Raw genomic sequence first — 71,728 nt, forward strand, 5'->3', positions numbered from 1 at the left:
CTATTAATGCACAGCGCGGTGGATGTTGCACTGACCCTATTGATACACAGCGAAGTGTATGGTGCACTGACCCTATTGATACACAGCGAGGTGTATGGTGCACTGACCCTATTGATACACAGCGAGGTGTATGGTGCACTGACCCTATTGATACACAGTGCGGTATTTGGTGCACTGACCCTATTGATACACAGCGAGGTGTATGGTGCACTGACCCTATTGATACACAGTGCGGTATTTGGTGCACTGACCCTATTGATACACAGCGAGGTGTATGGTGCACTGACCCTATTGATACACAGTGCGGTATTTGGTGCACTGACCCTATTGATACACAGCGAGGTGTATGGTGCACTGACCCTGTTGATACACAGTGCGGTATTTGGTGCACTGACCCTATTGATACACAGCGAGGTGTATGGTGCACTGACCCTATTGATACACAGTGCGGTATTTGGTGCACTGACCCTATTGATACACAGCGAGGTGTATGGTGCACTGACCCTATTGATACACAGTGCGGTATTTGGTGCACTGACCCTATTGATACACAGCGAGGTGTATGGTGCACTGACCCTATTGATACACAGTGCGGTATTTGGTGCACTGACCCTATTGATACACAGCGAGGTGTATGGTGCACTGACCCTATTGATACACAGTGCGGTATTTGGTGCACTGACCCTATTGATACACAGCGAGGTGTATGGTGCACTGACCCTATTGATACACAGTGCGGTATTTGGTGCACTGACCCTATTAATGCACAGCGCGGTGGATGTTGCACTGACCCTATTGATACACAGCGAGGTGTATGCACTGACCCTATTGGTAGTCGTTGGCTCCTCCCCCTTTAGGCTCGCGGTGACGTCGCGTAGCTTCGCTCGTGGATTGGATGTTGGGTGTCACCTGACACAAGATGGCGGCGGTGCTCAGTGGCGGATGCCGAGGTCGCGTCCTTCCAATGTCACGTAAGTGTGATTGGGCTTAGTTTCAACCTTACCCGGCCTCTCTTCCCCGTACCGCTTGTATATAATGTTGACGATGATCCTGGCAACTCTTGTTAATGGGATTGAAGTGGTGAGGCACAGAGGGAACAGATGTTCACTAAAATGATCGTGCAATCTGCATTTGATCAGTTCTGTGTAGAGGATACCGCAATGTTACCAGCAAATACAGCATAATAGATTGGAGAAAGTGTGCAAATTGCTGTCTTACATGGAAAGAATATTTGGGGCCTCAGATAATTGTGTATTTGCCACAGTTGTGTGTTGTCGATGGGCTGTTTGGTGAGGTTAATCTGGAGCTGGATATGACGGCTCATGGGGTAGAAAATATGCAACAGAGGGACTTTTGCCGTCATAAGAGGGAGAGAGGTGAGCGATGGCTCAGGGTCTTGACCATAGATGAGGGTATTTAATCAACTCTGATGTGAAAAATTATCAGATCAGATACAATGCAGTTAATCCAAGTAAGTGTGGGATCGTGTAGATTTGTGATAAATATCTGTTCAAAGCCCACAGCCAGAGGTGGAGAGAGATGTTTAGGAAAAGGAGGAACAAGTCAGAGATGGACCATATAAGGATGGGCGATATGTGGAACTGGAAACCACAGTTAATGAAAATGCATTGAGAAGTCAGGTCAGCAACCTTTGTTAACCCTGTTACTGAATCAGATCTGTTAGAACCAGTACATGAATTAAACTTTGAGTAATTGCATCATTATGTAAAATATTGCTTGTTGGGTGTAGAATGTGTATTTTGATATGAGCCCTCTGTTGTGGCCTTTAGGAAAGTCAATCTGGTATTCAGAAGGTACTCTATTTAAAAAAAAAAAAAAAAAAAAAAAAATCTTTTAGAATATGTGTTTGCCCGTATAAAACTTTACTGTTCTCAGACAATATTTCAATAGTTTTATACTATAGAGTAATTCTGCTCATTTGTTGGATAAGCTGCCGGTAGCAACTGTCTTGCTGATCTGTGTATAAAACGTTGTTTCATTAGAATGTGTAGAATTGGTGTGTAGGCAATATTTCCTGTAAATAGAAATTGTAATTACCTGTTGCATACCATATGTAGGTAACCTTCAGTGCCTGCATTGACTTTCAGGTGCTGTGTCACCAGGTTTGGCCTCAGCAGTGTCCATTTTGATTCAAAAGAGGAAGCTTCATCATGCTCTCATTCCCGGTGGTAAAGGTGGACGTTCATCTTTTAGTGGGATTGTGGCTACAGTTTTTGGAGCAACTGGATTTCTTGGACGATATGTGGTTAACAGGCTTGGTAAGACCCAGTGCTTATTACTGATATTGACTTGCAATAGGCATTATGAACATATATTTCAAAATCAGCTTTTACTGCATAGAGACTTTCTTAAACATTTGTGCAATAAAAAAAACATTACTTTCAAACTCAGTGCAGTGCAAAGGGGGTTCTAGTAATACCCAGCCTGCACTGTGAAATCTGTGTCACACAACAACTTGAGATAAAATTTACAAATAATAGTGAGCAGAGCATTGAAAATATCACATAATTATTTCAGCATTTTATACAATTTAAGACATGAAATTACATTTCTGAGGTAATGCTGAGGTGCTAATTTGGATGGCATAGGAGGGGAAAGCCACTATAATGTAAGGCACTCATAATAAATTAGTATTTATTGTCTTAAGACATCTCCAAACTCCATTTCATGAACTTAAAGGCAGATATCATCAAAGGTGATCTCTTTGCTGGTAACACCGCCAATGTTCCCTCCTATTTTTATTTGCATTGAGCAGGCCACAAACTCCACTGAGACACCACCAATGTTCCCTCCTATTTTTATTTGCATTGAGCGGGCCACAAACTCCACTGAGACACCACCAATGTTCCCTCCTATTTTTATTTGCATTGAGCGGGCCACAAACTCCACTGAGACACCACCAATGTTCCCTCCTATTTTTATTTGTATTGAGCGGGCCATGAATTCCTGAGCATGACCTTTTTTGTCCATGGGCAAATTTTACAACAAAAGCAGCAACTTTCACTTGAGCCAAAAGAAATGATTTATGAGGAGGATGCAAAGAGGCTTCAAGGTGATTTAGACAAGTTGAGTGAGTGGGCAAATACATGGCAGATGCAGTATAACGTGAATAAATGTGAAGTTATTCACTTCAGTAGGAAAAACAGAAAGGCAGAGTATTATTTAAATGGTGATGAATTGATAAATGTTGATGTACAGAGAGACCTGGGAGTCCTTGTACACCAGTCACTGAAAGCAAACATGCAGGTGCAGCAAGCAGTTAGGAAGGCAAATGGTATGTTGACCTTCATTGCAAGAGGATTTGAGTAAAGGAGCAAGGATGTCTTGCTACAGTTATACAGGGCCTTGGTGAGACCACACCTGGAGTACTGTGTGCAGTTTTGGTCTCCTTACCTAAGAAAGGATATACTTGCCATAGAGGGAGTGCAGCGAAGGTTCACCAGACTGATTCCTGGGATGGCAGGACTGCCGTATGAGGAAAGTTTGGGTCGACTAGGCCTGTATTCACTAGAGTTTAGAAGAATGAGAGGGAATCTCATTGAAATGTATAAAATTCTGACGGGGCTAGACAGACTGGATGCAGGGAGGATGTTTCCCCCGGCTGGGGGGTCTAGAACGAGGGGTCTCAGGATATGGGGTAGGACATTTAGGACTGAGATGATGAGAAATTTCTTCACTCAGAGGGTGGTGAACCTGTGGAATTCTCTACCACAGAAGGCTTCCTGCGTGTGAAGGCCTCCGATCTGGAAAAATCTGCAAACTTACCTGAGTGCTCCCGAGGCGCCTATACTTCGATCCTGGGCCCCTCAAACTCCCAAGTGTGCAGGGCCCACGTATCCCAGGAGCGCATGCGGTTCACAAGCGTCCCTGGGATCACGTGGGCCAGGCCAGCCAATAGCAGATAGACCTGTCAAATATATGAATGGCAATCACCCCAAAAACATAGTAAAACTTTAAATACATTTTTAAAAAACATCACCTTTTTAAAATTAGTTGAAATTACAATAAATTATATTTTAAACAAAAATTTAATTTTTTGAAAAAAAAATAAAGCTTTTTACGGGGCTAAAAATAAACTTACCCTTTTTTTAAAGTATTTTTAAATTATAAATGAGTGAAGAAAATTTTTTAAAACTTTTTTTTCAACTGTTATGCTGGTAAAAGAAGGCCGTACGCCTGCTTTTACTAGGCGTAAGATTTCTAAGGGTTTTCTGCGGGCGGAGGTTCTCCAGAAAGCGGAACTATCCGCCCGCAGAGGCCCTTCTCTAGTGCAGGCATCCAATCTGTCAAGAGCATTCTTGACAATCGGAAATGCCGGTTTTCAGTGCATGCGCTTCGCATGTTAGATTCAAGTAGAGTCAAGATGGTGACCGAGACGGTCTGGTGCTAGCGCGCTCTCCCTGCTTTGGGCGGCCTGCGCTCGCTCCCGCAACCGGAGCAAAGTGTTCGGCGAGTCGGGCGGAGGCAGTGCAGCGCGGCGAGCAGCAGCAGCAGCCACGACGACCTGCTGGAGCACGTCGGCCGGCAGCTCCTCGGCGGGAAGGCATTCCGACTGGGAGGAGGGGAGCCGAGCATGGCGGCCGGACCGTGAGCGGGAGAAGCAGGCCCCGGGCCGTCGGACCGTGGAGCCGGCGACGGTGAGGAGGAGGCCAGCGACCGGAGCATTCACATCCCGACGATGTGTTCGGCGAGTCGGGCGGAGGCAGCACAACGAGCAGCAGTAGCAGCCACGACGACCCGCTGCAGCACGTCAGCCGGCAGCTCCATGGCGGGAAGCTCGCAGTCCGACTGGGAGGAGGGGAGCCGGGCATGGTGGCCAGAGGTCGGATCGTGAGCGGGAGAAGCAGGCCACCACACGTGGAGCTGGTAACAGTGAGGAGGAGGCCGCGGTGACGAGGAGGACGGAGCGGCTGAGGGACATCGTGCTCCCACTGCCACTGGAAGCCATTGAACTGACTTTCTGAACACGGCGCTGTAAGAATAGCTGACGTGTCTCTATGGGGAGTAAGCATTCCATTGTACTTGTACTGGTTACATATGGCAAATAAAAATTGAATTGAAAAGTTTAGTAACAATTTTTGAGATTTATGAGAAACGTTGCTTCTTGGTTTCAGGGTCGGTTTAGGGTGCAATAGATACGTGCAAATCAGTTTTACTATTTTAAAAACGTGTTTCCCCAAGAAGATTTGGCACACACTCAGTTTTTAAATGTGCAATGTCGCTTTATTTACCGTGTTTGGATTTTATGTGGGGCTTTCAACTCCCCCACTTTTTGGGGCCAAAAAGGAAATCAATTGAAAGGGGTGAAGCGTTTGCGGAAAGCTGCTAAGTGCAGATTGGGGAGGGTTGAAGTTGTTTGCCTCTTCGCACGCACTTTAACCTGAGCAGGACAACCAAGGGATCGAGTCTGCGATTGTTTAAACCATGTCCTAGCAACCGTGGTCACCCTGAGCAAGCTTGTAACTGCTAGGAAAGGATTCAAAGACATTCACAGATATTGCTGCACTCTGCCTTGATGCAACTTTCTAACTGTTCTAACTTTCTGCCACTCGAGTCTCTGGCTCAATCTTCTCTGAACTGCACCACAAAGCAACGTATTGAATCATAGAATTGTACAACACAGAAGGAGGCCATTCCGCCCATCGAGTCTGCGCCAGCTCTTTCGAAGAACACTCTAGTTAGTCCCACTCCCCTGCTCTTTCCCCATATTCCTGCAATTTTTTCTTAAGTATTTATCCAATTCCCTTTTAAAGGTTACTATTGAATCTCTAACCACCACCCTATCAAGCAGTGCATTCCAAATCCTAACCACTCGTTGCATAATTTTTTTTTCCTCATGTCTCCTCTGGTTCTTTTGCCAATCATCTTAAATCTGTGCCCTCTAGTTATGGACCCTTCAGCCATGGAAACAATTCCTCATTATTTACTCTCTCTAAATCCTTCATGATTTTAAACACCTCTATCAAATCTCCTCTTAGCCTTCTCCGCTCCAAGGCGAACAACCCCAGCTTCTCTAGTCTATCCACTTATTATTCTGCATGCAACTTTAAATATAATATTTGTGACGAGACTTGTCAATGCCCTGTTAATTTTTCTTACTAAATACGTAATGTTCATTCACACTTTTTGTTGAGCGGAAAAGACTCAGTCCAGCTGGCCAGCCTGAAGTTCAAAAAATACAATACTGCCCTGTTGCATCCCAATATTTCAAGCCTCAGGATTTCTAACAGCGAATTTTTGTTCGGGATTGGGTGGAAGGAGAAAGCTGCATTGAGTGATCCCAAAGATTGGGGATGGAAAACCGTGCCATTGAGGGGGGTGTGGGTTGTTCCCTGACACGGGTCAGGAAGTATGAGAAAGGTGGAGGGACCCGATGGCCTGCATCCTAGAGTCTTAAAAGAAGTAGCTGCAGAGATAGTGGATGCATTGGTTGCAATATACCAAAATACCCTGGATTATGGAGAGGTCCCAGCGGATTGGAAAACCGCAAATCTAACACCCCTATTCAAAAAAGGAGGGAGACAGAAAGCAGGAAACTATAGGCCAGTTAGCCTAACATCTGACATTGGGAAAATGCTGGAGTCCATTATTAAGGAAGTAGTGGGCAGGACATTTAGAAAATCATAATATAGTCAAGCAGAGTCAGCATAGTTTTATGAAAGCGATATCATGTTTGACAAATTTGCTAGCGTTCTTTGAGGATGTAACGAGCAGGGTGGATAAAGGGGAACCAGTAGATGTAGTGTATTTGGATTTCCAGAAGGCATTCGATAAGGTGCCACATAAAAGGTTACCGCACAAGATAAGAGCTCACGGGATTGGGGGTAATATATTAGCATGGATAGAGGATTGGCTAACTAACAGAAGACAGAGAGTCGGGATAAATGGGTCATTTTCAGTTTGGCAAACTGTAACTAGTGGGGTGCCTCAGGGATCAGTGCTGGGGCCTCAACTGTTTACAATCTATATTAATGACTTGGATGAAGGGACCGAGTGTACTGTAGCCAAATTTGCTGCTGATGCAAAGATAGGTGGGAAAGCAAGTTGTGAAGAGGACACAAAGAATCTGCAAAGAGATATAGATAGGTTAAGTGAGTGGGCAAAAATTTGGCAGATGGAGTATAATGTGGGAAAATGTGAGGTTATCCACTTTGGTAGGAAAAATAAAAAAGCAAATTATTATTTAAATGGAGAGAGGCTACAAAATGTTGCGGTACAAGGGGACCTGGGGCTCCTTGTACATGAAACACAAAAAGTTAGCATGCAGGTACAGCAAGTAATTAGGAAGGCAAATTGAATGTTGGCCTTTATTGCAAGGGGGATGGAATATAAAAGTAGGGAAGTCTTGCTACAACTGTACAGGACGTTGGTGAGACCACACCTGGAGTACTGCGTACAGTTTTGGTCTCCTTATTTAAGGAGGGATATAGTTGCTTGGAGGCAGTTCAGAGAAGGTTCACTAGGTTAATTCCTGAGATGAAGGGGTTGTCTTATGAAGAAAGGTTGAGCCTATACTCATTGGAGTTTAGAAGAATGAGAGGTGATCTTATTGAAACGTATAAGATTCTGAGGGGGCTTGACAGGGTAGATGCAGGGAGGATGTTTCCCCTCGTAGAACTAAGGCATAGTTTCAGAATAAGGGGGCACCCATTTAAAACAGAGATGAGGAGGAATTTCTTCTGAGGGTTGTGAATCTTTGGAATTCTCCACCCCAGACAGCTGTGGAGGCGGGGTCATTGAATATATTTAAGGTGGAGATAGACAGATTTTTGAACGATAAGGGAGTCAAGGGTTATGGGGAGTGAGCAGGGAAGTGGAGTCAAGGCCAAGATCAGATCAGCCATGATCTTATTGAATGGTGGAGCAGGCTTGAGGGGCCAAATGGCCTACTCCTCCTAATTCTTATGTTCTTATGTTTTGTTTTCAATAAGGATTTGGGATATGTTATCTTCAGACTGTTTGCCACAAGATCCTAAGGGAGAGAAGCTCTGCTAGAAATACTTCTTCTTAGGCAGTCCCTCGGAACTGAGGATGACTTGCTTCCACATAAAAAATGAGTTCTCAGGTGACTGATGAGTCCAATGTGGGACCTACAGTCTCTGTCACAGGTGGGGCAGACGGTGGTTGAAGGGATGGGTGGGTGGGGTGCCTGGGTTGACGTGCGCTGTTTGCGCTTGGCTTCCGCTTGCTCCTGGCGAAGAGACTTGAGGTGTTCGGCGCCTTCCCGGATGCTTCTCCTCCACTTTGTGTGGTCTTGGGCCAGGGATTCCCAGGTGTCAGTGGGAATGTTGCACTTTTTCAAAGAGGCTTTGAGAGTGTCTTGAAGTGTTTCCTCTGCCCACCTGGGGCTCTCTTGCCGTGTCGGAGCTCCGAGTAGAGCGCTTGTTTTGGGAGTCTCGTATCGGGCATGCGACGATGTGACCTGTCCATCGGAGCTGATCGAGCGTGGTCAAAGCTTCGATGCTGGGGATGTTGGCCTGAGCAAGAACACTGACTTTGGTGCGCCTATCCTGCCAATGGATTTGCAAGATCTTGCGGAGGCAGCTTTGGTGGTACCTCTCCATTGCTTTGAGGTGCCAGCTGTACATGGTCCATGTCTCTGAAGCACACAGGAGGGCAGGTATCATTACTGCTCTGTAGACCATGAGCTTAGTGCTGGGTTTGAGGTCCTGGTCTTCAAACACTCTCTTCCTCGGGCGACCAAAGGCTGCACTGGCACACTGAAGGCGGTGTTGGACTTGGTCATCGACATCTGCCCTTTGTTGACCGTAGGCTCCCAAGGTATGGAAAGTGGTCCATGTTGTCCAAGGCCTTGTAGTGGATTTTGATAATCGGGGGGCAGTACTGTGTAGCGGGGGCAGGTTGGTAGAGGACCTTTGTCTTACGGATGTTTAGTGTAAGGCCCATGCTCTTGTACGCTTCGGTGAAGATGTTGACGAAGGTTTGGAGTTTGTCCTCCGAGTGAGCGCCGACGCAAGAGTCGTCTGCATATTGTAATTCAACAACAGAGGACGGGATGACCTTGGATCTGGGCTGGAGGGGACAGAGGTTGAACGGTTTCCTGTTTGTCCTGTACAGAAACTCAAATTAAAGTAACAAACCTAGCACAAGATGTCAGAAAAACCCACATCCAAAATGAACAGGTTCACTTGATTGTCTACCTGACACCATCAGACCTCAAAACCCTTTCCCATAATTAGAGGTAAAATCTCAACTTGAATGTTACAAAAGCTACATTAACTAGTCTGTTTTATGAAGGAAGCACATAAGATATGAAGCCTATAGAACTTGCTCACAGTTACGGGGGACTTTGCTGCACGACTCAGCAATTTTGGAGCAGGATTACCTTTGAGACCAATGAGGTCCAAAGAGTTCACAAACTCTCCGTGCTACCTGCAAATGTTCAATGGTGCAATCCATGCCTGTCCGTTAATGTTATACTCAAAAGCAGTTTCTAAAACTCATAGGGAACACCACGGTAGTGGCAAACACTTTACACAAGCCACGCAAAGCCTTGCAAGATTAAAATTGATTTTACACCATTAATAGAAAACTGTTATAAGTTGCACATTTATGAAATGATTTGTTTAATACACAGCGCTTCTCTTGTTAACGTCAAAACTGGTGATTGAGATACTTTACATTGTAGAACATTACTCCCATTGCTTGTAGCAACAGGCGGTTTGACACTAAATTAACTGGTACACTTAATGGATTTGATCTTTCAGCTGAGACGTCCCAAAGCAGCTATTATAGAAAACTGGAACAAAAAAATCTTTTCTTTGGAGGAGCAACCTGAGACTTGCTGAGAGAGTGCGAGACGAGGGGGTTCGAGAGATGGTTGGAGGGGGGGTAATTGAGTAAAACCCATACAATCCCTGGGAATCTGTGCAGCAGAGCCGTGAGTTTCAGCCACGTTTACTGCCTGAGGCGATCCGAGTCAGCGCCAGATCGCGTGTGGCGGTACAAATATTTATCCCAGATTGTAGTTTGAGACTAACCGACCAGGTCAAAATATTGTTCCCATTTCTTAAAACAGCACAGAAACAGGCCATTTGGCCCAACTGGTCTATGCTGGTGTCTATGCTCCACATGAGCCTCCTCCCACCTTGCCTCATCTCACACTAAAACATATCCTTCGATTCCTTTCTCCCTAATCTGCTTATCTAGCTTCCCCTTAAATGCATCTATGTTATTTGCCTCAACTACTCTCTGTGGGAGCAGATTTCACATTCGCACCACTTTCTGTTTCTAAAATATAGGGAAGAATCCATCATGACATCTCTGCAAATATATATTTTTAATGTGCATGTAATACCCACTGGAAATGTTATGTACGCTAAGTATGGTTATCAATCTTTAACTTAGACACTGTATTATCATTGTTATAAATCCCTGGGTTAAAGTTGCCCATGTGAAGGTACAGCAAGAACTTTTAAGGACACAATGTGACTAAGAGCAGACTTTCCATAATTCTGCACCAGTATCAACTGTTGCAGACAGTGAGGCTGCGCAATCTCCAGGCAGAAACCCCAGGAGGAAGGGGTGGAGTCGGGGTTTTCGAGCGGGAAAAAGGAGCGACTGGAAAAAGAGGGCAGGAGCTCTGAAAAGAGGGCTCAGGAGGCAAATGGATGCCGCATCCCGTCCCGGGTTTCCAAACTCGGCCGCCACCCTTCGTATTAGTAGCTCTGCATCCAGAACTCAAAGTGGGATTCGGTGATCGTGAAGAGAATTCAACGAAGGGGTTCGGAGTCGTAAGTCTTGCAGACATTATACATACCATGAGCTCCAACTTAAGCGCGCCAACGAAAGAGTGCACTCAAATTTGGACACAGGGACAGATTCTCCTTTGAATCCATGTAAACGGAGAATGTATGTTTATTATGTCTAGATTCATTCTAATGTATGCAAATGTCTAATTTAGTTCATTGACCTGTAATCTTCTTATACTGTCTGGCGTTAAAACTATAAAGTAAGATAATTAGAATTAAGCCATTGTAGTAGTGATCTCCTTACTGGACTATAGAATACTGTCTACAACAGAGACCACATCTCACATATATCTAGAGAACCGTGAAGGGGTTACATGCACAACACGCCTAAACAATGTATCCCCACAAAATGAGCAATATTTACCTTTTTAAGTTTGGTGCCTGAACAAAAAGCTTCTAAAACACTCCCAGCTGATCTCACCTGTCAATCACCGTACTATGCATCGCAAATCCCATTAGCTACCACTTCGAGACTAGCCCGCACTTGATTGACAGCCACACCAGCCAATCACTTGCGGAATAAAGTTCAGTCCGTACCGTTTCACAGAGCAACTGATGGCAATTGAAACTATGGCTGAAGTGAGACAGCTTTGTGATACTCAACAGAAATCATAGAGTCATAGAGTTTTACAGCACAGAAAGAGGCCCTTCGGCCCATCGTGTCTGCGCCGCCCATCCATCCCTGTCCAGTCTAATCCCATTTTCCAGCATTTGGTCCATAGCCTTGTATGCAATGGCATTCCAAGTGCTCATCCAAATGCTTCTTGAATGTTGTGAGGGTTCCTGCCTCTACCACCCTTTTGGGCATTGAGTTCCACATTCCAACCACCCTCTGGGTGAAAAAGTTCCTCCTCAAATCCCCTCTAAATCTCCTGCCCCTTACCCTGAATCTATGCCCCCTTGTTATTGACCCCCCTACTAAGGGGAAAAGTTCCTCTTTGTCTACCCTATCTATGCCCCTCATCATTTTGTATACCTCAATCAGGTCCCCCCTCAGCCTTCTTTGCTCCAAGGAAAACAACCCCAGCCTGTTTAGTCTTTCTTCATAGCTGAGGCGCTCCATCCCAGGTAGCATCCTGGTGAATCTTCTCTGCACCCTCTCCAAAGCAATCACATCCTTCCTATAGTGAGGCGACCAGAACTGCACACAGTACTCCAGCTGTGGCCTCACCAGCGTTTTGTACAGCTCCATCATAACCTCCCTGCTCTTATATTCTATGCCTCGGCTAATGAAGGCAAGTATCCCATATGCCTTTTTAACCACCTTATCTACCTGTTCCGCTGCCTTCAGGGATCTATGTACATGTACACCAAGGTCCCTCTGACCCTCTGTACTTCCTAGGGTCCTACCACTCATTGTGTATTCCCTTGCCTTATTTGTCCGTCCAAAATGCATCACCTCGCACTTTTCAGGGTTAAATTCCATTTGCCACTTTTCCGCCCATCTGACCAACCCGTTTATATCGTCCTGTAGCCTAAGGCTTTCCTCCTCGCAATTGACCACCCCACCAATTTTCGTGTCATCTGCGAACTTGCTGATCATACCTTTTACATTCTCATCCAAATCATTTATGTAGATCACAAACAACAAGGGACCCAGCACCGATCCCTGAGGTACCCCACTGGACACAGGCTTCCAGTCACAAAAGCAACCTTCGACCATCACCCTCTGCCTCCTGCCACTCAGCCAGTTTAGGATCCAACGCGCCAAGGCACCCTGGATCCCATGGGCTCTTACCTTCTTGACCAGTCTCCTATGCGGGACTTTGTCAAAGGCTTTACTGAAGTCCATGTAAACCACATCCACAGCATTTCCCTCATCCACCCCCCTAGTCACCCCCTCGAAAAATTCAATCAGATTTGTCAGACATGATTTACCCTTGACAAAGCCATGCTGACTATCCCCGATTAATCCTTGCCTCTCCAAGTGGAGACTAATTTTGTCCCTCAGAATTTTTTCCAATAATTTCCCTACCACAGATGTTAGGCTCACTGGCCTGTAATTCCCTGGTTTATCCCTGCTACCCTTCTTGTATAATGGTACTACATTAGCTGTTCTCCAGTCCTCTGGTACATCCCCTGTGGCCAGAGAGGTTCTGAAAATTTGTGTCAGAGCCCCTGCAATCTCCTCCTTTGCCTCCCACAGCAGCCTGGGATACATCTCGTCCGGGCCTGGGGATTTATCCACTTTTTGGCCTGCTAAAACCGCTAGCACCTCCTCCCTCTCGATGCTAATATGTTCAAGTATGTCACAGTCCCCTTGCCCGATTTCTATGTCTGCATCGTCTTTCTCCATAGTGAACACAGATGCAAAAAATTCATTTAAAACCCTGCCTACATCATCTGGCTCTACACACAGATTGCCACTTTGGTCCCTAATGGGCCCTACCCTTTCCCTGGTTATCCTCTTGCCCTTAATATACTTATAAAACATCTTAGGATTTTCCTTTATTTTGCTCGCCAGTGTTATTTCATGGCCCCTCCTCGCCCTCCTAATTTCTTTTTTAAGTATGCCCCTGCACATTTTATACTCCTCTAGGGCTTCTTTCGTCTTTAGTCTTTTGTAACTGCCAAAAGCCCCCCTTTTATTTCTAATGCATTTTTGTATATCCCTTGTCATCCAAGGTTCCCTTTGCTTGTTGGTCCCACCCTTGACCTTTACAGGAACATGTTGGCGCTGTACTCTCTCTATTTCCCTTCTGAAAGTCTCCCACTGTTTTGATGTGGATTTTCCTATAAGTAGCTGCTCCCAGTCCACTTTGGCCAGATCCTGCCTTATCATATTAAAATCGGCCTTCCCCCAATTTAGAACCCTTATTTCCGGGCCGTCTTTGTCTTTTTCCATGACCACCTTAAATCTCACCGAATTATGGTCACTGTCGCCAAAATGCTCTCCTACTGATACTTCCACCACTTGCCCGGCTACATTCCCCAGAATTAGGTCCAGTACTGCCCCCTCTCTTGTAGGACTTTCTACATGTTGGCTCAAAAAGCTCTCCTGGATGCACTTTAAGAATTCTGCACCCTCTAAGCCTTTCACACTCTGACTATCCCAATTTATATTGGGGAAGTTGAAATCCCCCACTATTATTACCCTATTATTTTCGCACTTCTCTGAGATTTGCCTACATATCTGTTCCTCTATCTCCCCCTGACTGTTTGGGGGCCTATAGTACACTCCCAGCAAAGTGCTTGCCCCCTTTTTGTTTTTAAGTTCTACCCATATGGCCTCATTAGAGGAACCCGCTAATATATCGTCCCTCCTTACAGCAGTAATTGACTCCTTAATTAATATTGCAACACCCCCTCCCCTTTTACACCCCCCTCTGTCTCGCCTGAAGATTCTATACCCCGGAATATTGAGCTGCCAGTCCTGACCCTCCCTCAACCATGTCTCCGTGATAGCAACAATATCGTACTCCCATGTGTTCAACAACAACTTCAGTTCATCCACCTTATTTGCAAGACTCCTTGCATTAAAATAAATGCCTTCCAGCCCTGCCATATTCCCTTTTGCCTTTACATATTTGCTCTGCCTTCCCAGCTGACTTGTTTTTTCCTCTGTATTTGGCTGTAAATCACCCCCTACTATAGCTCCACTCTGTACCCCATCCCCCTGCCAAGTTAGTTTAAACCCCCCCCCAGCAGTGCTAGCAAACCTCCCCGCAAGGATATTGGTTCCCCTCTGGTTCAGGTGTAAACCGTCCGACTTGTACAAGTCCCACCTTTCCCAGAAGCAGACCCAGTGATCCAGGAAACTAAAGCCCTCCCCCATCCCTTTAGCCACGCATTCATCTGTTCTATCTTCCTATTCCTATACCCACTAGCACGTGGCACGGGGAGTAATCCAGAGATTACAACCTTTGAGGTCCTGCTCTTTAATCCTTCACCTAGCTCCTTAAATTCTTGCTGCAGGACCTCATCCCTCTTTTTACCTATGTCGTTGGTACCAATGTGGACCACGACCTCTGGGTGTTCACCCTCCCCCTCCAGAATGCCCTGCAGCCGCTCAGTGATATCCTTGACCCTGGCACCAGGGAGGCAACAAACCATCCTGGATTCACGTCTACGGCCACAGAAACGCCTATCTGTTCCCCTTACTATAGAATCCCCTACCACTATTGCTCTCCCACACTTTTTCCCCCCTTCCTGGGCAGCAGGAGCACCCCCAGTGCCAGGAAGTTGGCTGCTGCTGCCTTCCCCTGGTGAGTCATCCCCCCCCAACAGTATCCAAAGCGGTATACTTGTTTGAGAGGGGAGGTCACAGGGGTCTCCTGCACTACCTGCCTGCTTCTATTGCTCCGCCTGGTGGTCACCCATTTCCTGTCTTCCTGTGCAGCCCTTCCCTGCGGTGTGACCAACTCACTAAACGTGCTATCCACGACCCTCTCAGCATCGTGAATGCTCAACAACCCATCCACCCGCAGCTCCAGCGCCTCAATGCGGTCTGCTAGTAGCTGCAGATGGATGCATCTCTGGCACACGTGGTCATCAGGGGCACCGGGGTCCCTGAATTCCCACATAGAGCAAGAGGAGCATATCACGCGGCTGGGCTCACCTGGCATGACCTTCCCTTTACTTAATTTAAATTAATTTACTACCACCAATTAAAAATATCTCTAAGGCGCTTGTATAGTCTACCAACAGTCCCTGCTACACCAGAAAAGACCCTAGTAACTATAAACTACAGAGTTAAAATTTAAAAAAGAGAAATACTCACCAACCAATCACTTACCTGCTCCCTGGTGACGTCACACTCTGATTACTTTTTACCTCTCTCCTCTGCTGTTGATTTGGTGTGCCTCACCTCGCAACTGCCGCCGATTTGAATCTGCCGCCGCTTTTAACTGCCGCCGGTCACTGCCCCTTCACAGGTCCGATGCTCTGATCGGGCCTCACCTCGCAACTGCCGCCGATTTGAATCTGCCGCCGCTTTTAACTGCCGCCGGTCACTGCCCCTTCACAGGTCCGATGCTCTGATCGGGCCTCACCTCGCAACTGCCGCCGCTTTTAACTGCCGCCGGTCACTGCCCCTTCACAGGTCCGATGCTCTGATCGGGCCTCACCTCGCACCAAATCTCCACCATTGTTACATTTTAGTGCATTTTCTTAGCGACCCGCTGACTGACTTCCAAAATTTTTTAAATTTTTTTTTTAATGTGGCATTTTATAAACAATCTTTTCACCTCCCTGTAAAAAATTTGAATTTCATTGAAACCCTCCCAACATTTAAATCAGGTGAAAATTGTTGGAGTTTTAAAATCTGATATTGGGAGCTGGGTTTGCGGTGGAGGAGCAGCCTGAGACTTGCTGCCGGCAGTTTGCCGAAGCGGCTGCTCTCTGGCAGCAGTGTTCTCCCTGGCGGATCTCAGTAAAAACACCTGGCGTTTCCCTCTCTTCCTTCACTCTGCATTTCTATCATTTGCACAAAGAGCCATTAGCTCTGAACCCGCACTTAGAGCACAGCACGCCCAGACCGTGGTCACCTCCTCCAATCCATGCATGCTGACAGCTGAGAGCCAATCAGATGAAATTCCCTGCGCCCCCCCCCCCCCGCACTTTACCCGTGCTCTCTGCAGCCGCTCGCGCTTTGGCTGTTGGGCCCCATCCATCGCTCCAGGTCTCTACTGTGTGCGGCTGCTCACTTTGAGTGCACGGGACCTTGCAAATCATTGCACGGCTGCACACCTATAGGGAACATTGAACACCACTCTCCCATAGAATGATGAGCTGCAGTCAATGCAGAAAGTAGATGCACAAGTAATGTTATCTTACTGACTGGTTTCTGATTGTTGAACTGTTAAGAAAGTTGACTAATATAGTAGCATGGATAGAGGATTGGTTAACGGACAGAAAACAGTGAGTAGGGATAAACGGGTCTTTTTCAGGCTGGCAGGCTGTAACACAAGGATCAGTGCTGGGGCCTTAGTTATTTACAATCTATTAATTAATTAGATGAAGGGACCGAGTGTAATGTATCCATGTTTGCTGACGATACAAAGTTAGGTGGGACAATACGCTGTGAGGAGAACACAGTCTGCAAAGGGATATAGATAGACTAAGTGAGTGGGCATTAAGGTGGCAGATGGAGTATAATGTAGGGAAATGTGAGGTTTTTCACTTTTTGGTAGGAAGAATAGAAAAACAATATTTTTTTAAACTGAGAAACTTTTAAATGTTAGTGTTCAGAGAGATTTGGGTGTCCTCGTGCAAGAAACACAGAAAGCTAGCATGCAGGTACAGCAAGCAATAAGGAAGGCAAATGGCATGTTGGCCTTTATTGTAAGGGGGTTGGAATATAAGAGTAAGGAAGTCTTGCTACAATTGTACGGGGCCTTTGGTGAGATCACACCTGGAGGACTGTGCAGTGTTTTGGTCTCCTTATCTAAGGAAGGATATACTTGCCTTGGAGGCGGTGCAATGAAGGTTCACTCGATTGATTCCTGGGATGAGAGCGACTCTGGAGTTTGGAAGAATGAGAGGTGATCTCATTGAAACATACAAGATTCTGAAGGGGATTGACAGGGTAGATGCGGAGAGGTTGTTTCCGCTGGCTGGAGTGTCTAGAACTAGGGGGCATAGTCTCAGGATAAGGGGTGGGCCATTTAAGACCGAGATGAAGAGGAATTTCTTCACTCAGAGGGTTGTGAATCTTTGGAATTCTCTGCACCAGAGGGCTGTGGATGCTGAGTCTTTGAGTATATTCAAGGCTGAGATAGATAGATTTTTGGACTCATGGGGAATCAAGGGATATGGGGATCGGGCAGGAAAGTGGAATTGAGGTTGATGATCAGCCGTGACCTTATTGAATGGTGGAGCAGGCTCGAGGGGCCGTATGGCCTACTCCTGCTCCTATTTCTTATGTTCTTATGTATTGTTGCCCATTATTCTGTACTCTGCATATGTTGTAGAAGTTCTTTAATTGCAACCTTTGAACTCCTTAGCATTTGTCATGTTTTGGGATTTTTGTTCATTCTTCACAGAGGATTTTAGGATTTAAGTTATATTTAAGGGTTGTGTTTTAAACATTGACAATTCACAGAAGTTTAAGAAGAAAAGCCACAGGTAACAGACATTGAATGTGTGTATTGAAGCCAGATGGGTCGGTTTGTGGAATTCACAACTAATACAATGAGGATCTGTTGCCTCATCCTAGGACCATTAGCCAGGATGGCCTCCATTCATGTAGAGAACAGTAGAAGGCAACTTTAAGCTTACACAGCAAAGTGGGGGGGGGGGGGGGGGGGTAGCTGGTTTTATTGACAGGCCTACTGGAGAATCACCAGAGGGGGGGAAGAAAGTGTTTTTGCCCTCTCCTACTGGAAACCTACAAAGGGACACATCGGCAGGCTGGTTTGCCCAGAGCTGGAAGTAAAAAAATGCATATCATCAGTTTTTGCAGTTAGAAGTAATCTGTAAGAAAGGTAATGCCTAAAACATGTAAATTTAGCCCACAAAAGGAACAGGGCACGTGGTTTATTATTTCTCCCCCCCCACCCCACCCCAATGTTTTCAAGGAGAAAAGCGAGTTTGATGTAAGTGAGTGGACTTTGCTTTGACTGTTGCTCTGTATGTTGGGACATAGAGGTTGTCTGTTTTGTCAGATCTGGAGCCTGGACAACAATTCAAAAGTCTAGGAACAGGATAACACCACTTCTTCTCAGCTTGGGACAGTATGTTGATCTTTTTTCCTTCATGATTGTGTGTAGGTAGCTGCATTTTGTAAAGGCCCAGCTTCACTTTTTTGTGACAATTCCTTTGAAAAAGCCTAATTCTTTGTAGTCACTAACTAATGTTGTGCACAAAGCTGTCAGAGAGACCTTTGTCATCCCATTTGGCTAGTAGAAAATCTTTATCCCCTTTCCCTGTTGAATCACAAATCTATCAGTTTCTTGTTTGAATTCAAACAAATTCACATTTATTGTACTTACTAATCTATTTGAAAGGTGTTCACTAAGGCCTACAGATGAAATGCTACCCTTCCAAGCCTCTCCTGTAGCCCTTGGTACAATCTGTCCCTGCCCACAGCTAGGTGGGCTCGGAAGATTAAAAAATAGAAAATAGAGAAAGAACTGTGAAATAAATAAAAACAGAACTGGGCAGAGTGAGGGAAAAGAGTACTGCTTTGAAGGATGCATTCTTGGTTCTAGTTTCAAAACAGTGTAAGTAAAACTACATTTTCACTCTCTTATCCCTTTGTGAGATTAGGGAAGCCAGGGCTCCACGCATGGATGCAGTCCCAGTGTGGTTAATATTGAAAGAAAATAGTTGATAAAGTAGCTAGTTCTTCGCAATCATTAAAATGTGAAAAGTATATCGGGGTTTGATTTAACTTCTAAAAGTTGCCTTTTTTTTGGTGGGGTGGGCGGGAATGAATCTCTGCCTCCAGTTTACGACTAGTGCCCATTCTTGCTGATGTGAAAGCAGTTGTTCTAGGGCTACTTTCAATGTTCAAATAAGTTGGTGAAGGAATTTTTTTTTAAGATAATGAATTGTTAGCATATACAGCCAGAATGGTAGAATATAAGTCTACATAGGTTATTCTACGGCTTTATAATGCACTTTTCAGGTCATAATTAGAATGTTTCTTTTGGTTATCACACCACAAACATTAGTCTTGCATTAGAAAGAATATGGGGAAAAAAGGGCTGGTCCCAGTGTAAAAGGGGTAAGCTATAAGGAAAGGCTAAAGAAATGCTAGAGGGAAGATGATTAAGGGGTGAATGTCATGGAGGGATATTAAATAGTATTGATTAGTGAATGGTAGCATAGTGGTACAGGAAACTTTGTGTTATCCGGAGGCTAAATGTCCGGCAAGCTTGAGCTACCGGCAAAAATCAGGAGCCGTTTCGTTAGTGTTTTTTTCTTTTCGTTGCTTTTTTCTCTTCGTTGCTTTTTTCTCAACAGTCAAGCTCTGCAAGGTCTGTAGCTAAGCAACAACTTCAGCTAGAGACGCTACAGAGATACTTGCCGACTGTTTAGAAGCTGTTGCTAAGCAACAGGGTTTGTTGATTCACACGGAACTGAAAATCTCCGTATGTTTCAATATCAGCGCTGGTGTGTCCGGCAGTTTTGAGGGAACGGCAACAGCTCGGTCCCATCGGTGCCGGATAGCACAAAGTTTCCTGTAATGTAATAAAGAATTTTTTTAATTGAAGAATTTTTTTTTTTTTTTTTTTTAAGATCTTTTTACTCTGTATAAGTTACATTCTAAGGTTCACAGGTCAGAAAAACCCATTCGGATTTACAGATTTAGCACCAGGTTTTGCAGGCGAGTGTATGATCTGAGAATTGTCCTTAATATATACCTATTGTCTATTAAATAGAAGGTGAGTTTTGGCCTTCTGTGCAGCAGCTGTTATGCAGATAGCACTGTGATAGATGATTTCAGTGCTATATTTCATATCATGTGATAGCTGTGATGGTATTTTGAGTTTGCACGCAGCTCCATACTGACCAGGTACATTATCACCAATGCAACTTCAATTTCTTGGAACTGGCCAGTATTAATTTATTTCAATCTCGCAGTAGCTAATCCAACTCTGTGTATTCTGGCCTAAATCCCCGGCCCCTCGCTCTTCAACTTCATGGGTAGAATAGTAATCCTTGCTCTCCTTACCTTAACCCCACCCCTCCTCCAAAAACTCCACTTAGCATTGACTTCCCGTGTGCAGCGCCACAGGAGATCGACTCGTAAACATGAAAGCTGCTTTGACCGGCGAACTAAATTTCAGAAGACTTTTGGGAGGGTGGAAGCAGAAATTGAAATGACTGTTTCCATTTAAAATTAATATTATTCCCGTACATGCTGATGCCACTGATGTGGATTTAAATCCATCCCAGACAGGTAGGAACACCTAATGGCTATTTTATGGCATTTTTATAGTTTTCAGCTACACTCTGTTTTGGGTAAAAAGAAATTCCACATCAGTCCTTTGGTTTGGAGACTTTTAAAGACAGTGATGGGACGAGTTTCTGCAGGTGTCAGAGTCCTGGTTCACCAAAAACAAAGATCATTTTACTAGAAGTAACACATTGCACGTTATTAAGGAATATTCAAAACGTGCATATTAAGTGATTCTGATAATGTTTGTTTGAAGAAATCCTGTTGCAGGTATTCATACGCTCATTTCAGTGTGCACAATACCAAGAAGGTTTCATTCTAATGTAAAGATTTTTTTTAATACTAAAATCTTTCTTGCTTTTAGGGCGGATTGGCTCCCAGGTAGTGATCCCACATCGCTGTGATCAGTATGATATTAATCATCTCAAGCCCATGGGTGATCTGGGACAGCTGACCTTTATAGTGAGTCTCAAATACTCTTACAAGAAAATTTGAAATGATTAACTGATGCCTATCTTTCATGAGTTTTCAAAAGTATGATCGTGATATTGACACAAGTTCATACTGCAGTTTCTCCTGAGGCTGAATTACCAGGCTCGAATGAAGTTGTGAGGGGATAAGCAGCGACCTAGCGCATCCCCATACAGTTGGAGGGAAAATTAGCCAGCTGCATTGGGGTCAGCGGAAATGTGTGAGTGGGTCACTCTCGATGTTCCCCCATATATTTTTTTGGGTGCGCAGTCCCTTTATAGTTTTTAAGGTTGCTGTGGTGTAGTGGGGACAGTTTGTAAACCAGGGCCCTTAAATATATCATTTAACTGTAGTGAAATTGGTGGGATTCATTTAATTTTAATTAATTAGTTAAAGGGTAAGTCATGGCAGGACAGCCCAGCCCCGTAGTGTGCTCCTGCTCTGTGGGAAATCATGAATGCTTCCTGCGTCCCTGACGACCATGTGTGCGGGAAGTGTGTCCAGCTGCAGCTACTGACAGACCGCATTGCGGCACTGGAGCTGCGGATGGATTCATTTTGGAGCATTCGCGATGCTGAGGACGTCGTGAATATCACATATAGCGAGTTGGTCACACAGCAGGTAAAGGGTGTACAGGCAGGAAGGGAATGGGTGACCAGCAGGCAGTGTAAGAGGCGCAGGCAGGTAGTGCAGGAATCCCCTGCGGCCATCCCCCTCTCCAACAGATATACCACTTTGAATACTGTTTGGGGGGGATGACTCATCAGGGGAAGGCAGCAGCAGCCAACTTCCTGGCACCATGGGTGGCTCTGCTGCACAGGCTGGGAGGAAAAAGAGTGGAAGAGCTATAGTGATAGGGGACTCGATTGTAAGGGGAATAGATAGGCGTTTTTGCGGCCGCAATCGAGACTCCAGGATGGTGTGTTGCCTCCCTGGTGCAAGGGTCAAGGACGTCTCGGAGCGGCTGCAGAACATTTTGGAGGGGGAGGGTGAACAGCCAGTTGTCGTGGTGCACATAGGCACCAACGATATAGGTAAAAAACGGGATGAGGTCCTAAAAGCAGAATATAGGGAGTTAGGAGGTAAATTTAAAAAATAGGACCTCAAAGGTAGTAATCTCAGGATTGCTACCAGTGCCACGTGTTAGTCAGAGTAGAAATAGGAGGATATTTCAAATGAATACGTGGCTAGAGGAATGGTGCAAGGAGGAGGGATTCAAATTCCTTGGACATTGGAACCGGTTCTGGGAGAGGTGGGACCAGTACAAACGGGATGGTTTGCACCTGGGCAGGGCCGGGACCGATGTCCTAGGGGGAGTGTTTGCTAGTGCTGCTCGGGGGGGTTTAAACTAAAATGGCAGGGGGTTGGGAACCTGAGCATGGAGACAGAGGAAAGGAAAACAGGGATAGAAGCAAAAGATAGGAAGGAGAAAAACAAAAGTGGCAGTCAGAGAAATCAACGGTTTAAATCAAACGTGGCCACAGTAAATAATAATTCTAATAGGTCTAAGAGCGTTAAAAAAACAAGCCTGAAGCCTTTGTGTCTTAATGCGAGGAGCATTTGTAATAAGGTGGATGAATTGGCTGCGCAAATAGAGGTAAACGGATATGATTTGGTTGGGATTGCGGAAACGTGGCTCAAGGATGGCCAAGACTGGGAACTCAACATCCAGGGGTATTTGATAATCAGGAAAGATAGGCAAAAAGGAAAGGGAGGTGGGGTAGCATTACTGGTTAAGGAAGGGATTAATACAATTGTAATGAAGGATATTAGCTCTGATGACGTGGAATCTGTATGGGTAGAATTGAGAAATACTAAGGGGGAAAAAAACATTAGTGGGAGTGGCATATAGACCTCCAAACAGTAAGGCGGAGGTTGGGGATGGCATTAAAAGGGAAATTAAAGAAGCGTGCAATAAGGGCACAGCAGTCATCATGGGTGACTTTAATCTACATATAGATTGGGCCAACCAAATTAGTAACAATACTGTGGAGGAGGAATTCCTGGAGTGTTTACAGGATGGTTTCCTGGACCAATATGTCGAGGAACCAACCAGAGATCAGGCCATCTTAGACTGGGTATTATGTAACGAGAGAGGATTAATTAGCAATCTTGTTGTACGAGACTCCTTGGGTCGAAGCGATCATAATATGATCGAATTCTTCATTAAGATGGAGAATGAAGTAGTTGACTCCGAGACAAGGGTCCTCAATTTAAATAAAGGAAACTACGATGGTCTGAGGAGCGAGTTGGGTAGGATTGATTGGGGAATGGCACTCAAAGGGTTGACGGTGGATAGGCAATGGCAAACATTCAAAGACCGAATGCATGAGCTACAGAATTTGTTCATCCCAGTTTGGCATAAAAATAAAACAAAAAAGGTGACTCAACTGTGGCTAACAAGGGAAATTAGGGATAACATAAGATCCAAGGAGAGGACATATAAATTGGCTAGAAAAAGCAATAATCCTGAGGATTGGGAGCAGTTTAGGAGTCAACAAAGGAGGACAAAGAGATTAATTAAGAAAGGGAAAATAGAATATGAGAGTAAGCTAGCAGGGAAAATAAAAACTGACTGTAAAAGCTTTTATAGATATGTGAAGAGAAAAAGATTGGTGAAGTCAAGTGTAGGTCCCTTACAGTCAGAATTGGGAATTTATAATGGGAAACAAGGAAACAGCAGACCAACTAAATACATACTTTGGTTCTGTCTTCACAAAGGAGGACACAAATAACCTCCCAGAGATGTCGGGGAACATAGGGTCTGATGAAAGGGAGGAACTGAAAGAAATCGGGGACTGAAGGCTGATAAATACCCAGGGTCTGATGGTCTACATACCAGGGTACTTAAGGAAGTGGCCCTAGAGATAGTAGATGCATTGCTGGTCATCTTCCAGAACTCGATAGACTCTGGAACGGTACCCATGGATTGGAGGGTAGCTAATGTTACCCCACTATTCAAAAAAGGTGGTAGAGAAAAAGCAGGGAATTATAGACCGGTAAGCCTGACATCGGTAGTGGGGAAAATGCTGGAGTCTATTATAAAAGATGTAATAGAGCACTTGGAAAGCAGTGACAGGATCGGACAAAGTCAACATGGATTTACAAAAGGTAAATCATGCTTGACTAATCTACTGGAATTTTTTGAGGCTGTAACTGGTAAAATAGATAAGGGAGAACCAGTGGATGTGGTGTATTTGGACTTTCAGAAGGCTTTCGATAAGGTCCCACATAAGAGATTAGTGTGCAAAATTAAGGCACATGGGATTGGGGGCAAGGTATTGACTTGGATAGAGAACTGGTTGGCGGACAGAAAGCAAAGAGTTGGAATAAACGGGTCGTTTTCCGAGTGGCAGGCAGTGACTAGTGGGGTACCGCAAGGATCGGTCCTAGGACCCCAGCTGTTCACAATATATATTAATGATCTGGACGAGGGAATTGGATGTAATATCTCCAAATTTGCAGACAACACAAAGCTGGGTGGGAGGGTAAGCTGTGAGGAGGATGTCGTGAAACTCCAGTACGATTTGGACAGGTTGGGTGATTGGGCAGAAGCATGGCAAATGCACTATAATGTGGATAAATGTGAGGTTATCCACTTTAGTGGCAAAAACAGGAGGGCAGATTATTATTTGAATGGCAATAGATTGGGAGAAGGGGAAGTGCAAAGAGACCTGGGTGTTATTGTGCACCAGTCGCTGAAGGTAAGCATGCAGGTGTAGCAGGCGGTTAAGAAGGCAAATGGTATGCTGGCCTTCGTAGCAAGAGGGTTCGAGTACAGGAACAAGGATGTCTTGCTACAGTTGTACAGGGCCTTGGTGAGACCGCACCTTGAGTATTGTGTGCAGTTTTGGTCACCTTACCTGAGGAAGGACGTTCTTGCCATGGAGGGAGTGCAGCGAAGATTCACCAGGCTGATACCTGGGATGGCAGGAATGATGTATGAAGAGAGATTGTGTCGATTGGGCTTATACTCACTGGAGTTTAGAAGATTGAGAGGGGATCTCATCGAAACCTATAAAATTCTGTCTGGTCTGGACAGACTAGATGCAGGAAGGATGTTTCGGATGGCCGGGGAGTCCAGAACCAGGGGTCATAGCCTAAGGATAAGGGGTAAGCCATTTAGGACTGAAATGAGGAGGAACTTCTTCACCCAGAGAATGGTGAAGCTGTGGAATTCTCTGCCAAAGAGGGCGGTGGAGGCCAGTTCATTAAATATATTCAAGAAAGAGTTGGATATATTTCTTGAGGCTAAAGGGATATGGGGAGAAGGCAGGGACAGGGTACTGAATTTGGATGATCAGCCATGATCTCATTGAATGGCGGAGCAGGCTCGAAGGGCCGAATGGCCTACTCCTGCTCCTATCTTCTATGTTTCTATGTTTAACGGGCTGTGCGGCTCATTCAAAATTTCTCGCACAAAATCTCGAATTGAAAAGCCGGTGAGTGGCCTGCATCGGACTTCCAGACAACTGCGCGGCCGTGCAGCTTAACGGGAACATTGGTCATCCACCCTCTCAACTTTCGAAAGCAACTTTCACTCAGATTTGCTGTAATTTATCCAGTTAGTGGGGTGGTGTTTTGGATTCAGATTACTTGGTGCCCTATTGAAAACTGCTGGGAAGATAAAATGTTAAAAATAAATAGAGACAGGGTTATTATATATAGGAGTGATGCTGAACTGAGGATTTGTAGATTGATGCTGTTGTTAAAAAAATAAAAAAAAAATTAAAAAAAATCAGAGTTGAATGGTTGGAAAGTGTATGCAATCCACATGGTGGAAATGTCCCAATCTAAGGAACTGGTTGAAATAACTGGCTACCCTCTAGAGCAGGAGTGTCTATCCCTTTGTTTTCATGGGCTGAATGGGTGCATATCATGGCCACGTGTAAAGTTTAAATCCATATTCCCAATAATTTGCATATATCTCAAGTTGCTGATACTGACCAATCTGATTTAGCCACAAGGAGGCAGTAATAGTAAAAGTAGCCCTTTCCAAGCCTTCAGCCCCAAGAAATTCAAATAGGGGAAACCACCAGATAACAAATATAAACACAAATATACTGAGTCGCCTGGGCTTCGAAGGCTGGATTGCCAGGTTTAGGAGGCTGCATGTTGGACACCAATGCTCTAGAGGTAATGTTACAAAGGCTGACTGAATTTTTAACCTGTCTTCTAAATATGATGTTAATCAGTACTTTTACATTTGATTTTTATCAGGACTGGAATCCTAGAGATAAAGATTCCACCAGACGAGCTGTAGAACATTCCAATGTTGTTATTAATCTTGTTGGAAGGGAATGGGAAACAGGGTAAGCATCGATTTAACAAAGAAAGAACAATAATTATTTATTTTGCTGTATAGAATTCATTGTATTGAATATAGATCAGCTAACATATATTGGGATCTCTTTTTGTTTCCGGGCTAGGGATCCTACAGATAATTGGGTGCAAACCCAGAATGAGGCCTACATGACTACTGCAAGAGTGGAATTTGTATTATGGTTATCTACCCTCTTTCCAAGGCACTGACTCAAACTAGTCTGCAGTTCCCACAAGGACACTTGAGCAGCTTACAACCACCCTTGGATGATATTGCTTAATTCTGCACAGAGTAGTTTTTAACCTGGGAAACCTCTGGTCCATAAAGCCCAGCAGCATCTTCACAGTGCAGTTACCCACTGAGCCACCAGGAGGGCAGACTGATTTCAACAAAATTATCTAAAACTGGACTTCTAAGTTACAATCAATTATTAAAGTTGGACAGCAAATGGAGGGCACCATGTTGACACTGGCACAATGTATAAGCATAATGGGGGTAATTTTGTCTTTGTGCGATAGTGTAAAATGGGTGATAGTGAATTTGCCGTCCATTTTACATTTCCCGAAATCAGGGTTGCAAAACAGACTGCCGATTCGCTATCACCCATTTTACACTATCGCACAAAGACAAAATTACCCCATTGTGTCAGAGGATAGGATGGATGCTTGTGTCCATGATTTCCTCAGATGTTGAGTTGCCAGTTTCTAATGTTTAATTTCAGCTCCTGCATTATGAAAATAACCAATTTATCCATGAAGGAAGAAGATTTCCCCTTGCAGACATCAACTACAGACATGGGACCAGCTTCCACATGTATGCTGATGACACCCAGCTCTACTTCACCACCGCCTGTCTCGACCCCTCCATGACTTGTGTTGTTAGACTGCTTGTCTGGCATTCAGTCTTGGACAAGCCACAATTTCCTCCAACTGAACATTGTCTTTGGCCCCCACCACAAACTCTGCACCATTGTCACTGTTTCTATCCTCCCCTCCCCACTGTCTTAGGCTGAACCAGACTGTTCGCAATGTATTGAGGTGAACTTTACTCTGCATTTAGCTTACATTGCACTTGACTTGGGAGTATTTGATGCCAATGACTGTCAAAAATGCTACATTTTTCCAGAGTGTTTTTTTGCTGTTTATTAGGGGTTAAATCCTTTTCTTTCTTTTAGTAACTTCAAGTTTGAGGATGTGAATATCAAAATTCCACAAGATATAGCTCTCGCATCCAGGGAAGCCGGAGTTGAAAAATTCATCCATGTTTCTCATTTGAATGCTCACATGAAGAGTCTTTCAAAACTCTTAAGAACAAAGGTAGGAAGAATGGTACATTATAAAAGTTTAAAGCTTTATGTATTAGCACAAACTGCACAGAGCAAAATGGAAATAAGCTTGTTTCGAATCTTTTCTGTTAGGCTGTTGGAGAAAAGGCTGTGAGAGAAGAATTCCCAGATTCCATCATCATCAAACCATCTGAAATTTTTGGAAGAGAAGACAAATTCCTAAATTATTTTTCACGTAAGAACCTTTTTGGAGGCATATGGTGATTTGAATCTCAATTCGCATCTTGAATTATTTATTAAAATATTTGGGCTGGTGTATTGCTTGGTTGCTATTGTTGTATCCGTGTGTTAATGGAGACACGGAATGCAAGAGTTGGTTTAACAGGTGTTTACTGAACAAAGTCTGGAGGTGAACTAAAAGATACAAGACGCTATACAGGCTTATATACCCGAGTGGTCACTACCGGTATTACAGTACACAGGGGCTCTTAAAGGTACATACACTACAATTCCTCCCCTTTTAGATAATTAGTACATAACATTTTAAGTAATCATTAATTAACATGTTTACAAGAACAATAATCTACACATTTGCTGCAGTTAATCAATTATAAGTCAGTCTCTCTGGAGGCTTCCTGACTCGGTCCGGATAACGCCTCGGTGGTGTAGTAGTTTTCGGTGGTGTAGTAGGTTCTTTTGGCAAGGTCGATTCGGCTTGAATGCCAGTTTCGGGTTCATCTGGTTCCAGTATCACCGGATCGGAGGTAGATACTATGGGTATCTCTGCTTCATCATTAGGCGTATAGAGTTGTGGTGTAGGTTGTCCCTTTTCGGATGATTCTATGATCTGGTCAGCATGGCGCCTTATTATGCTTTCTCCAATGTCCACGGTATACATCAGCGGTCCTAGTCGTGTGCAAATAGTTCCAGGCTGCCATTTCTCGGTACGGTAGTCCCGGGCCAAAACTTGTTGACCTATCTGGAAGGTTGTAGTTGGCCTTTCATTCATGCCTTGAAATTGCCGGTTCTCTACGTCCCTTCTGATGTTTGGCTTGATCAAATCCAGCCGGCATCTTAGTCTTCTATTGAAAAACATCATGGCGGGAGTTTGGTTTGTAACCACATGTGTTGCATTCCTGTACGCAAACAAGAAGTTATCTACCTTATGTTGTAAATTTATGTCTTCATTACCCATGGCCTTTATGGCCTTCTTGAAGGTCTGGACAAACCTTTCAGCTAATCCATTGGTGGCGGGATGGTATGGGGCGGACGTGTAGTGCTTAACCCCATTGTTTTTTAAGAACTTCCTGAATTCTTCGGACACAAATTGCGGTCCATTATCAGAACAGATCTGTTCAGGCAGCCCATTCCTGGCAAATATGGTCCTCAATACTGTGATGGTTTTTTCCGTGGTGGTGGAGGACATCTTTATTACCTCCGGCCACTTGGAGTGTGCATCAACCGCGATTAAGAACATTGAGATGAGGGCCACTCCCATGGATGTAGAGGGGCTTGTGGTGGGGCGTTTTGGACCTTCTGGCATCCTAGACAGCTCTTGGTCATTTCTTCGATGTCTCCATCGATACCTGGCCACCACACAAACGCTCTGGCTAGGTTCTTCATTTTCACTCCACCCAGATGCCCCTCGTGAAGCTCCTTTAGCACTTTATCCTGGAGTTTGGGTGGAATCACCACTCTGGATCCACACAGCAAGGCTCCTCGGCACACTGACAGCTGTTCTCCTCTTTGCGAGAAGGCTGGCAACAGTGGTTCGCCATGTGCTGGCCATCCCTTCACCGTTAAATTGTAGACTCGTGAGAGAGTCGGGTCATTTCTCGTTTCGTTTTCAATGGTAGAATTTGATACTGGTAGACATTCCACTATGGTTGAGTGGAACATCTCCACTGGGTCCACTGTAGGTGCCTCTTCTACCGTTGGCAACGGTAGGCGTGATAAACCGTCAGCATTCCCATGCTGTTTTGATCCTTTGTATTCTATGTCATATTGGTATGCCCCTAGGAAAAGGGACCACCTCTGTAGCCTTTGCGCTGTCATAATGGGAACGCCCTTTTTAGGGTTGAATATGGAGACGAGGGGTTGATGGTCAGTCAACAAGGTAAATTTTTGTCCGTGTAGGTAATGGTTGAATTTCTTCACTCCCCACACCAGGCTGAGTGCTTCCCTGTCGATCTGGGCATAGTTACACTCAGCTGAGTTCAATGAGCGTGACGCAAAAGCTATCGGCCGCTCCAAGCCATCAGGAATCTATGCGATAATACCGCTCCTACGCCGTAAGGGGATGCATCGCACGCCAGTCTGATTGGCAGTGATGGGTTGTAATGAGCCAACACTTCCTTGGACGTGATCAAGCCTTTGCATTTATGGAAGGCACGTTTACAGTCTTCGCTCCATTTCCAAATTACTCCCGTTTGTAGCAGTGCGTTAAGAGGGTGCAGAACAGTTGACAAGTTCGGTAAAAATTTATGATAGTAATTTATCAATCCCAGGAACTACCTTAATTGTGAGACATTTTCAGGTGCTGGGGCTTTTATGACCGCTTCAATTTTTTCAGGTGACTTATGCAACCCTTCTTCGTTAATTATATGGCCACAATATGATATTTGTTTCTGGAAAAATTCGCACTTGGGGTGATTTGCTCGTAGGCCCCGTTCCCTCAGCCTAGTGAGCACCTGCTCCAAATTGGCAAAGTGCTCGTTGTCGTTTTCTCCTGTTACAAGGATGTCGTCTAGGTAGCATTGAGTCCCCGGAATCCCTTGCAGGACTTGCTCCATAGCTCTTTGCCAGATAGCTGGAGCTGATGCTACTCCGAAAACCAGTCGATTGTACTGGTACAGGCCTTTGTGTGTGTTTATCGTGAGATACTTTTTAGAGGCCTCCTCAACCTCCATCTGTAGATATGCCTGTGCCAAGTCAATTTTGGTGAAACGTTTCCCTCCGGATAGTGAGGCGAAAATATCTTCTATCCTCGGAAGAGGATACTGTACCGTGTGAAGGACCGGGTTTACAGTCACCTTGAAGTTCCCACAGATGCGAATTTTTCTCTGTTCTTCAGATTTATCATTATTCAACATTTTCTTCATGACCGGGACGATGGGTGTTGCCCACTCGCTCCAATCTACCTTGGATAACACGCCTGCCTTTTCCAAATTCTCCAGCTCTGCTTCGACTGCTGGACGAATTGCGTATGGCACCGGCCTTGCCTTAAAAAACTTGGGAATTGCCGCATCTTCCACTTTTATTGAGGCGGTGACGCCTTTCAAGGTTCCTAGTTCCTGTTGAAACACTTCTTTGGCGTTGGCCAAGATGTCTTTTAATCGTTCAGGTATGACGTTATCATTATTTTTTTTCTTACTGGTCACCGTCAGTGCCTGAATGGAGTGCCAGTCTAAACGTATCTTCCTGATCCATTCACGTCCCAACAGCGGTGGACCACCATCTTGCAGAACGTATAAATACAACTTCTGTATTTCCTTGCCGTTGTATACAACAGGCACCCTTATTTTCCCTCTGGGGTATACTTTCTGCCCCGTATATGTCTTCAAGATAATGGATGTGTCTTTCAAAGGTATATGCGGAAATAGTCGCTTGTAATCCCGTCGACTTATGACAGTCAGAGCTGATCCTGTATCTAGCTCCATTTTAACTGGGGACCCCGCTATCGTGAGGGTAACCCAAATGGTCTGGTAATCTTCTTTGGCAATTACATTATGTAATTTGAGACAGCTTAGTCTCTTGTTTCCGGAGTCGCTATCGCTCTTCTGGTCTTCGGAGCTACTGTCCGTCATCATTTGTACCTTTCTGTACTTATTGATTTTTTTTCTGTCAGTGGATTTTTTGTTTCCATATCGGCATACACGTGCAATGTGTCCCATCTTTCTGCATTGCCTGCATGCTTTGTCCTTGAACCAGCAGTCCCTCTGGTCATGGGTGGATCTGCCGCAGCGATAACATCTCTCTCAACCCCGTGTCATTTCATGGGTGCCGAAGTCCTGTGGCTTTTGCTGTATCTCTGCAGCTCCTCTTGCTGCTGCTTCGTATGATACAGCCATACTGAAAGCCTTGTCCAGTGTCAAATCTTTCTCAGAAAGTAGCCTTTTCTGTGTTCCTTCACTTAGGAGACCGCAGACGAATTTGTCTCGTAGAGAATCTGCCAGTCCTGCCCCAAATTGGCAGTGCTTTGACAGCTTTCTTAATTCGGTGAGGTAATCAGCGTTACTTTCATTCTGGTGCTGATTCCTCCTGAAGAATTTGAATCGTTCTGCTATCAGCAGCGGTGTTGGGTTGAAGTGCTCCTGTAGGGTATCAACAATCTCCTTAAAATTCTTGTCCATCGGTTTGGCTGGAGTGATTAAGTTTCATAACAGCCCGTATGTCCTTGCGCGCATCAGATTTAGAAGTACCGATGCCTTTTTATCATCCTCTACTTCATTCGCTGTGCAATATACCTCCACTCTTTCCACATATGTGGTCCAATCCTCGATATTACTATCGAAAGCAGTAATATTGCCAGTCTTAGGCATCCTGAAAATCAAAAATGGTGCCTCCCGCGCTTTCCTTTCTTCCCTGCCAAGAAAAAATGGCGCCTCCCGTGCTTTCCCGCCGCTGCCGCTGCTGACAACGCTGTTCTCCGCGGTTTTTATTTACACAGAAATTTTTAATAGTTGGAGACTCGTTCCCGCCGGACTCTCTGGGACTTTTCCCTCCCTCTGCTTGGTCCGAACGCCGAGCTGCTTTGCAGCGCCAGCCGTCTCCCGACTGCTCCACCCTCCATCTCTGTTTGCCTCCGCCTTCCGACTCGCTGCTTGGCCCCGCTGCAGAGCCACCCGATCGAGCCCCAGCCCGCCGCCCAGGAAGGATTAGTGCAGTACCTGCCACCAACCTGGCTAGCTGGTGAAACCACAGGTTTTTTTTGTTGTTTTTTTTCTTCGACCTTCGTCTGAGGAATCGATCTCCTTGAGGTGCTGCCGAATTGCAGGTAAGTCCGTTTCCAATTCGTCGCCACTGTTGTATCCGTGTGTTAATGGAGACACGGAATGCAAGAGTTGGTTTAACAGGTGTTTACTGAACAAAGTCTGGAGGTGAACTAAAAGATACAAGACGCTATACAGGCTTATATACCCGAGTGGTCACTACTGGTATTACAGTGCACAGGGGCTCGTAAAGGTACATACACTACAGCTATAGACCTCTGCCTATAGAATCTTAGAATAAAAGAATCTTACAACACATTCGGCCTGTTGTACCGGTGACGGCTCTTTGAAAGACTTTCCAATTTAGTCCCACACCCCAGCTTTTTCCCCATAACCCTGCAAATTAGTTTGCTTCAAATACCTGTCCAATTGCCTTTTGAAAGTTCCGATGGAATCTGATTTCACCGCCCTTTCGGGTAGCTCGTTCCAGATCTTAAGAGCCCACTGTGTGAAAAAAATTCTCCTGCTTTCCCCTCTAGTTCTTTAGCCAATTATTTTCAATCGATGACCTCTGGTTTCCAACCCACTTGCCAGAGGAAGCAGTTTCTCTCTACTTGCTCTATCAAAACCCCTCATAGTTTTCAATACCTCTATTAGGTCTCCCCTTAACCATATATATTCAAATATATCATCCGCAAACTCATCAACTTACCCTGCCACCTTCAATAATTGATTAATATGCACCCCCAGAACCTCTTGCAACCCTCTCAAAATGGTAGCATTTGGATTATACTGCCTTCCCACGTTGTTCCTCCCAAAGTGCATCATTTCACACTTACTTGCATTAAATTGCATCTGTCCTGTGTCTGCCCATTTCACCAGTCAGTCTATGTCCTCTTGAAGTCTGCTACTATCCTGTTCACTATTTACTATGTTGCCAAGTTTTGTATCATCAGCAAACTTCAAAATTGTACTTCCTATAACTAGGTCCAGGTCATTTATATACAACATGAAAAGCAATGGCCCTATAGGGGACACCACTACATGCTTCTCACCAGTCAGAAAAACATCCGTTCACCATCACTCTCTGCCTCCTATCCCTTAGCCAATTACATACCCAAGTTACCACCGTCCCTTTGATACCATGTGCTTCTATTTTCCAAGTAAGTCTATGTGGTACTTTACCAAATGTCTTTTGAAAGTCCATATATACAACATCTACTTCACTACCTTTATCAACCCTCTGTTATTTCATCAAAGAACTCAATCTGGTTAGTCAGACATGATTTGCCTTTAACATATCCATGCTGGATGTCCTTTATTAACCCATGCTTCTCCAAATGAGAATTAATTAGCCATTGTATATACAACACAGATGTCCATCGCCTGCAACTAGACGAAGCTCCGTTGTGATATGACTGACTACATTACAGTAAAGTTTGTGACAGTTGACTTTTTTTCAGTGCAAAATATTCATTGCTTATTCACTGCGGTGAACTGCTGTAGGCTTGGAAAGGCTGCTTTAGTGAGGCTGTCTCACTGATGGATAAATCCTAGATCAGAATATCAAGATCTGTATCCACACCCTTTCTGTATATAGAATGGAATTCTATGTCAAGGTGTACATGACACATCAGCAGCTAAACGCTAATAGCAATAGAGAAAAGTTAATCTTGCACACAAATTGCATACAAATTTTTAAAACTAAAACCAGCAAATATTAACTGAGGATAATGGCCTAAACTGTACAAATTGGAATACTAAAAGTTATGTGATGGGGCCCAAGGTCGTGAGGTTGGAGTCAAAGTTTATGCCGGGCAAGGGAAGGGTGAGTACCCCTTCTTAAATTCCACTTCAAACATTGGAGACAGCCCAGCCAGATAGATACTGGCTGAGGAGAAATCACTCAACACTGAACAGAGTATGGAGGAAGAGTTTCCATTTAAATATCAGTGCTGCAAATTTTGTTTCATTGTACTACTAAATGTTTGTAGTAAAGCTATGAAGAGTGAATCATCAGATATGTTTGTTGCAGATATTCATTATGGAAAACAATCACCTGCCTCTCATTAAAATTCTGTACAAAACCTAATTTACTCATTTTCAAGCATATAATTGGATAGTGTTGCGATTCTTTTCTTTTTTCCTAGACATGCGCTGGTTTGGACGTGCCATACCACTTATTTCTATGGGCAAGAAGACAGTAAAGCAACCTGTATATGTATGTACATTAGAAACTGGTTTCTGATTTGTTTAAATTATTCAGCTGTAGTTATAATCCTGCTATGTTTCATTTAACATTGTGTAAGCATATTTTTTTTGTGTTAATAAATAGGTCGTGGATGTGGCCAAAGCAATTGTAAGTGCTATTAAAGACCCTGATTCCTATGGAAAGACATATGTTGTAGTTGGGTAAGTTTTTAGTAAACTAACATTTACTTCTGCCTCCTGCCGACAACTTCCCCTGACCTCTCTTAGCCCCCCCCCCCCCCAAGCCCCCTCCCATCCTTTGATGCTGTGCAGTTTCACCTCGTTTCTTCTTCCCCCACCCCCCCAGCCCTCGTCAAAATTATTTCCTACTTGAGAGCCAATACTTGATCCCCTCCAGACCCAGATCTTTTCATCAATTTATCCCATTCTTCAGACATTGTTCCTTTCTTTTAAAAGTACTGTTATCACCTCGTCTTCAAAAAGTCCATCCCTGGGCCTTTCAATCTTTCCAGTTATCGATTCACCTGTACCCTTACTTTCCTCTTAAGTCCTTAAACATCACCACTCTCTATTCAAATCCCTTCAGTTTGGTTTCTGTCCTGTCCACAGCACCACAAACACCCTACTCAAAGTCATCAACGGTATTATTTGTGAATGGAACCACAGCCCACTAGCTCTTCCCATCCTTCCTCAGCTTTTGACAGGCGATTACTCCTGTTGTTTTCCTGCATCATATTTCCCTCCGCAGTCCACTACACTATCTTGATTCTATTCCTACCTGTCCCAATATATCCAGTACATCTCTTTCAATGGATTCTCTCCCTGCCCCCCCCCCCCCCCCCTCAATTACTGTGGCTGTGTCCCATGACTCCAGCCTTGGTCCCTTCCTTTTCCTTATCTACATGCTGCTCCTCAGTGACAGCCATAAACATGGGGTCAGCTTCCAAACATATACTGATGACACTCAACTTTACCCCTTTACCATTGCCATCGACTCTACCATTGCTACTATAAGCCAGAACGTTCTCCAGCTCAACATCAGCAAGACAGAAGCCAACCTGCCAAGAACATTGTGTCTCAATTGCTGATTCCATCCCCATTCCTGAATCCCAGGGTACACAACCTCAGTATCCTAAGCTTCAAATCCTACAATAAATCAAAGGTTACCTAATTCCATCTCTGAAAAAGTCTCTACCTTACTGCCACCTGTACTGAATCCTTCATGTGTGGCTTTGTTACCTTCTGCAGTGATGCTGATTAATATCAAACCCTGGAACATGGCTAGAGTTTTTCATTTTCTGTTTTGGTTGCAAAAAGGGTTGCCATAAGACAACAGTGCAGCATTCCTGGAGTGAGTGAGGCCTAAAAGATAAGGCCTTGACAGCAACTGGCTGTGATGTGCTTGTGCTGGAGGTTGGCTGGAAGCCAGATTCCAGGAAACTGCACAACAGTCACTCCTTTCTGGTGAATTTTAGCTTACAAACACATTGTTCTCCGGCTACTCACGGTACTGCACTACTTCTATACATGAGTGGGAACAGTCCTCTTATGCTGCAGCTTCAGCTGCCTGACATCTCTCTGTTGGCACTCCTGTTTTTCCTCCAAGGAACTTATATTGGGATTCCTATGGGGAAACTTATTGGCCAGATTTCTAAACCCCATGACTGCCAGAACCTATGGCACATACCTCACCAACAGTGAGTAAAAACTGCAAATAAACCCTTAAAAACATCCTTCTAAAACGCTGCTTCATCATTCTTTGTCCGTCTAAATCACTTCCATATCCCAGTTACTACCTAGCATCCTTGATGACTATTTTATAAGGTGTATTGATGACTCAATTCATAGCCAATGGTGAGAAATAGCATGGGTGTCACATGCTGTATTATAATATTGTAAGGAAGCTTCCTCTCAGCTTGTCATAATGCACAGCAGAAATGGTCATTTTACGCATTATGGATGGAGTTTGAACATAAGTGATCATGATCTATATTTATGCTTCATTACATCTGGTTATGAATTGTAATGGAGCTAAAATTTAGACTACAGTGTAATCTTTTTTACTTTGGGACTGACCTTATGGACTGCAGTTCTGTACATTCAAGTGTTACTAATTTTATTATAAACATATGTTGTGTGATGTATGTGGTAAACCACTGTTATACCTGCCTGTGTGGGTGTTTGTATTCCACTGTGTACATGTCTGTACATGCCTCGGCTGACTCCTCCCACGAGTCCAGGTATAAAGGTGACTGCTCCACAGTCCCTCTGTATTCTGGACTGGTCGACCACTCGAGGCACACCTTCATTCTCTTGTTAATAAAAGCCTGTTAGTTACTCGCTTAACCTCAGTCTTTTGAGTAATTAATAGCGCATCAATGTACTTTTCATGGTGTCCAGAGAGGAGATGAGAAAATTTGCCAGTCATGCCAAATGCTACTTCCATGTGGAGCTGAAAAGGAACCACAGAATTACATTTTGAAAAAGCCACATTTTGGGATATTCTGAGAATGATCAATGTGTTTAATTTTTGTCTGAAGATTGACTCAGCCAGACTTGGAGTAAATATAAAATCTTGTAATTTATTATAGTGAAAATTGGGGGTGGGGGAGTGAAAACAAAGAATTTTACATTTGGCAATCAGTGAGTGAAGCATTCATGATAAATCATAGGATCAGTAGAAACTGTGACAAACAGGGGGACGTGATGGTGACCATAGATAAGGGCAATCAGTTAGGCCTGACAGCAAGAAATGATGGGATAAAAGTGATAAAAGAAAGAACAACCATATATTTTTACAGTGCCTTGTCCCGTCAAAACATCCCACAGTGCTTTACAAACAATAACTTGCTTTGATGTGCATTCATTGTTAGTAGTGGAATATAATGGTCATGGTGAGGTGAGAACAGCACTGAGATAAATATCAAGAATAGAATAATCTATTTTGGTAGTGGTAGTTGAGGGAAGAATGGTGGCCAATACACTACTACTCATATAGTGCCATGGGACCTTTAACATCCACCTTGAGCATTGGAACAGGCAGATGTGGGTCTCGGGTTTAATGTCCGACACCTCCGACAATGCAGCAGTCTCTCAGTACTGCACTTTAGTGGCAGCCTAGACTGGGACCTGAAACTACAACCTTCTGCCTCGAGCATGAGTGTTACCAATTTGAGCCGAGTGAACACTAAGCTGAGCTCTGCATAATATTTGGCACCAGCCCGAACCTTAACAGATTCACTAATAGCAGAAATTTAAAAAGCATTGTTATCTGAACTTTAAGTTCACCGCTGGGTAAATTATGCTGGAATATGCTTGGGTCAGTTTCTACATGTACACGGACGACACCCAGCTCTACCTCACCACCAGTTCTCTCAACCCCTCCACGGTCTCTAAATTATCTGACTGCTTGTCTGACATCCAGTTCTGGATGAGCAGAAATTTTCGCCAATTAAATATTGGGAAGACTGAAGCCATTGTTTTCAGTCCCCGCCACAAACTCCGTTCCCAGCCACTGACTCCATTCCTCTCCCTAACACCTGTCTGAGGCTGAACCACACTGTACGCAACCTTGGTGTCATATTTGACCCGGAACTGAGCTTCCGACCACATATCCGCAGCATAACAAAGAATGCCGATTTCCACCTCTAACATCGCCCGTCTCCGCCCTTGCCTCAGCTCATCCACTGCTGAAATCCTCATCCATGCCTTTGTTACCTCTAGATTTGACTATTCCAACGCACTCCTGGATGGCCTCCCACATTCTACCCTGCGTAAACTTGAGGTCATCCAAAATTCGGCTGCCCGTGTCCTAACTCACCAAGTCCCGTTCACGCATCACCCCTGTGCTCGCTGACCTACATTGGCTCCCGGTTAAGCAATGCCTTGATTTCAAAATTCTCATCCTTATTTTCAAATCCCTCCATGGCCTTGCCCCTCCCTATCTCTGTAATCTCCTTCAGCCCCACAACCCCCCCCCCCCCGGAGATATCTGCGCTCCTCTAATTCTGGCCTCTTGCACATCCTTGATTATAATCGCTCAACCATTGGTGGCCCTGCCTTCTGTTGCCTAGGCCCTAAGCTCTGGAATTCCCTGCCTAAACCTTTTCGCCTCGCTACCTCTCTTTCCTCCTGTAAGACGCTCCTTAAAACCTACCTCTTTGACCAAACTTTTGGTCATCTGCCCTAATTTCCCCCTATGTGACTTGGTGTCAAATTTTTTGTCTTTTAATATTCCTGTGAAGCGCCTTGGGATGTTTTAGTACGTTAAAGGTGCTATATAAATACAAGTTGTTGTTGGAAGGAAACTGGGATTGTTCAGGTTGATTCTGTTACTAATGTGACTTCTGATTTTGGTCAAAATTAAGCTTTTTGGAAATGTGTTTTTTGTCTCCTGAATGTGGTAATGAATTGAAGACTTATAGATATGTTGCTCTTGTTTTAACGTTCATATATTGAAAAAAACATTTTTTTTATTTTACAGGCCCCATCGATACCTCCTTCATGACCTTGTGGGATATGTTTATGCTGTTATGCATAGACCATTTATTTCATACCCATTGCCAAGGCCTATCTATCAGTAAGTACCAATCATAAAGTCAAAGTGCTGGAATACACAGTGGGCCCATCAGCATCCAAAAGTAAAATGACACATTACCATCTAATTTAATTCCCTAACCCCTTCGATTTTCTCCTAGCCCGTGGTTGAGAGGATGCTCCGAGGGAGCTGTTGGGCAGGAGCAACTCTAAAAGCAGTCTAAATGCTTCTGAAATTCTTTCAGAAGCCTGTGATTGTCATGTGTGCCTCTAAGGAGAAAAGGCTCACTGTAGTGTGTTTCTGTGCACCCCTCCATTTTCCTGGCTGTTGTTCTGATTTGCAATCTGTCCGTGAAAGCTCGTCCACTCTCGCTGTGCAGTGCATGCCCAGATTCACCATGTTTTTTTCATTGTAAACTCACTTGATCGTGCTGCCTCCCTTTACAGCTGTCAGTCTTGCTTCATTTTTTTTTTAAACAACTCAATTTGAAAGTGAATATCCTTTGCTAAAACTTAAATTCAAACTATTTTTGCTCCCTCATCTTATTCTCATTTTCTCTTTTTTTAAAATAAAATGAGATGTGTAGTCTCCATTCCCTATTTCCCACAGTGACATGACTGAAAACAGGAACTCAGTAGAGAGTGGGATTCAGCCGAGTGAACTGCAGTTGTTATGCAATCTGTAGTTAAAACATGAAAATACTAAAAATGTATAATATATATGTTTAATATGTGTGTTATCTTTCCAAAACTTACAAATTTTGTAAGTGAAATCTGCATGACTACACAATTTAATGTTCTCATTAAAATGAGCTACTGGAGCAGCAAATTTTGTTGGGTTCTAAAGATAGAATTATGTCATATTTTAGCATTCATAAGCTTCTTATTGTGCCAGACATCGAAAATGAGGGTTTACGTTGAGAAGTGGTGGATGCTTTCTGATTCGCAGTTCGTACCTGCTATTATATTGATCTTTGTTCACTGCCTGGCCCAACTGGGGTCTCCAGCAGCCAGTTAAAGGTAAAACTGCTTGATCTAATTAAACTGGTAGCTGTTCTTTCCTTGTCCTTGGTGCTTAACACTGGTCTAACCTTGCCCATTGACAATACTGGACTGACAGATCTTTGTGGAGTTTAAGCATACCTCTGATATCAGCATGTACAGGAAACTCTTTTTTATCCGGCACCGACGGGACTGGCGTGGTGCCTGTTTATCAAAAAGTCCGGATTACAGAGAGTTATAGTTAAAAGGTATAAGAGCTCCGTACACAGCAACAAATCCAGGCTTCCCTGTTGCTTAGCAACAGCTGCAGGAACCCCGGCCACAGACCAAGCGTCCCTGTTGCTTAGCAACAAGTGCAGAAACCCCCGATTACACAGCCACAGATCCAGGAACGGCCACTAATATGAAGAAAAACTTAACTGAACCTACCCCTGAATTTTGCCGGTTAACCGAGATTTCCGGTTGTTTGGGTGCTGGTAAATTGAGAGTTTCCTGTACATGTCTGTCTCATCATAAAATCATAAAATGATGCAGCGCAGAAGGAGACCATTCGACCCATCATGTCTGTGCTACTCTTTGAAAGAGCTATCTCATGTCGCCCTGGTTCTTTTGCCAATCACCTTAAACATGTGTCCTCTGGTTACCGATCCTTCTGGCACTGGAAACTGTTTCTCCTTATTTACTCTATCAAAGTTGTTTGTGATTTTGAACACCTCTGTCAAATCTCCTCTTGACCTTCTCTGCTCTAAGGAGAACAACCCCAATTTCTCTCGTGTCTCTACATAACTGAAGTCTTTCATCCCTGGTACCATTCTAGTAAATCTCCTCTGCACCCTCTCCAAGGCCCTGACATCCCCTCCCCGCCCCCCACCACACACACACACAATATGGTGCCTAGAACTGCCCACAGTACTCCAGCTGGGGCCTAACCAGTGTTTTATGAAGGTTTATCATAACTTTATTGCTTTTGTACCCTATGGCTCTATTTATACAGCCATGGATCCCATATGCCTTTTTAACAGCCTTCTCAACTTGTCTGCCACCTTCAAAGACTTGTGTACGTTTGCCGCCAAGTCTCTCTGTTCCTGCACCCACTTAAAATTGTACCATTTTGTTTATATTCAGTTAAACAGCTTCCTTCACCATATATATTGGATGAAGGAACAGAGAGTTGTATATCCAAGTTTGCAGATGAAACTATGTTGGGATGCACTGTAAATTGCGTGGATGGATGTAAACAGGCTGATGTTACATAATCACGCTGTGTATGTGCAGTGACCAATCTGTTTGGTTTTAATCTAATAAATGGCTTTCATATTCTTACCACAGTTTGGTGGCGAGGTTCTTTGAGATAAGCCCATTTGATCAATGGACATCTCGAGACAAAGTGGACAGGGTATGTGTTTGGTTTTAGTATGCACTATTACCATATTTAGTACATTATTTTATTAGGTCAGTTAGCACTAGATGCTTTTTTAAAAAAAAATCAAAATTGTACAAAAAATAACCAAATTATTAAAAGTAAGTTATTTTCAGAGTGTGCTACGCCCATAGGGCTTCAATCATGATTGGGTATAAAAATCCTATTAACAACTGTAATAATGTAGAATTGAGTAAAGTTTCCACACCAAGCTCACCTTGGGATTTATGTTGGGTTGAGTTCTAGGACTTGAGCATACAATCTAAACTGATACTTCAGTTCATTACTGAGAGTGCTACATTGTTGAAGGTGGCAACTTTGAATGAAATGTGAAACCGAGGCACCATTTGGCCTGCTAGTGGACGAAAAAGATCCTATGACACTTTCTCAAGAACATTAGGGATTTCTCCTGTATCTAGCTAACATTTCTCCGTCAACCAATGATTAGGACCTCCGTTTAATATCTCATCTGAAAGACAGTACCTCTGACAGTGCAGTACTCTCGCACTGAAGTGTCAGCCGAGATTACGTGCTCAAATACTGGCATGAACCCATGATCTTCTGACTCGACAAGAGTACTGCTACTGAGCCAAGGTCGACTTTTCCATGGAAGACATAGGGGAAAGCTATATATTCAAATTGGTTTGAATGGTAGACATGCAGGAAGTAAGCTCTATAAGCTGGTTTCAAAGGCAGATATATATAAAGGCAAGTTCTAAACTGGTTTGCATGGCAATCTTTTTACTGAACTGCATAAACAGGATTAAACATTAGCGTCACTCATTCTGTGCTGGTATACAGTACTGTATAAGTTTCTGCAGCTGCTAGGCTTTTTAGAAATGCAAAGTATATACAGACTTGTTCTTTAATTTTTAGGCTCTTAGTAATTGACTTTATTAAGAGCTTTTCTATTCAAAATTAAAATGTTGATCAAAAATTTAAGTGTTGCTCTTGAAAAGGAAAATAGATTTTATTGGGGAAAGATTTACACAGAACTTGCGTAAATAAAAAAATCAGTGATCAGTGGAATTGTCAAAGCACTAAAATAATTGCAGTTTGTAAAATGTCACACATACATTGCTTGTGAATTTATTTTAGTTGCACATCACAGACATGAAGTACCCTGACCTTCCTGGTCTGGAGGACTTGGGAATTACACCAACACCTATTGAGCAGAAAGCAATTGAAGTTTTGCGACGTCATCGCAGATACCGTTGGTTAGATGCTGAACTGGAGGATGCAAAACAAGCAACACCTGTGAATTACTAATGTATTCTGAATGAAATACTCTTCTTGTGTTTCTGAAGAGAAGGATTGCCACATCCCACCTACTCCTAATGTACATAAAAAGTTGAAATGTCCAAAGAAATAAATTCAGATATTTAAATCTTTTCCTTGTGGTCTAATAAATTTAAGGACAAGAGTGAGAAATAGCTCTGCTCTGATATGCTACAATATTCACTTGTGGCTTGGTTGCGCAACTCAACTTGTGTCTTAGGTGTCCGTCTTAGCTCAGTGTAGCACTTTCATCTGCGTCAGAAGGTTGTGCGTTCAAGCCCTACTCCAGACTTTTGGGCACATAATCTAGACTGCCATTTCATAGAAACATAGACAATAGGAGCAGGAGTAGGCCATTCGGCCCCTCAAGCCTGCTCTGCCATTCAATGAGATCATGGCTGATCATCCAAACTCAGTACCTTGTCCCTGTCTTCTCCCCATATCCCTTGATCCCTTTAGCCTTAAGAAATATATCTAACTCCTTCTTGAATATATTTAATGAATTGGCCTCAACTGCCTTCTGTGGTAGAGAATTCCACAGGTTCACCACTCTCTGGGTGAAGAAATTCCTCCTCATCTCTGTCCTAAATGGCTTACCCCTTATCCTTAGACTATGGCCCCTGGTTCTGGACTCCCCTGCCATCGGGAACATCCTTCCTGCATCTAGTCTGTCTAGTCCTGTTAGAATTTTATAAGTTTCAATGAGATCCCCTCTCATTCTTCTAAACTCCAGCGAGTATAAGCCCAATCGACCCACTCTCTCCTCATACGTCATTCCTACCATCCCAGCTATCAGTCTGGTGAATCTTCGCTGCACTCCCTCTAAGGCAAGAACATCCTTCCTCAGATAAGGTGACCAAAAGTGCACACAATACTCAATTTATTATTTTTTTTATTTATTATTACTGTATTTCTATTATTTTTTATCAGTGCTATGCCATATTTATTCCAATGTTGGGAGGACTTGTAAAAATCAACATTTCATTGTGCAGTACACACGTTTGCTGCATATATGACAAAATTGAATTGAATTGGAGGTGTGGCCTCACCAAGGCCCTGTACAACTGCAGCAAGACATCCTTGTTCCTGTACTCAAACCCTCTCGCTATGAAGGCCAACATACCATTTGACTTCTTAACCGCCTGCATGCTTACCTTCAGCGACTGGTGCACAAGGACACCCAGGTCTTGTTGCACACCCCCTTCTCCCAATCTATTGCCGTTCAGATAATAATCTGCCTTTCTGTTTTTGCCACTAAAGTGGATAACTTCGCATTTATCCACATTATACTGCATCTGCCATGCATCTGCCCAATCACCCAACCTGTCCAAATCATACTGGAGTTTCTCGGCATCCTCCTCACAGCACACACGCCCACCCAGCTTTGTGTCGTCTGCAAACTTGGAGATATTACATCTAGTTCCCTCGTCTAGATCATTAATATATATTGTGAATTGCTGGGGTCCTAGGACCGATCCCTGTGGTACCCCACTAGTCACTGCCTGCCACTCGGAAAAAGACCCGTTTATTTCAACTCTTTGCTTCCTGTCTGCCAACCAGTTCTCTATCCAAGTCAGTACCTTGCCCCCAATCCCATGTGCCTTAACTTTGCAATCTCTTATGCGGGACCTTATCGAAAGCCTTCTGAAAGTCCAAATACACCACATCCACTGGTTCTCCCAGTTACATCCTGAAAAAATTCCAGTAGATTAGTCAAGCATAATTTACCTTTTGTAAATCCATGTTGACTTTGTCCGATCCTGTCACTGTTTTCCAAGTGCTTTGCTATTACATCTTTTATAATGGACTCTAGCATTTTCCCCACTACCGATGTCAGGCTTACCAGTCTATAATTCCCCGTTTTTTCTCTCTACCACCTTTTTTGAATAGTGGGGTAACATTAGCTACCCTCCAATCCATAGGAACTGTTCCAGAACCTATAGAATTTTGGAAGATGACCAGCAATGCATCTACTATTTCTAGAGCCACTTCCTTAAGTACCCTAGGATGTAGATTATCAGGCCCTGGGGATTTATCGGCCTTCAATCCCGTCAATTTCTTTAACACCATTTCCCTACAAATACTGATTTCATTCAGTTCCTCCCCCTCATTAGACCCTATGTTCCCCGACATCTCTGGGAGGTTATTTGTGTCCTCCTTTGTGAAGACATAACCAAAGTATGTATTTAATTGGTCTGCCATTTCTTTGTTCCCCGTTATAAATTCCCCTGATTCTGACTGCAAGGGACCTACGCTTGACTTCACCAATCTTTTTCTCTTCACATATCTATAGAAGCCTTTACAGTCAGTTTTTATGTTCCCTGCCAGCTTACTCTCATACTCTATTTTCCCCCTTAATTAATCCCTTTGTCCTCCTTTGCTGAATCCTAAACTGCTCCCAATCCTCAGGTTTGCTGCTTTTTCTGGCCAATTTATATGTCCTCTCCTTGGATCTTATGCTATCCCTAATTTCCCTTGTTAGCCACAGTTGAGTCATCTTTTTTGTTTTATTTTTATGCCAAACAGGGATGAACAAATTCTGTAGGTTTTTTTTGAAGTACTAAAGGAATGCTGCACTGTTACAAGACCCCAAAGGGACCCTTGGTTCCAGACGCATGGGAACAACACCACCACCTCCAAGTTCCCCTCCAAGTCACACATCATCCTGACTTAGAAGTATATCGCTGATCCTTCATCGTCGCTGGGTCAAAATCTTGGAACTCCCTACCTAACAGCACTGATGTGGAGATGCCGGTGTTGGACTGGGGTGGACAAATGTGAGAAGTCACACAACACCAGGTTATAATCCAACAGCTTTATTTGAAATCACAAGCTTTTGGAGCGCTGCTCCTTCGTCAGGTGAAGCACTGTGTGAGTACCTTCACCACACAGACTGCAGCGGTTCAAGGCGGCGGCTCACCACCACCTTCTCGAGGGCAATTAGGGATGGGCAATAAATGCTGGCCTTGCCAGCGACGCCCACATCCCATAAAAACGAATTTCAAAAAAATGATTTGAGGTTGACCCGTATTGGGGACAGTGATTTAACTTTATTCAGCACAAGCAAGATTTAATACATTACAGTATTCGAGCAGCAGTTTACAGAGTATAATTGAGACTTATATTGCCACTTATGCACTGAAGCCTCAACCGTGAGTAAGCTGCAACCTGTGTCTCATGTCTCATCTTTTCTCGTCTCCTGGGTGTCTCTTTGATTCTTCCTGAAGTCTTCTACTGTGTCTCTGAAATCTTCTACTCCTGAAATCTTCTACAATTTGTGGCTGTTAAGACCCCCTTCTTATACCCTTACTCTAATTCAAAACCTATGCAGTCCTGAACCAATCATTGGCTGACACCCAAACCCAAAATCCAATCATAACGATGCCACATTCGTAGTACCCTGGCTTACGCAGGTTTTTGGTCTGATACTCTTACATCATCTGTTTTTGACCACCAAGACTCCTATCTGGGGTAGTTATGGAACTACAAAAGGAATATGTCTCCATAGGTTGAGGTACGGTCCTAGCTGTTGGCCTTTGTTTTTATAATTCATTGCGGGTATTCTAACATTTCAGCACAATGGTAACTGTAGCTAACCTTAATTCCCAGGCTAACTGCAGTCTAGCCGACCATGGCAATCTTTCTCACCCCAGGTTGTCTGATCACAGCTTACTCACAGACTTTCAGAATCACAGAATCAGAGAAACCCCACAGTGCAGATAGAGGCCATTTCGGCCCATCGAGCCTGCACCGACACATATCCCACTCGATCCCCGTAACCCCTACACCAACACATATCCCACCCTATCCCCGTAACCCCACGTATTTACTCCCCCTAACACTAAGGGTCAATTTATCATAGCCAATCAACCTAACCTGCACATCTTTGGACTGTGGGAGGAAACCGGAGCACCCGGAGTAAACCCACGCAAACATGGGGAGAATGTGCAAACTCCACACAGACAGTCGCCGATATAAGCAAAAGGGTTAGATGTCATATATAATTCAGGTTACCATTGCATACAGTTGATGATTACAGACTTTTATCTTTATTTCTTACACACAATTATAAATCCATTACTGATAATTATAAGATAGTAAAGCAAGTATTCTAAAAACCAACTAATCCAAGATAATCTTACACTGTTGGAGGTGCCGCCTTCCAGATGAGATCTTAAACAGAGGTTTTGTCTGCCCTCTTATGTGACATATAAGTTCCTGCGGCACTATTTGAAGAGCACAGCAGTTCTTCCTAACTGTTGGCCAGAACACTGGAACAGGTGTTTGTAATTCAGTCACTGAAGCCTAATCTGCCATTCAAATATAGGAACAGGAGTAGACCATTCAGCCCCTCTAGCCTATTCCGCCTTTCAATGAGATCATGGCTGATCTGTGCCTGAACTCCATATACCTGTAGCCTCATATCCCTTAATATCTTCGGTTAACAAAAATCTATCGATCTCAGATTTAAAATTAATAACTGACCTAGCATCAACTGCCGTTTGCTGAGGAGAGTTCCAAACATCTACCACCCTTTGCGTGTAGAAGTGTTTCATAACTTCACTCCTGAAGTGTTCCTCTATCTCTGTAACCTCCTCCAGCCCTCCAATCCTGTGAGATATCTGCGCTCCTCTAATTCTGGCCTCTTGCGCATTCCCGATTTTAATCACTCCACCATTGGCGGCTGTGCCTTCAACTGCCGAGGCCCTAAGCTGTGGAATTCCCTCCCTAAATCAATCTGCTTCTCTTAACTTTCTATCCTCCTTTAAGATGCTCCTTAAAACCTACCTTTTTATTCTGCCCTAATATCCCCTTATGTGACTGTGTCAAATTTTAATTCATAACGCTCCTGTGAAGCACCTTGGGATGTTTTACTATGTTAAAGGTGCTATATAAATGTAAGTTGTTATATTCTTATTCAACAAACATTTATTGATCTCGGTCTTGAACATTTCAATTGACCCAGAGTCCATAGCCTTTTGAGGAAATGAGTTCTAGATTTCCACTACCCTTTGTGTGAAAAAGTGCTTCCTGATTTTACTCCTAAATGGCCTAGCTCTCATTTTAAGATTATGCCCTCTTGTTTTTGATTCTCCCAACAGAGGAAATAATTTCTCTATATATCTCTCTTATCGAATCCCTTTATTATTTTAAAGACCTTGATTAGATCACCTCTTAATCTTCCAAACTCAAGGGAATACAAGCCTAGTCTGTGCAATCAGGCCTCTTAATTTAAACCTTTAAACCCCTGCATCATTCTGGTGCATATGCGCTGCACTGACTCCAAGGCCAGTATATCTTTCCTGAGGTTTGGTGCCCAAAACTGAACGCAGTACTCCAGACGGGGTCTGACCAAGGCTCTACAACTGAAGCATCATTTCCTCACTTTTGTATTCCAACCCCCTTGAAAGTCCAACATTCTATTAGCCTATTTGATTATTTTTTGTACCTGTGGACTAGCTTTTGGTGATGTGTGTACATGGACACCTAAGTCCCTTTGCTTCTCCACACTAGTCTCTTGCCATTAAGAAAATAGTCTGATTTTTCTTTGTCGGATCCAAAGTGGATGCCCTTGCACTCCTCCCATATTGAACTCCTTCTGTCGTAGGTTTGCTCACTTACCTAGTCTGTCTTTGTCCCTTTGTAACTTCCTGCTCCCATCTACACATCTTACTTTGCTTCCTAATTTAGTGTCATCTGCAAACGTGGATATACAACTCTCTATTCCTTCATCCAAGTCTATATATATATATTATATGAGAGAAAAGCTGAAGCCCCAGTAGAGATCACTGGGGAACACCACTTGTTACATCCCGTCAATCAGAACGTTCCATTTATCCCTACTCTGTCTCTTACCTCCCATGTCACAAGCTTAACACAAATTCTGTGTGCTTTCATTTTTGGTAACCTTTTGTGCAGAACCTTTTCAAATGCCTTTTGGAAGTCTGTGTAGACAATATCCATAGACACTTCCCTATCCACCATGCTAGTAACCTCAAAACATGACCTACCCTTCACAATTGTATGCTGATTCTCTTTATCCCATAACCATCACCACCAAAACAGATTTAACTTACTGTCTCATTGCTGTTTGTGGGACCTCTTCTGCACAATTTGGCTGCTATGTTTTCCTATGTTGCACCACTGGTTACACTTCAAAAGTACTTTGTTGGCTTGGACATTCATTTGGATATCCTGAGGTTGTGGAAAGTGCTATATAAATTATTTTTTCTTGTTCCCAAAGTACTTTGCCAAGAACCAGTGGACTGTAACTTCACACTTCTGATTATTTACATATTGCTTGGGAAATGAGCAAAATACTTCCATATTAAAGGAACAACTAGCAGATTGTTAGAGAGGATACAACACAGATTCACTCAGATGCTGCCTGGTATGAGGAAATACAAATACAAAGAAAGACTTGAAAAATTGGGGCTTTTCTCATTAGAATAGTGCAGATCACAGGGCAGTATAATACTGTTTAAAATTAGGCAAGGATCAAACAGGGTAGATAGAAGCAGACTGTTTCCAGTAATTGAGGGGTTTAGAATGAGGGGCCTTAGATACAGGATTAAGTGCAAAAGATTTAGAACAGAGAGCAAGAAAAACGTAGTTGTGAAGCTGTGCAATTCACTTCCAGCTTTAGTGGTTGAGGCAGAAACTAGGTTAATATTCAAGATTAGACTGGTTAGGTTGATGAAGAAAAGGGGATATCGGAACAGGGAGAGTGAATGTGATTAGGACTATTTGCTTGCATGGAGGATGAACACCAACATGGACTGGTTGAGCCTAATATCCTGTTTCCGTGTTGCAACCTCTGTATATTTCTTCTGTACCGTCGACCCCGTCCTTGCAATGGTTGGCCCTGCCTACAAATTTTTAACTCACCTTGCAACCTTTACCTTGGAGAGCTGTGGCAGAAGTAAGGCTGGCAGTCAGGACAGCATCAAGGATAGTTTTGCGACCTTTCTCTAAAGAGAACAAGTATAATCAACCCTGTCAAAGTAAAAATCCTCCTTTAACAAAAAAGTCTTCTTTGGAATAACCCTAAACAAAATTCTAAACTTAAGTGTTATATACTTAAGAAAACATCCTAAGGTTCCTCACAAAAGATTAATCAGACAAAAATTCGCACTGAGCCAAAGCAGATATTAGACAGAGTGACTATTGAAGGGATTGAAGGGAAATTGATGGGATTGAAGGCCGATAAATCCCCAGGGCCTGATAATCTACATCCTAGGGTACTTAAGGAAGTGGCCCTAGAAATAGTAGATGCATTGCTGATCATCTTCCAACATTCGATGGAATCTGGAACAGTACCCATGGATTGGAGGGTAGCTAATGTTACCCCACTATTCAAAAAAGGTGGTAGAGAGAAAATGGGGAATTACAGACCGGTAAGCCTGACATCGGTAGTGGGGAAAATGCTAGAGTCCATTATAAAAGATGTAATAGCAGAGCACTTGGAAAACAGTGACAGGATCGGACAAAGTCAACATGGATTTACAAAAGGTAAATCGTGCTTGACTAATCTACTGGAAATTTTTGAGGATGTAACTGGTAAAATAGATAAGGGAGAACCAGTGGATGTGGTGTATTTGGACTTTCAAAAGGCTTTCGATAAGGTTCCACATAAGAGATTAGCGTGTAAAGTTAAGGCACATGGGATTGGGGGCAAGGTATTGACTTGGATAGAGAACTGGTTGGCAGACAGAAAGCAAAGAGTTGGAATAAACTGGTCTTTTTCCGAGTGGCAGGCAGTGACTAGTGGGGTACCGCAGGGATCAGTTATTCACAATATAAATGATCTAGACGAGGGAACTAGATGTAATATCTCCAAGTTTGCAGATGACACAAAGCTGGGTGGGCGTGTGTGCTGTGAGGGGGATGCCGAGAAACTCCAGGATGATTTGAACAGGTTGGGTGATTGGGCAGATGCATGGCAGATGCAATATAACGTGGATAAATGCGAGGTTATCCACTTTGGTGTCACAAACAGAAAGGCAGATTATTATCTGAATGGCAATAGATTGGGAGAAGGGGAAGTGCAACGAGACCTGGGTGCCCTTGTGCACCAGTCGCTGAAGGTAAGCATGCAGGTGGTTAAGAAGGCAAATGGTATGTTGGCCTTCGTAGCGAGAGGGTTTGAGTACAGGAACAAGGATGTCTTGCTGCAGTTGTACAGGGCCTTGGTGAGACCACATCTTGAGTATTGTGTGCAGTTTTGGTCGCCTTATCTGAGGAAGGATGTTCTTGCCATGGAGGGAGTTCAGTGAAGATTCACCAGGCTGATACCTGGGATGGCAGGAATGACGTATGAGGAGAGATTGGGTCGATTGGGCTTATACTCGCTGGAGTTTAGAAGACTGAGAGGGGATCTCATTGAAACTTATAAAATTCTGACAGGACTGGACAGACTAGATGCAGGAAGGATGTTCCCAATGGTCGGGGAGTCCAGAACCAGGGGTCACAGTCTAAGGATAAGGGATAAGCCATTTAGGACAAAAATGAGGAATTTCTTCACCCAGAGAGTGGTGAACCTGTGGAATTCTCTACCACAGAAGGCAGTAGAGGCCAATTCATTAAATATATTCAAGAAGGAGTTGGATATATTTCTTAAGGTTAAAGGGATATGGGGAGAAAGCAGGGACAGGGTACTGAATTTGGATGATCAGCCATGATCTCATTGAATGGCGGAGCAGGCTCGAGGGGCCAAATGGACTACTACTGCTCCTATCTTCTATGTTTCTATGTTTCTAAAGGCCTGGTCAAGCAGGTAAGTTTTAAGCAAGATCTTAGAGGAGGAGAGCTGGAGAGGCAGAGAGATTTAGGGAAGGAATTCCAGAGCTTGGGACCTAACTAGCTAAAGGCACAGCCACCGATGGCGAGGCAGATGCACAAGAGACGAGAGTTGGAGGTTTACACAAAGTTCTTGGAGGGTTGTAGGGCAGCAGGAGGTTACAGAGATAGGGAGGGATAAAGCCATGAGGTTGCAAACAGTCTGGTTCAGCCTGAGACAGTGGCCAGAGAGGGGGATGGAATTGGTGGCGAGGAAACAGGGTTTGTAGCAGAGGGGGCGAAGACAGTTTCGGTCTTCCCAATGTTTAACTGGAGGAAATTGTGGTGCATCCAGGACTGGATGTCTCACAAGCAGCCAGACAACAGAGGCAGTGAAGGGTTCGAGAGAGATGGTGGAGAGGTAGAGCTGGGTATTGCCACTGGAACCTGATATCATGTATTTGGATGATTTCACCAAAGGGCAGCCCAGTAGATGAGGAATAAGAAGGAGCCAAAGATAGATCTTTGGGGGCCTCCAGAGATAATGGTGCGGGGGTGGGAAGAGAAGCAATTACTGGAGATACTTTGTCTACGATTGAATAGGTAAGTGAGAGCATTCAGGGGGACAATAGAGGAGAGGTGATAGAGGAAGATGGGCATGGATTTGAGAGGCAACAACATTCAAGGACTTTGGAGAGGAAAGGGAGGTTGGAGATGGATGATAGTTTGCAAGGACAGAGGGGTCAAGGGTGTTTTTTTGATGGGGGTGAGGACAGCGGGTTTGAAAGGGAGGGGGATAGTACCTAAGGAGAAGGAACCATTTATAATGTCAGCTAACAAGAGGGCCAGGAGGGGAAGTTGGATGTTAGGCAGTTTAGTGGGAATAGGGTTGAGAGAGCAGTAGGTGGGTCTCATGGACAAGATGAGCACGGAGAGTGCACGAGGGGAGATGGGAGAGAAACTCGAGAATGATACGGGTTCAGGGCTAGGGCAGGGAAAACCTTGTGGACTGTTTGGCTTGGTGGACAAGGGAAAGAGAGATGTGGTAGAGGCAGCTGAACGGATGCTCTCAATCTTAGTGAAAAAAGACATCCATGAGCTCACACTTGTTCGAGGTGATGGTGGAGGAGACAGGGGAGAGGGGTTTAAGGAGGTGATTGGCAATAAAGAAGCCATTAATTACCGAATAGAGGAGTTATCTTTGCAGTCCAGGATGATCCTGGAATAGTGAGCAGTTTTGGCAGAGGATAGTGCCTGATGTAGTCCACCCAGATCTAGCGATGAATGGCTAAACCAGTTGTGCCACAGATACCTTCATGTCTGTGCCCCTTGGTCTTGAGGGAGCAAAGCCATATGAGAGGGAAAAACCAGGGTGGGAGAGAGAGTAAGAGTTTCGCTGGGAACACGGGCATCAAAGGCAGATGTGAGGGGATGATTGAACAGATTGACAGGTGACCTGCGGGTGAGTTTCAAGGGCTGATAACTTCAACTGTGACTTTAACCTATGCCTTGTCAACATACTGGTGTGTAGGTAGCTACAATCTTACAGCACAGAAGGAGGCCATTCGGCCCATCGTGCCTGTGCCGGCTCTTTGAAAGACCTTTCCAATTTAGTCCCACACCCCAGCTTCTTCCCCATAACCCTGCAAATTAGTTTCCTTCAAATACCTGTCCAATTGCCTTTTGAAAGTTCCGATGGAATCTGACTCCACCGCCCTTTCACGTATTCCAGATCATAACAACCCTGTGTGTGAAATAATTTCTCCTCATCTCCCCTCTAGTTCTTTAGCCAATTATTTTAAATCTATGGCCTCTAGTTACCAACCCACTTGACAGAGGAAACAGTTTCTCCCTTCTCTTCTTAGGCAGTCCCTCGGAGCCGAGGATGACTTGCTCCCACATTAAAAATGAGTTCTCAGGTGACTGATGAGTCTAATGCGGGACCTACAGTCTCTGTCACAGGTTGGGCAGACGGTGGTTGAAGGGGTGGGAGGGTGGGGTGCTTAGGTTGACTTGCGCTGCTTGCGCTTGGCTTCCACTTGCTCCCGGCGAAGAGACTCGAGGTGTTCGGCACCTTCTGGATGCTTCTCCTCCACTTTGTGCGGTCTTGGGCCAGGGATTCCCAGGTGTCGGTGGGAATGTTACACTTTTTCAAGGAGGCTTTGAGGGTGTCCTTGAAGCGTTTCCTCTGCCCACCTGGGGCTCTCTTGCCGTGCCGGAGCGCTTGTTTTGAGAGTCTCGTATCGGGCATGCGGACAATGTGACCCGTCCATCGGAGCTGATCGAGCGTGGTCAAAGCTTCGATGCTGGGGATGTTGGCCTGAGCAAGAACACTGACGTTGGTGCGCCTATCCTGCCAATGGATTTGCAGGATCTTGCGGAGGCAGCGTTGGTGGTACCTCTCCATTGCTTTGAGGTGCCTGCTGTACATGGTCCATGTCTCTGAGGCATACTGCAGGGCGGGTATCACTTCTGCTCTGTAGACCATGAACTTAGTGCCGGGTTTGAGGTCCTGGTCTTCAAACACTCTCTTCCTCAGGCGACCAAAGGCTGCACTGGCACACTGAAGGCGGTGTTGGACTTCGTCGTCGACGTCTGCCCTTGTTGACAGTAGGCTCACGTACGAACCGGGGTTAAACAAGGCTGTGTCCTCGCACCAACGCTCTTCTCGATCTTCCTTGCTGCAATGCTCCATCTCACCCTCAGTAAGCTCCCCACTGGAGTGGAGCTAATTTACAGAACAAACGGGAAACTGTTCAACCTCCGTCGCCTCCAGTCCAGATCCAAGGTCGTCCCATCCTCTGTCGTCGAATTACAGTATGCAGACGACGCTTGCATCTGTGCTCACTCAGAGGTCGAACTCCAAACCATCGTCAACACCTTCACTGAAGTGTATGAGAGCATGGGCCTTACACTAAACATCCGTAAGACAAAGGTCCTCTACCAACCTGCCCCCACCACACAGTACTGCCCCCCGATTATCAGTTTCTCCCTACTTGTTCTATCAAAACACTTCATAATTTTGAATACCTCTATTAAGTCTCCCCTTAACCTTCTCTGTTCTAAGGAGAATAATCCCAGCTTCTCCAATCTCTCCACATAACTGAAGTCCCTCATCCCTGGTATCACCCTCTCCAAGGCCTTGAGTCCTTCCTAAAGTGTAGTGCCCAGAATTGTACACAATACTCCAACTGAGGCCTAACCACTGACTTGTAAAGGTTTAGCAGGACTTCCTTGTTTTTGTATTCAATGCCCCTATTTACAAAGCTAAGTATCCCATATGCTTTCTTAACTGCCTTATCAACTTGCCCTGCCACCTTCAATAATTGGTGAATATGCACCCCCAGGTCCCTCTGCTCTTCCACCCCCATCAAAATAGTACCATTTAGATTATACTGCCTCACTATGTTTTTTTCTCCCGAAGTGCATCATTTCACACGTATCTACATTAATTGCATTTGTCATGTGTCTGCCCATTTCACCAGTCAGTCTATGTCCTCCTGAATAACAACAGAAAATGCTGGAAAAACTCAGCAGGTCAGGCAACATCCGTGGAGAGAAATTTGAGTTGACGTTTTGGGTCGAACCCTTCTTCAAAACTGGAAAGAAAAGAAAATAGATCGAAGGCAGGGCTGCTACTATCCTGTTCACTATTTACTACGTTGCCAAGTTTTGTATCATCCAGAAACTTCGAAATGGTACTCTCTATACCCAAGTCCAGGTCATTTATATATAACAAGAAAAGCAATGGTCCTAAAACTGACCCCTAGGGGACCCCACTGTATGCTACTCTCCAGTCAGAAAAACATCTGTTCACCACTACTCTGTGCCTCCTATCCCTTAGCCAATTACGTACCCAAGTTACCACCGTCCCTTTAATACCTTGTGCTTCTATTTTCCAAATAAATGTTGAGGTATTTTTATCAAATGCCCTTTTGAAAGTCCGTATATACATCTACTGCACTACCTTCATCAACTGTTACTTCATCAAAGAACTCAATCAGGTTAGTCAGACACGATTTACCTTTAACAAATCCATGCTGGCTGTTCCTTAACGCATGCTTCTCCAAGTGAGAATCAATTTTGTTCTTGACAATGACACCATGCTTAGAAATCTGCAGCTGAAAAGCAGGGCATCTACTTTTCATTAAGAATATTAAATACAATATATCTAAGAAGAACTTAACAGAGGGACATGGGTTGCAGGAAGCAGAGGATATAACATGACTGATACAGACAACCAAGTTTTGCCAAAAGCCTGATCAGATTTCTGGACCAGTGTATTCAATTTGTATTCACAAAGGAATAGAAGGATGTGCTGACAGGGTTAGATGAAGTAAGGTGGAGCCGGCATGGCCCAGTTGGGCCGAATGGACTGTTTCTATGCTGTAAAATTCTGTTATTCTATGAAATAATTACATGGACACGATTCGAACCAAAAGGACAGACAGTTTTATTTTGCCTTGTCCGAGCTCCTTAGTGTTCGTGTGTTTCTTGGGCTTTGGGTTGACTTTGCTCTGGAGCTGATACTGTTCACACACCGCTCGCTCCCCGGACCCTTCTCGGTTGCCTCCTGCAACAAAAACAGAAAATACTGGACACACTCAGCATGTCAGGCAGCATCTGTGGAGAGAGAAACAGAGTTAGCGTTACACTCACCTGCTTCGCCGGCATACTCGAGGCCTTCCGGGACTGGTGGGGACTGCAGGGACTGGAGGGTATCATCAGTGTCAGCTGTGGCTCAGTGGGTACCACACTTATCTCTTGAGTCAGAAGGTTGTAGGTTCACATCCCACTTCAGGAACTTGAACACATAAATCTAGACTGACACTCCAGTGGAGTGCTGCACTGTTGCTCGTCAGAGGTGATGTCTTTCCACGAGGGGACCGCCTACCGCGTCTTCTGGACGTCGGACGGTGTGCGGTGCCACGCCTGTAAGGAGGTGGGGCATATAAGGAAAAACTGCCCCACCTCCAAGGCCGCCAGATTATCTAGTGCGGCCGAGGCTGGCGTCGCCGCCGCTCCTCCCCCCGGATCTGTCCGCGCGTCAAAAACAACAGATGCGCGGTCGACGTCGGAGGCCAACGCCATCAAGGCCTCCGGCAAGGGGGAGGGAGAGCGTCCGGTCGGAAGGAAGGCGCAGCGCAAGAGCAAACACCTTAAGGCGGGTCCCCTCGTGGAGGACAGTCAGCTTTTGGACCTTACGCCCATTACGCCCGCGCACCTCGCAGAGTTAGTCGGGATGTATGAGAGTGGGAGGGGCCTCGTGCCCGAGCCTGTGGCTGCAACTGCCGGAGCAGAAAAATCAAGACCTGCGGCCGGGCTCCTTGGTCCCAAGGGGCCCAGGAAGCCCCCTCTGTGTCCCTCCATACTGAAAAGAAGGCGCGACCCCCTGGAAGAGGAGGAGGACCGCGAGGAGGAAGGTCCCTCCGAACAGGGGGAGTCGTCCCACGCCGCGGGTACTGCGCCCCCCCCCCGCCTTCACAATCATGAGCAATAAGCAGAGGTTGCCTGTCCCTCGGGAGGGTGAGACAGATGTGTCTGTCCGGCACGTGCCTCCCGGGGATGCGGAAGAGACCCTGCCCGTGGAGGGGGCTGCGGAACAACCCGCGGAAACTAATAATATAACACCGGACCCATTACTCCTCGCCAGGTCGGGCGTCCTGGGGACTGGGGCGGGCGAGCTCGAAGAAGCTGAGCTCGCCCAATGCGACCCAGACATCTCCCAGGGACTGCTCGACCTGGTCGAGGTTTTAATTCAAGACACCCAGTCCGCTGGGTCAGTGGCTGGTGGCGGGGAAGAGGAAGGCCCCCTGACTCCGTCTCTGACGTCGACGCCGGACATGCTGGAGGATCTGGGAATTGTTTTCTCCCCGGTTTCTCCGGACGTTCCAGCGTCTGAGGCGGAGGGGAGCCCCGAACCGCCGCCGCCTTCTGGCCCGGCACCCCTGGTGGAGCCCAGGGAGGACTCCTCTGCCGCCGATCCTGGGGGTGGGATCTGGGCAGAGGCAGGGCCGGCTGGTGCGGCCGAGCCATTCGCTGCGCCCTGCGCGACTGACGGGTCGGCCGCTGGTGACGACCTCCTGGAGGAGGACGGGGACTCGGTGATGGGCGCGTAGGATGATTTGGACTCCGTCGCCAGCGAGGCGGTGGATGACCTCGTGCCCCTCACCGAGTCTCCCCTCAGCCCCGTCGCGGAACTCCGGGATTTTATGGCCACGTGCCTGGGTCGGCACAATAAGATCCAGCTGGCCCTCGACAGGTGGTCGGAGCTGGCGCTGCTCAGCGGGTCTGTCTGCACTGCCGTAAAGATCATGGGCGCGGACAAGGGCGTGAGCCCGCTCGAGCTGCGTCGGCTCAAAACGTTCCTCACTGGGCTGCTGAGGGAGTGGCGGCGGTCAAGCGGCTGTGCTCCCTCCCCCCGTTAGGTGTAGGTAGAGGTTGCACTATGCTTCTGACATGAAGATAACCATAGCCAGCCTCAACATCAACGGCAGCAGGGAGGCGCGCCGTAGATTCAATAACTTCTCGGTCCTTCGGGACGGGAAGTATGCGGTGTGCTGCCTGCAAGAAACCCACACCGTTCCGGGAGACGAGGCCACGTGGCTCCTGGAGTGGCAAGGAGGGGTCAGCATGAGTCACCTCTCCAACAATTCCAGCGGGGTGGCTATCTTGCTGGCCCCGCATTTTCAGCCGGAGATCTTGGGGGTCAAGGAGCATGTGCCGGGCCGCTTGCTCCAGGTCACTGTTCGCCTGGGGGGGCATGCTGCTCCATCTAGTGAACGTGTACTCCCCCCAGACCGGTGCGCAGCAAGTGCGCTTCTTTGAAGAAGTGTCTGCTCTTCTGGGCTCCGTCGACGTGGGCGAGTGCGTCATCCTCGGCGGGGGGATTTTAACTGCACCCTCGAGGCGAGGGACCGTTCGGGTCCCCCGCGAAGCCCGGCGGCGATGGAGAAGTTGAGGGACCTGGTCGGGTCCTTCGACTTGGTGGACGTCTAGCGAAATCTCCATCCCGACTCCAGCGCCTTCACTAGCGTGAGGTCTGGAGGAGGAAGGTCCAGAATCGACCGCCTTTACATTTCCCGTGCGTACGTCTCCTGCGTTCCGGCGGCTTCCATGCGGCCGGTACCGTGCACGGACCACCACCTGGTGTGGGCGGAGCTCACTCCGCTGCGCGCGCGGGGGGCTCCACGTACTGGAATTTTAACAACCTGCTGCTGGAGGACGCGCGGTTCCGGGATTCATTTCGTCGGTTCTGTGCCGACTGGAGAAGGAAGCAGGAGGGCTTCCCCTCCTTGAGGCTATGGTGGGACGTGGGCAAGGCTCACGTCCGTCTCTTCTGTCAGGAGTACGCGAAGGGGTCGACCAAGAGACGGGAGGCCCGGGTCGGGCGGTTGGAGAAGGAGGTGCTCGACCTGGAGTCCCATCTCGGTCAGGTCTTCGAGGACCCGGCCCTGCGGAAGGTGTATGAAGAGAAGAAGGGCGCGCTGAAGGACCTGCAGCTCGTCGGGTCCCGAGGCGCGTACGTGAGGTCGCGGATCCAGTTCCTGCGGGACCTGGACCGCGGCTCCCCCTTCTTCTACTCGCTGGAAAAAAGACGAGGGGTCCGTAAGCAGCTCTTAGGGCTGCTGGCCGATGACGGATCTCTGGTCTCGGATCCGGAGGGAATCAGCGCGGAGGCCCGAGCCTATTATGGGGCTCTGTTCTCTCCGGATCCGTCCAGCGTGGATGCGCGCAGAGTTTTGTGGGAGGACCTGCTGAGGGTCGGCCCGGAGGGCGCCGAAAAATTGGACACTCCGCTAAGCCTGGCGGAGCTGACCGGCGCCCTCGGCCAGCTCTCCAGGGGAAAGGCCCCGGGGCTGGACGGGCTGACCGTGGAGTTCCACAGGGCGTTCTGGGACGTCTAGGGGGGCGACTACGCGCGGGTTCTGGGGGAAAGTTTGCCGACCGGGGAGATGCTCCTCTCTTGGCGCAGGGCGGTTATTGTCCTGCTGCCTAAGAAGGGCGATCTCCGCCTCCTTAAGAACTGGCGCCCAGTCTCCCTCCTCAGCACGGAGTATAAAATCTTTGCCAGGGCCATGTCTGCTCGCCTTGGCACCGTGCTGGCCCACATGATCCACCCCGACCAGTCCTACACGGTCCCGGGCCGGACCATCCACGATAACATCCATCTGGTCCGGGACCTGGTCCACCATTCCCAGAGGGCTGGTCTGTCGGTCGCCTTCCTTTCCCTGGATCAGTAGAAGGCGTTCGACAGGGTGGATCACGAGTATCTCTTCGGGACTCTGCGCGCGTTCGGGTTCGGGACGCATTTTGTCGCCTGGATCCGACTTCTGTATACCGCTGCGGTGTGTCTGATTAAAGTTAACGGGTCCTTGACGACGCCCCTTCGCTTCGGGAGGGGGGTGCGTCAGGGATGCCCCATGTCCGGTCAGTTATACGCCGTCTGCGTGGAGTCTTTCCTGCGCCTCTTGCGGAAGAGGTTGACGGGACTGGCTCTGCAAGGGCCGGGCGTGGAGGTGATCCTCTCGGCTTATGCCGATGACGTGCTCCTCACGGTCACGGATCCCGTCGACTTGCGGAGGATGCGGGAATGCCAGCAGATTTACTCGGACGCATCCTCCGCCAAGATCAACTGGAAGAAATATTCCGGACTCCTGGTGGGTCATTGGCGGGTGGACTCCCTGCCGGAGGAGTTCAGGCCTTTCGCCTGGAGCACCACGCACCTCCTCTATTTGGGAGTCTACCTTAGCCCTGCCGAGGACGCCTGGCCGGCGAACTGGCAAGAGCTGGAGTCCAAAGTCACCGCTCGCCTAGGACGCTGGACAGGACTACTCTGAGTGTTGTCCTACAGGGGTCGAGCACTGGTCATAAACCAGCTGGTGGCCGCCATGTTGTGGTACCGGTTGGTCACTTTGATCCCTCCCCCTGCATTTGTCGCCAAGATGCAGAAGAAGCTCATCGACTTCTTCTGGGACAAAAGGAAGCACTGGGTCTCTGCCGCGGTTCTGAGTCTCCCGCTTAGGGAGGGCGGTCAGGCGCTGGTGTGCCTTCGCACCCAGGCTGCGACTTTCCGTTTTCAGACGCTGCAGAGATACCTGTACGTCGAGAATCCTCCGAGATGGTGTGCGCTGGCGACGTATTTTTTCCGCCAGCTGCACGGCCTCAATTACGACACGCAGCTCCTGTTTGTGAAAGTGGGCAGTACGCGTGCCAGCCTGCGGGAGCTGCCTGTCTTCTACCAGGAACTGCTATGGGTTTGGAACTACGTCGCTTCCAGGCGGAGCTCTCCCCCATCAGGAGTGGCGGCGGTCCTTCGGGAGCCGCTGCTCAGGAATCCGCACCTCCACAACCGCGGGTTCGGATGGCTGGCGGAGCGCAGGGCTGTGCCTGGCAAGGTGACTAGAGTCGGGGACCTGCTCGATGGCGGAGGAGCGGGCTGGATGGCGCCGGAGGAGCTGGCGCGGCGCCTGTCTTGGGCCAACGTCCGGCTCGCAGTCAAAGCCATCGAGTCGGTGAAAGTGGCACTGGGCCCCGGCTCCACTAGGTGTATCGAGGTGGCTCAAGCATGTGGGGCGATCCCGTCCGAGCTTTCCCCCGTTCGGACGGAATTCCTCATCGGTGCCCGGCTCCGAAACTCCCCTCGGGAACCGGCGCCTCACAACTTAAGCCCTCTCGAGGAAATACCCTCCGTGCCTTTTCATTCCGCACGGAGGTGTTTCCTGTACGGGCTTCTCCTGCACACTCTCCACTTTGCCATCTTCGCCTGCCGTCCGGACACGCCTTGGCGCGCCATCTTGCCGTCCGGCGGAGGCGGAGGTCCCCAATGGAGGGCTCTCTATGCGGGAGTCCTCCCTTGTTCTATCGGGGACTTGGCCTGGAGGGTGTTGCACGAAGCAGTCCCGTGCAATATGGTTTTAAATAGGTTCACAGACTCCCAGGCCGCCTGCATTTTCTGCGGCCTGGAGGAGCCCGTGTTTCATGTTTGCATGGAGTGTGAGAGGTTGCAGCCCCTCTTTCATTACTTGAAGGGGCTGCTCCTCGATTTTTGGTTGCACTTCAGTCCCACGCTCTTGATCTACGGTCACCCGGTGCAGAGGGTAGCAGGTAGGTTGGAGGACCTCCTCGTGGGTCTGTTCCTGGGCCTGGCTAAAAAAGCCATCAATTGGTCCAGGCAGCGGGCGGTCGAGGGGGTCGTTCAGCCAGATTGCCTGCCTCTCTTCCGCGGCCATGTTCGCGCCCGGGTGGCCCTGGAGATGGAGCACGCGGTGTCCGCCGGCACACTCGAGGCCTTCCGGGACTGGTGGAGACTGCAGGGACTGGAGTGCGTCATCAGTGTCAGCTGTGGCTCAGTTGGTAGCACACTCGCCTCTGAGTCAGAAAGTTGTGGGTTCAAGTCCCCCTCCAGGGAATGGAGCACAAAAATCTAGGCTGACACTCCAGTGAAGTGCTGCACTGTCAGAGGTGCCGTATTTTGGATGAGATGTTAAACCGAGGCCCCGTCTGCTCTCTCAGGTGGATGTGAAAGATCCCATGACACTATTTCCAAGAAGAGCAGGGGAGTTATCCCTGATGTCCTGGCCAATATTTATCCCTCAATCAACATAACAAAACAGATTATCTGGTCATTATCACATTGCTGTTTGTGGGAGCTTGCTGTGCGCAAACTGGCTGTTGTGTTTCCCACATTACTTCATTGGCTGTAAAGTGAGACGTCTGGTGGTCGTGAAAGGCGCTATATAAATGGAAGTCTTTCTTTTATCACCCTGGGAATAGAATTTTATAATGATTTGTTCCTTTTTTGGTAGCACCAATCAAAAATAAACAAATAAACTGTAACTAATAGAACTTTAAATAAATGTTAACAAATCAAATCAGAATTTGGTTTTATAATGATTTGTTAAGTTTCATTTAATTTTTTTTCAAGTTACAGTTCATGGGTTGCACAAAAAGAGGACACGCGCCCGCCGGAGATCGGAACTGCGCATGCACCAACCGGGGAACTACATCTCCCAGAAGGCATTGTCAGCGCGGCGCAGGCGCAGCAAGTGCCGAGTCGCAACGGCCGCCTTTAAATCCGCCAATGAGCAGTGAGCATTTTTGACGCGTGAGTGAATTTAAAATATCGGCGAGGGGGCGAAAGAAGAAAGCTGCCGTTAGTGTGGGGAGAGAGTGAGAGAGGTTCCGGGAGAGGCTGAGCGCTGGTGAGAACCGGGTGGTCAGACATTATTGGGGGGAGGAGGGCCAGCGGCATCCCGGCCAAGCCTGACCCTGTGCTCGCCCTGTCCAAAGCTGCAGGCACTGGATTGGGTTCAGCAACTGCTTCTCTTTAGCCCCACGCACTGAGGCGGGTTGTACTTTCACTACTGTTGCACACTTGCCAGTCACTTAACTTTGAACTGTGGCCGGGGATCTTCTGGTGTGCATGGTTTAGCAGTGCAGTGTGTGATGCACTTCACTGTGGGAGCCATCCTTGAATGTTGTCTGGGGAGAGGAGAAGCGTTAAAGCTGTGTGCTGCTTGGTCTGGGGGAGGAGGAGGAGGGACACCCCAGATTAGTGTCGTGTACTATTGTTCAGGACAAGGTGACTTTACTAGTGGCTGTTATTAAGTAAGGATGAATATGGAGTCTAGAGTCATCTTTTTGTTTTTTAACTTGTCCTATTACCATCTTCACATGCCTTGCACCATCATCCCTTTTGTCTCTTAATCTCTCCTGCCTCCCATCCTAGCACAGACTTTCCCTTTTGTTCTTCCCTCCCTCTGCCCCTACACTTGATTAAAAACCTGTTACATCTCCAACTTTTTTCAGTTCTGACGCAGGGTCATTGACTTGAAGCGCTAACTCTTTCTCTCTTTACAGATGCTGCCTGACCTGCTGAGTATTTCCAGCATTTTCTGATTTTATTTCAGATTTCCAGCATCTGCAGTATTTTGCTTTTTGAATATGGAGTGGTTTGTTATTGCAACAAAATGAGTTTAATGTGTGTGTTTATTACTATTTAAAGGGTTTTACATGTATTTTAATTTCAGTGCAGAAGACGTGTTCTGAATAGGCCTGAAGTTGGTTGGAAGTGATGTAAAAACGTGTTCTCTGTCAGACTTCCAAGTTGGCTTAAAAATCAATGTTTAGGTATTGTGGAAGGCTAAGGGCCAAAGAGAGAAAGAAAATAGACTAGTGAGAGATGCTACTAATAGAGGAGTAGATTTAAACAACCAAGACCAGAGTGGCAATATGATAAGATAAAACATGTGGATGGGTACTTTAGGGAGATCCTAAGAAAGTAGTGGTTTTGAGAATTTTAATGAAAAAGTACTTGCTTTGATGTGTTAAATAAATTGCTACTACTAGTGCTAATTCTTATCTCTTTTTATGATAAATCCAAATAGCCTATTCTTGTGTTGGGCTTGAATGTGTGTGGTTATGATGGCTTTCTGTATATTTAAACTTTAACCAAAGTCATCTGTTGTGTAATGTTGTGGCTTTAAAAAATCATATTTATTTACAGAGTACAAATCAATACTAGTTGGTAACAGTACTTCTGTACCTTTCTGTCTATGCCATGGAAACATGGGTCTATGATTTATGGCAAAACTTGTTACCTGTTCCCAACACAGTCTGATATTGAGCGTCAGAAAACTTAATGTCCTGACTTTTACTGTCCATCAGAAACTTTGACTTTCTGGTGCCATACCCAACAACCACCTCCCCAATGCTCTCGCACCCTCTGCTCTTGCCACCCTACACCATCACCCTCCCAACACTACGACCTAACTACAAAAAGAAAATACTGCAGATGCTGGAAATCTGAAATAAAAACAGAAAATGCTGGAGATGGTCAGGTAGCATCTGTGAAGAGAAACGGAGTTAACGCTTCAGGTCGATGACCTTTCGTCAGAACCTAACTACTTGGCTCGCTCCACTTATCAGTACTGCTACATGTAGTATCTACCACCTAGCTCCAACTTGCTTGCATCCTAGAACCTCTCCTGGGCTTTGGACTAACATAAAATGAACTACATATTTTAAATGGGCATATAATGATCAAGGCCATTGTTTGACAATTTCCACAAATATGCCCATAGAATTAGACCCGAAAATAGCATTTGGCACTATCGCGGTATAATCACTAAATTAGTGACCCTAATCTATATTGTAACATTACATGGGATAAAGCAGTATATCCTCTAACTCATGTGAGCAATGGGGCATGGAGATGTGATGGTGTAAATAAAATATAAGCAGTTTCTGGGATTAAATTGCTTGTGTACATATGAATAGTCAGGATTGTAATTTCCTGAAAAATATACTTTTTTTTCATCATCTTTACTGTTTGTATTTACTTGTGTTCTCTTACAGTGCTTGAAAACTGAATCCTCGGTTTCCACCTGCTGCAGAGATCAATATAAGAAATGGATTTGCAAACTGACCGTGGTAGTATAACTTTGTTATTTGGGATATCTTGTAGCAATCCAACCATACAGGACAGATTCCTTTTCAGCTGAGTTTGATCTCTGGAACACAGATGGCTTTAATTAGCTTGTGCTTCTTTCCAAATAAAAAGTGCCATGCCTTCATCAAAAGGCAGTAAGAGGGAGCTCAGTGGGTTAGACACTAGCCTTTTGCCTTTGGAACCTGGTTCATCCTAACCAGCTCATGCTGATGGGATTCAAATCTCAGAGATATTAGTTAAGGCCAAAGTTGTAGGAATCTGGGATACATCTTGAGAGTGGATAAGAAATTGGCTGAAGGGTAGGAAACAACGGGTACTTGTTGACGGAGCTATATCAAGATTGGGGTGGGGTGAGTGAGGGGGGTATAAATGTTGGTGCCACTTTGGTCCTTGTTGGGCCACTACTGTTTCTAATTTACATCAATGACTTGGGCTCTGAAATTGTATGCAAATTGGTCAAATCAAATTTGCAAATTATACTAAACTAGGAAGGGCACTGCAATTGGCGGAGGGAGCTCAGAAATGACAAAATGTACAAGTGGACAGAAGACTGGCAGATGAAAGTTAATACATGCTGAAGTAAAGTACTGCACATACAAAAGAAAAGTGCACAACGCACATACTCCATGAATGGTGTTGAAATAGCTAAAGCAGAAGTTGAGGGAAACCTTAGTCCTATAGACTTGATGCTCAACATGCCCAACTGATGCATTTGGCTAAATAGAGAGAAAGTCTTGATCAAACTGCATAGGTCTCTGCTCATTGAGTACTGTGTCCAGACTTTGAATTTCTTGGGACGTTTTGCTACATTAAAGGTGTTATATAAATGCAAGTTGTTGTTGAATCCCTTCTGTCTTGGACACAAGGGATTCAAGTCTTGGATGCAATATAGAGAAAAGCTGTAAGTCTAATCTCAGCGTCCACGGTCTGAGTTATATGGAAAGACCTGTAGAAACTTAACTTTTCAGCCTTGAAAGAACACACCAGAGGTACAATTTTAGAGGTGTATATAGGAAAGTTAATGGTATAGAGAAAGTAAATCCAGAAAAATAAATTGCGAGAGTAAGACGAGGGGTCATGGGTTCAAACCATTAAAAGGTAAATTTAGTACAGAGATCGGGAAGCTCTTCACACAGTGGTGAATACATGAAATGGACTCCTGGATAGAAAAGTAGAGACTTATTTTAAGAAGCAATTGGATACTGCAGTGTGGGACTTCAGGGTTTTTCCTCATTCATAATCATCTTGAGGACTGGAGGTGGTGGGTTGTTTAGTGCACACTCAATTCAAGAGATTGTTGAAAAGGAGATTTTGCTCCAAAGCTGCTGTCAACTAGTAGTTTGAAAACATAAAATTTAGGAAAAAGAAAAGACTAAAATGGGGGTAAATGTATAGTTATTCCTTTTTACCCTCTGGATTATGTTACAATTTATTTGGGTACTGTTATCTTTTTTAAATGGGGAAGTTCAAAGTTAAAGTTGCAAAAATGTTCTCTTTAATATCTTCTCATTTAGTATTCTACGTGTCTCTGTCAATGAGTTCAGCAGCATGTAATTTGTATTTTCAGATTTCAACCTTTTGTCTGAAGAGAATTCTGACTTTGACATTCTGTTATCTCCTGGAAGGTAAAAATGTTCAATTTCTCGAGCTTGTTACTGCTGTAATGGACAAACAAAATGCAGTGACTGTCGCATTCCAATTGCAATAAGCATTTGATAGGGTTCTATATAAAGACATTGGTGATTGTGGTCTAGTTGGGGAGATGGGGTATGCTACTGGCTATAAAATATTTTCAACCACAAAATGGAGGGTAGTCATAAATGGAAACTTTTTGAGCCAGAATGGGGTTGTGTGTGGAATCGAACACAAGATTTCCAAATGGTACAGCACAGAAGGAGGCCATTCAGCCCATCGAGTCTGCACTGGCTTTTTCGAAGAGCAATCCCGTTAGTCCCACTTCCCTGCTCTTTCTCCTTATCCCTGCAATTTTTTCTCCTCCAAGTATTTATCCAATTCCCTTTTTGAAGGCTACTATTGAATTTGTACCCACCATCCTATCGGGTAGTGCATTTCAAATCCTAGCCACTCGTTGCATTAAAAAAAGGTTTTCCTCCTGTCGCCTCTGGTTCTTTTGCCAATCACCTTAAATCTGTGCCCTCTCATTATTGACCCTTCTGCCATTGGAAATAGTTTATCTATCTTTATTTACTCTATCTAAATCCTTCATGACTTTTAAATACCTCTATCAAATCTCCTCTTCACCGCCTTTGCTCTGAGGAAAACAACCCCAGCTTCTCCAGTCTATCCACGTAACTCTCTTCCCTCATCCCTGGAACCATTCTAGTAAATCTCTTCTGTACCCTCTGCAAAGAATTCACATGCTTCCTAAAGTGTGGTGCCCAGAATTGGACACAATACTCCAGCTGAGGCCAAACTAGTATTTTATATAGGTTTAGCATAACTTCCTGGCTTTTGTACTCTATGCCTCTATTTATAAAGCCCAGGATTCCCATATGCTTTCAAATCAAATAGCCTGCCCACACTTGCTGTCTAGACTCCTATATATAGCATCAGTCCTTAGATGAGGTACCAGAGAGCAACCTACACTTGTGGCATCCTACTCTGGAAATAGTTATAATTTGGGAACAGAAAGGAGAAGATTTTAGGCTACTTAATGTGTACATTTGTTCCAAATGTGTTACTGAGCAGAAGTGTAAAATGGAGCTCGGACACTCTCTGGGAAGGAGAGGGGGACGAGAGAAAGCTGTCCCCAGGCCACGTCCTAGAACTGGTTCAGCAACATTGGTATTGTCTAGGAGCAAGTTAGCTGCAGTTGGCGTACAGCCTTGAAGCAGAGTTCAGTTTAACTAAAAGTTTAGTCTATACAGTATGTTCACGTAACTTAAGGGAGTTTAATGTTTGAGCTTCAAACTGAAGAAATTATACATTTTATAATAACTTTTCAATCTTAAACTAGGAGGTTTTTTTTCTTAGTGGAAAAAGTGATGACGATGAAGTTTTCCTTGGGCCAGTTCGACATGTGGAAAAATGCGTTGCTGTTGGTATTGACTTAAATCGTGAGGAAGAGAAAAGTTTCAAGTCAACAGAAACTCTGAGTTGGAGTCCTCTGAACACAGACAATTTTGTTGAAGTTTTCAGAGAAGCCAACTTACTAGCACAACATTATGGAAACCATGTGGAGGGGAAGTCTACGAAAATGGAAAATAAAATGATTCACAATTCACTTGTGGAACAATTTATAGAGGAATCAAAATTAAAACTAACCCTTCTGAAGGGTATTAGCAGTCCAAGTTGTCTAAGAAGAGAAACCTTTGTAGTTCAAGATAGTTCACTGAAGTTACTTCCACCCGCAATCCAGAAGCAACTTCAGGTTTCTTCTTCAGATACTCGTCCTGGGTTTCCGTTAAAATCACCTAAGAAAACTGGTGTTCAGATAACCAACTCTTATATGCAGCCCTTACAAAACTGTGGAACTCCATCCTCATTAGTCAATAAAGATGTGGCTTCTTGTACTGAGAACACCACTTTCAAGGAAGCTCCATCAGTTGAACCACCAATATGTGCACCAACAAATCTCATGACATCTGAAAAGGTAAACAGTTTTATTGATCTTGGTAAAGCAAAGCAATTCAGATCAGAATACTAGAAGTTTATCAAAGAGAAGTTATTTAATGTTACCTGTTGCTCTTAAGTTGTTTAATGTTAACAATTTCAGTAAGTGTGATGGGCTGGTTAGATGCAAGAGTTTGTACTAGTAGATCTTTTGTAGCATGGTTTATGGCTAGTGCAAGATCTGGAGTGTTTCTGTTGTTTGTTGTGATCCTGCTGCAGCATAAACACAACAGTGGCTTGCCCATTGCTACCATAACCACGAACTTTTTCAAGCAACTCCAAAGCTTCATTTAAGATGCAAATACATTTGTCCTTCCCCAGGCTATTTTTCTTAGTTTTTTTTGTTCTACTGTCCAAAATTGGAATTGTAGCATCTACTTAAGGTGCAAGTAGTTTGTTTCTCCTTCCCCCAAAATGAGTTTCCACTAGTGGCGTTAAATTCAGTATCAAAGTGCCTCAAATTGCCCTCTGGCCCAGTGATGCCAAAAAAAATTTCAAATGACACTGGCTCGGAATTGTTATTTAATTGCTCAAATTGTATCTTTTTTAAAAAGAAAACTTAAATATTTATTCTCTCCTTTTATGCTGCAGTTATTTGTAAATCTGCCTAGTTGCCATGAGGTGGGGATTTGCACAAAGAATTACATAGAAATTGCAACATAGAAACAGGCTGTTTGGTCCAACCAGTCCATGCAAGCAGTGTCTGCCTTTATTCCCTCTTCCTTCAACCACCTATCTCCTCTAAGTGCTGACATAGTTACTACTTCAGTCACCAATTGGTAGTTTATTCCACAGCAATCAAAACCATTTTTTTAAGTTTCTCCTATTCTGTCCTAAATCTTTTACATTTAATCTCCTATTTATGCCCCCTTGTTCTAGACCCCTCCATCACTGGAAACTATTCCTATCTACACTGTCCCAACTATCTTTAACTCTTTTTAAACATCTGTCAAATCACCTCAATCTCCTTGGTTCTAATCTAAAATAGCCCACTTTTTCATGTTGGTTTTTTTTGTATTTGTATTTCCTTGTACCAGACAGCAAGCTGGTGAATCTGTGCTGTACCATCTCTATTGCTTCAGATAGTGTGGAAACTGTACTCCAGCTGTGGTCTTAATAAAGTTTTTAATAGATTTGCCATTCCTATTGTCTGCTCCTGTTCTAGTATCGTCATGGTACACTCTGGGAATTGTCACAGGAGTGGGGTGAAAACTATTCCTGTGATGCATCACCGAATTTGTGCACGGGAGCTAGAAATCCTCAGTACCACAAATTTCTGCTCCAGCACCAGACTGAAGAGTTTGTCACGTGGGAGAATATTTATCCAGGCATTTCTAACTAAATATTTTGTAAACAAAATTATAATTTTTAGCTTGTTGCAAATGTTAATGGTATACATTTGCCTGCAAGTAAAACAAGAAAGTAGAGTTCAAGAAATGTGATTTATTTTGTGATAGTTGTTGGTTTTTTGATTATTTGGGTGGTCTTGTGGATCAACATTGTTCAGTTAAGTGATTTATTTTTTGAATGGTTCAGATATCATGTTGGGACTTTTTTTAGCCCAGCAAGTGCAGCTGACACTTTCCTGCACCAAACTGAGGTGCGCTAGGTGCAAAATGTTTAATCGTGTTAGTTATAAATTATACTGAATAATCCTTTACAGTGCACCAGTGCATTTGGTTGGGATGGGGTCAGATACTATCTGAATTGCCAGAGTATGTTCCAAGAATTTTGGTCACTGGACTACTTTCCACCTCTGAGCTGTGAATTCTAGTGTTACGCAGAGTCAAGTCATATTTTTACTTTTCAAAATAAAATACAAATGTGACTTTGGGTTGTTTACTGCCCATTTTATAAATGGCTCAGTAATTGTATGGGTCTGTTGTATCGTCTGCCCCATTTATTCTGCAGGGTAGATTGCAACTGATGCAAAATTGCTGTTGCAACTTTCCAGCCCCTCCACAGATTTTGTTTTGGGGAAGGGATTTACAGGCTAGCAGTGCCAAAAATGCACTGTTGGTTTGCACTGGCTTTCCCTCTGGGCAGCATAAAGTTGTGTAAGACCAAGCAGAGCGGGAGAAACTTTGAACCACCTATGCTTAGGAGGAAAACCTCTTTTTAACTGTTAAAAATCTGAGGAAAAAGACTTGTTTTATTGTAGCTCAGCCTACGAAAGGTATTGGGGTCTAAGGCTTCGAGTTCTATGAAGAAGAGCGGTGCTGGTATGGCAGTAAGAACTCTCAACCATACTGCGTCATCTACATCCAGTCTCCATTCTAGTCTTCACACTTCCCCTACTGCTGGCAGAGGTAAGTTGGATTTTCAATCTTGAAACATTTTGTAACCAGTAACTCAACTGGGTGGAGTATGGTTTTTGTTTTTCATGCCTACTGCTTTTAAATTCATGCTATGCAATCTCAAATTATGTTACTTAAAAAAAAAAAAAAAAAACTGAGGGGCCTTGTTAACTTTTGACACGCCATTACCTGATGTAGATACTAGGTGAACATCAGTAAATTGGAGTTATCTTCATACCCCTACAGGGCTCTGTTGTATGCCCATTGAAAAGTTAACACTATTGCTGTAAAATTAGGAAGCACCAAGTCTTGCTATTTGCGGTGTCCCTATTCACCCAGGAATACGCTCTCTGGCAGAGTTGGTACTGTAGCAGGTTTTCTGTGCAGCAGCACTACACCCCAGTCCAAAAAAGTAAGATTGTACAATATTTTCATAGTTCTATCAAACAGTTACTGCTACTAACTTTTTTTAA

The 71,728-nt window shown here is 45.0% G+C and overlaps 2 protein-coding genes across 9 annotated transcripts in view; both read left to right on the forward strand.

Annotated features, from left to right (window-relative positions):
• Positions 1-865: 865 nt before the first annotated feature.
• ndufa9a (NADH:ubiquinone oxidoreductase subunit A9a) lies at positions 866-43,207 on the forward strand. Of its 4 annotated transcripts, none has more exons than XR_015081557.1 (11): positions 866-971; positions 2,109-2,279; positions 21,002-21,099; positions 26,329-26,420; positions 27,606-27,747; positions 27,849-27,951; positions 34,798-34,868; positions 34,983-35,059; positions 39,342-39,437; positions 40,264-40,414; positions 41,726-41,787. XR_015081557.1 is itself a non-coding variant. In XM_086010258.1 (11 exons), exons 1-11 carry the CDS (start codon positions 920-922, stop codon positions 43,083-43,085), a joined length of 1,140 nt encoding a protein of 379 aa, XP_085866384.1. In that variant the 5' UTR covers positions 867-919; the 3' UTR covers positions 43,086-43,207. The 4 variants fall into 4 exon arrangements, 2 of the variants coding, with proteins under 2 accessions (XP_085866384.1, XP_085866385.1); XR_015081558.1 differs by having other exon boundaries at positions 867-971; positions 40,290-40,414; positions 41,726-41,792; XM_086010258.1 differs by lacking the exon at positions 40,264-40,414 and adding an exon at positions 42,915-43,207 and having other exon boundaries at positions 867-971; positions 41,726-41,792.
• A 19,591-nt stretch (positions 43,208-62,798) lies between these two features.
• The window catches only part of gtse1 (G-2 and S-phase expressed 1), a 21,317-nt gene continuing 12,387 nt past the window's right edge, over positions 62,799-71,728 (forward strand). For 2 of the 5 annotated variants that reach the window (XM_086010264.1, XM_086010260.1), the window contains exons 1-5: positions 62,990-63,076; positions 65,232-65,306; positions 66,893-66,950; positions 68,320-68,938; positions 71,120-71,267. In XM_086010264.1, coding sequence (XP_085866390.1) covers positions 65,285-65,306; positions 66,893-66,950; positions 68,320-68,938; positions 71,120-71,267 — 847 coding nt within the window. In that variant the 5' untranslated portion in view covers positions 62,990-63,076; positions 65,232-65,284. The other 3 variants (XM_086010261.1, XM_086010263.1, XM_086010262.1) reach the window with 3 other exon arrangements.

This window comes from Somniosus microcephalus, chromosome 17, assembly GCF_052327205.1.
Source record: "Somniosus microcephalus isolate GS21.2 chromosome 17, FLI_Smic_1.0, whole genome shotgun sequence".
Classification (NCBI taxonomy): domain Eukaryota; kingdom Metazoa; phylum Chordata; class Chondrichthyes; order Squaliformes; family Somniosidae; genus Somniosus; species Somniosus microcephalus.

What these genes read in the sequence shown, in the direction of transcription:
- ndufa9a (XM_086010258.1), top strand. Translation starts at nt 920, where the DNA reads ATGGCGGCGGTGCTCAGTGGCGGATGCCGAGGTCGCGTCCTTCCAATG. An exon ending in TGGGACAGCTGACCTTTATA is followed by an intron (nt 21,100 to 26,328) that starts GTGAGTCTCAAA and finishes GATTTTTATCAG; the next exon opens with GACTGGAATCCTAGAGATAA. An exon ending in TTGCCAAGGCCTATCTATCA is followed by an intron (nt 39,438 to 41,725) that starts GTAAGTACCAAT and finishes TTCTTACCACAG; the next exon opens with TTTGGTGGCGAGGTTCTTTG.